We start from the raw sequence: 71,028 nt of genomic DNA, 5'->3' as shown, positions 1-71,028 counted from the left end.
TGTCTTCACGTGTGTGGGCTCAGCATGCTCAGCGTTATCCCAGTGCGCTGCCAGCTTGTGCCCAGCACACGGGATGGATCCAGCCTCACCAGGCACATAAATCTGCACAGAGGTGTGTGCACAGAATGGCAGTGTGCGGTGAAGTTTGCTTTTCCAGAAACCTGCTGGATTAGAGATTAAGCTCAGTTGTGAGCTTTTTTTTCTCTCCTCCTAAAGCTCTAAAGCTTCTTTCAACCTGTACAGACTCGCATTCCCCCAGTCCTTTGGAGATACTCTGCTTGCAAGGCTTGAGCTAAGGGTTTCTGTAAGCCTGACTTTGTGGGGAAAGCACTTGTTTTGGCCATGCAATGAGCTGCCCCATCCAGTATAAAAAAGAGATGATGTAGGGATCTCTCAAAGGGATCACTCTGCTACAGTGGCCATTGAGCTGGAAGGGATTTCCCAAATCTTTTCATTAAACAAACCAACCTACTTTCTCCCTGGTTAGGAAGCAAACCTCAGGTGGTTTTTATCAGTGTTTTGAGTCTGGGGAGTTGCTGCTTGCCTTGTTGCCTATCCAGAAAGTCTCTGTTCCCCAAATCTGAAGAGATACTCTGTTCCCACTTCTTGTGAAAGCCTCAGGCTTGCTCTTCCTTCTGCCTTTGGAGGCTCTGATTTGCCTCCCACCTCTTCAGGCAGAGGTTTGTAAATTAAATAAAGGGCTGTAGACAGAGCCTTTTACATCTTGTTGGCTGTGTGCGGGAAGGTCCCTCTGGCTTCTGCTTTATCTCTTAAGGAGTCCAAGGCTGTGCCTTTTACAGGGGAAGCAGATGAGTTACTTTTCAAAGCAACTTGCACTTCATAGACACTTGAACCCACATTGTGCAGTGATGTGGTTGAATTTGGAAGCAAGGCCTCTTCTGCTCCAAACTCATCCTGATGCTGAGGGTGTTTCATAGAGACTTCTAGCCAAACAAGCATCATTCCACAGTTGGCACAGGAGTGCCAGGCTTTGGTTTTAGTCCAGTTGTTTAGTTAGTTAGTTATTAATTTATTTACCTATTTGGGAGAGAAGGAAGTCCACATGAAAAAGTGAACTAGAAAATGTGCAAAGTGGGTTATGGATGTAAGCATCCACTAAATGCATGAGGCAGTGGGGCCCACAGCCTTGCTCTCTAGCTGTTCAGAGGGTTTGAATGATGAGAGAACAGAAACAGACAACATCAGATACAACAGGGTAGGGTCCTTTAGGGGTGAGACCCCTGGTTATCAAACTATCTGGGAATCATTACAGCCTCTCTCCATTTTCTTGTAGCTAAAACTGGCTCTGGAAGAGGCTCTCCATATGGACATGCTTGGTCTGAGATATGGTCATGCCGTTTTAGAGCAGGGTGTACCACCAGCAGCTCTGTCTACCCATTCTTTACAGGGATTTAAAATCTCCATCTGGGCTTGGAACTTGGCTTAAAGGGCCAGGAGCACAGATGGGCTTTTAAAACCTTAAAAAAAAAATATATGAGTGCTCTGGGAAAGCTTGAAGACATTGTGAAGGTCCAAACCAGCCTGGCTAAGCAGCTGCTTTCTAACCACTTTCAAGGGCTGGTGAGGAAGGGATAAAAGGAGTTTGGATTTCCCTGGCCTCCTTTCATTAGAACATCACAAAGTGCTTTCAGACAGGCGGCCCAATTCTCTGCCCATCTCTGCCAGCTTAGGAGTAGGGATGTTGCAAGAGCAGCCGGAATGCTCATTTTGTTTGGGTCATTATGCAATGCAGAAGATTTGAGAGGAAGCATGCCTGGGTCCTGCATTTGCATCCTTCTGGTTTTAAACCAGGCTCTATTTTTTTTCAGTTGAGTCTCCACAGTTTTGATAGTGGGGAGAGATCACTTCACCTGGAGCCTGGCATAGTTTAATTTTGTACAACATTCTTTGCATTGTCATTGCAATGCTCCGTCTTCCATGTGGTGAGGAACTGGTTCAGTATTTTCCCTTCAGATGCCATGCTGCCATGGCACAGATTTGGCAGGTGCTGCTAGCTCTAACACAGAGCTGTTCCTGCCAAGCTCCACTCCCTTCTCCATGCTCCATGGTTTTTGCTGTGAGGACAGTGTCAGGAAGGTTCCCTGGTCACATCTGAGCTGGTCCCAGCAGCCAGGGTGGTGGGTTGCACCATTTGGGTTTGATGAGGAATTTCCTTACTTTGAGGGGTGCTGTGGGTTGGACGAATGGCTCTCTACTTCTGAGATGCTCAGGGCTCCTTTGCATTGCTCTGGGAATCCTGTCAGATCCACAAGGTTGGTGCATGGACCTATGGAACCTGTTTCCAAGGCTGTGAGGTAGGAAATTGAAACTGCTGGATATATATTTTAATTTTTATTTATTTGTAAGTCTTGCCACATGACAGTACCAGCTAATTTTATCTCAGCGATGAAAATGGACTGGTTGTGGGTTGCACCCTGCAGGTTGCACCCAGTAGTCCTGGCACTGGACTTCCAAACAAGTTTGGCTTGTCTCTGAGCAATGGTCCTGTCTGGCAGACACCCTTCAGGGCTGTGTTTGCCAGGGTGTAGAAGGGCCCTGTGCTCTCTAGCTCCTCGGTGGTGATGGGAATTTCTGTCTTTTCCTAAGAAAGCCTCAAGTAAAATTACACCCCTGTCTTTCACAGCAGAACCTAACTCTAGGGAGGATGGACAGGAAGGAGATAAAACCACTCTACATGCCAGGCTGTGAAGAACTGGATAAGCTCCAAAAATGAGCAACAGCAAGAGGCAGGTTTCTTTTTTGCAATGGCTTGATGTGACTCCATGAATCAAAACTGGACTTTTGCACTGAAGCAAAAAAATGTTTATGTTACTTTGCTGAGAGCTACTGTCTGCTTGATTAATTCATCCTTGTAGATGTAGAGAAATGCATTACAGCTATTTTCTTAAAATTATTAAATTGCTGAACAATCCTGGAGGTTAACAGTTTCTAGAAGATTCTTCTGTATTTCCTTACAAGTGCAATGACACTGGCTCTTACAATAATTGGTGATTTTTTCTTAAAGCTTGAAAACTTGCAGTCATCCAAGGCTGCTTGAATGGTAGACTCTGCTCTGCATATTCAGTGCAGGTAACCTCTGCCTTGCCTACCCAGGGGTGTCTGTCCCTGACACCTCTGGGTGACCCCTGGCAGCATCCTCCAGGCTCTCTTGGAGCTGCCGCCATGGGCTGTTGCACTTCACAGCCAGGAAGCTGCCTCGCAGGATCTGGCTGGTTCAGCAGAACTGGAGCCAGTATTGTGCTTTCATGAAATTACGTGAGGAAAAGTAATTGAGTCTCTTGGCCAATGGAGAGCAGCCTGGGGTCTGTTGAAAGTTGGGTGAGATCAAACTAATACTGTAGAAGGCTTTTTTTGTCACGTATTTGCAAATTCTGATCAAAACCTTAAACTCATCAGATTTTCTGCAATGAGGTCTAGCCTGAAGCACTGCAGAAGGTGGCCTTCACTTGCCTCTCCTTGCAACAAGGCCTAGGTGTTGTACCTGAATCCAAGAGTAGCTTCTATTGTCTAGTAAAGGAAGTAAAGAAAATTTCCTACACATTTAAAGCAGATTTCCAAAACAGATGCTGTTCAGGCTCTTCCCAGCTTCCATCCTGCTCTCCCCCATTAAAAAGTGGAGATTTTGCCCCTACGTGCTCAGAAAGCCAAAAAGCAGCACTGGCTCAGGATGAGCAGCTGGCCATCTCACTGTCCCTAAAGACTTCTGAGGGGGGAGGTGAGCCACCACCAGTGGCTGGGACATGGGTGTTTCCTGGGCGCACATGGTGTTAGATGCAGGGTCCAAGGAATGGGGGACAGGAAGTGTAGACTCCCCCTTGAGCTGAGGGATGGAGGTATAGGCATAGCACTGCCTCCTCCTGGGTGATTCTCTCTGCAGCTGTTAATTGGAGGTGAAGAGTAGGTGTGAAAAGCAGGTTTCAGCCATGAGATGGTGCCCTAACTGTGACAGGAAGGACTGAGGCAGACCGCTGTATTTTTTCTGAGGAAGAGACCAGATAGGTTCTCAAGTGATGACTTGTAAATCATAGTTTACACTTAGAAAGGCAGGATGTGTAATCCCAGGAGGGGGATGCCTGGTCCCTAGGAGGGCCAAGTCTGCTACAGAGCCAGCAGCTGGACTAGGGCAACCTTGCAGGTCTCCTGCAAATCCTGATAGGAACATTCCCAAGCTGGCAGGCTTGAGGAACCATGGATGTGGTGGGCCCTACTAGCCTGGAGCTGTTGGAACACGGAGACTGGCACTAAGCCCAATGTGGGACACCTTGAGAAATCATGGGAGCTGTATGGCCTGCATAGAGGATCATCTGGCCTGCCAGATTGAGACATCTTTCCATGGCTTCACTCACCCTGCTTGCTAGGAGAAAGCAACAAGGCAAAGATAAAACACTTCTCTATATCTGCAGGATGGCTCCTTGTAAGGAGCCATAACACTGGTCAGTAACTCTCCCTGCATGGATATATCTATGGACACAGATGTATGCATGCAGGGATGCATGGGGTTTTTCCATGGATTTTTCACATTATAAACAAGCCTTTAGTTCTTCCCCAGAAGAAGCTTGCCTGCATGAGCTGTCTCAATCCTTAGGACAATCCCAAGTGCTGACTGTCCCTGCACCCTCAGGAGGCACAGATTATGTTCTTGCTGACCCCTCCACAAGCACAGAGGTGTTTGCTGCCTCTCAGACAGGAGCAGAGCTGAATCATCTTCATAGTTTAAGGTTTGGACAAGCTTTTTGTGGCCTTGGCCACTCAACCTTGTGTGAAGGTTGAGTATTCGCTGGGCAGGGTGAAGCTTCTGAGCCTGATTTCAGAACATCTATTGAGTGGTTTATCAGGGATGCCACTGGCCTGGGTCTGAAAGTTATCATCTTCAGGAAAATATTCCCAAAATGGGACAATACAAAGAGTTCACACTTGAAACTCATTTGTTTGGAAAAAAGAAACACTAGAGATCTCTGCTTTCTCCAAGGTATCTTTTCTGACCCACTTCAATTGAGTATTTGTCAATGACTGAAATTTCCACACCTTTCCATGGCAGGGAATCTTCTCCCCTCTCCTCCTGGCTCTATCTGCCAGATGCTATGGCTCTTTCAATGTCTCCTTGTCATTTCACTAATTATTCTTCCTCATGAAAGTATTATCATAATTTTTATTTAAGCAGGGCTTTCTGACATCCCCCACCTTTCCAAAGCTCCTTGGATTTGAGATTTACTTATTTGCCATCTTGCAGAGTGCATCAGCTGCAGCTGCTTAAATTATGGGCTTCAATCCTGATCTCAATACTTCAGATGGGAAAAAAGGAAGGGCTTTCAGTCAGTTTTCTCCTAAATCAATGACTCTTAAGAGGGAGTCTGTTGTGCAAGTGACTTGCCTGGATTTAAAGGCAGGAAAAAAGAAATATACAAGGCCATGATGAAGCAAGAAGACAGAACTTAAAAAAATGGTGTGGGCAGCAGCTCTCCTCTTGAAACATTCTTTGCCCAGTGAAAAGGAAGAAAATACGCCATTGTTTGTTTTCCACAAACAGGGCTGTTTTGAGGCTGTATCTGAGACTTAAATTATAATCTAGAGCTCTGCATAGCAATCAAGATGTGATGTCATGATGGAGGATCTGCATTGAGACTTTGTAGAGGGCAAGAGCTGTTTGTTGCCTTCCTCCTGCTGTGCCTGTCTATCTCTCTGTGCAGGTAGACAAAGGCTTTGGCTGCAGATTCTACCACTTCAGCCCAGGGAAACATAGTTTGGAGCAAAGTTCTTGTTAACGACCAGACAAAGCACTACAGTCAGGTTTCTATGGGGACCGTGGGATAATGCAGATGTGTTTGGTTCCTGACAGCCTTGGTGCTCCACAGCCCTGAGAAACATGAGATGGAAGCACTTCTGAGTGCTGACAAGGGCAGAGCATGTTTCCCAGTTCTTACCTAACTCTTCATCTGCCCCAGAGAGGGGAAGGGGATAAGATAATTCCTACCTGGTGCTCCTGAATGTGGTGTGATGAGATGCCATGTGAGAACCTCAAAGCTGAGGTCCTTCAGCAAAGGTCCTTCCTTAAATCCATGCCTCAGCCTCTGGATCCTGAATCAGGGATCAGGATGGGAGCCTCCTCCCCCATCAAAAACCTTGTCTTTTGGAAAGCAGCGATAGTTCTCCTGGATGAGTAACAAACTAGTAGCATGATAGGACCACAGCATTTTAGGCACAGTTGTCTCCATCTCCACAGAGGGGCTGGCAAACATAGGCCAAGGAGGGGTGATAGGACACAGGCCCTGTCAAGGAGGAGAGAGGCCAGAGCACTGTTCTGGATAGTTTCATCTTATTTGTCTGCATTGCAAAACAAATTACCAGACCTGTTCTTGAGAGCTGTACCTATCTTTGAACATCCTTGGCCTTTGTTTTATAATCCTAAATAGCATTAAATGTGAGTTGGGAAGGCACCTTATCAGGTGCATCTCCTTGGAAAAGCTTGAAAGGCTTTTGTCACACTTTACTTTATGCATGCTTTGAATTTATTACTGCACATTGCCCACAGAATCTCAAGCTGGGAAATATATTAGAAAAAGAGATGATGGATGCCCCATCCTGAGCAGAGCTGATAATAATGTGGATGCTACATCTGTGTCACAGAACTCTTCCACCAATGTGTCTGCACTGAAAGCAGGCACTGACTCATCTGTAGGACCAGTCTCACTGGCTTTGAAGGAGCTGCTTGCCTGACATGATAAATGCCAGGCAGAGGGGGAAGCCAAATCAGCACAAGGAGTTGGTACTGGAGATAGATTCTGATTTTCTTGGCTTCCAGGCTCAAAGCTGATCAATAACCCACATTGTCTTGAGCTGAATCTTACCACTTTGCTGTGTGTCATCTTCCCCATGCCCAAAGTGGAATGATGGCTGGACCTGGGAGGGGACAGCTGTTACAGGCACCCTGTATGTGCTCAGCATTCAACATCCTCCAAGCTCCCAGAGGTGGTTTGGTGCCTTCACGCCAGGTCAGCCAAGTGCAGCAAGATGTGAGAACAGCAGTTGTTGCACTCCATGTCTGGGACTGCACCACAGAGTTGGGGACACCCATTGCATGGTGTGGGGGCCAGCAGAAAGGTGACAGTCCTGACCACTTTTGGCCACAGTGGGTTTTTCAAGCCACCTGTTTACATCAGGTCCTGTCTTCTGCAAGCAGGGCTGTCCCCTTGGAGGAGCAGGAAGCCTTGGGCAAAGATGATTTGCTGGTATAAAGGCTCTAACAGCACTTGACTCTGAAACCCCAGCAGCCTGCCTCTTCCCGCTGTCGGAGAAGCATTGCCTCCATGATCACACACAGGGAAAACTGAATACGTTTGACATCTCACCATGCAGACTCCCCACGGACACCATGAACCAAGACAGCTTTCTCCCTGGCTCTAACGGCCCACCCCCCCCCCCCCCCCCCCCCCCAATTGTGAGCATAAAACCAAGCTGGTGAATAATTCTGCTGATGCACAGAAGAGAAAATCTTGCTTTCTCCTCCTGGGGCAGACTGGCAGGGTTAATGGGAGGAAGAGGCTGTGACAACTTGATTTTGTGGCTGAAGTCAGCAGATCTGGCTCCTGGGACACATGGGAACAGGCAGGGAGCAGGAGCCGCTTTTGCACAGTCACTTCTCGGAGACAAGCAGGGCTTCAAAAGAAAAATCTTTTGCAGGATGTTGCAACTTGGGAGGAGGAGTTAAAAAAACACACAAACAAACCCACAAGTTCTGTAGGGCTGGGAAATGCAGAGTCAAGGAATGAAGTTTCTAAATAGCTCAGTAGTTGCAGCTCTTGGTGCAGAGAAGTTAGCAGTGTGAGACAATGCTGGCAATTCCCAAGGACACTAAAGCTCAGTGTGATTAGTGGATGGATGCAAGTGTGAGTTATACCTGTCCCATGCAGGGGACCCTCCATGCCCACAACAGGTCAGGGCTCCACTATGGCAGCGTCATCTGAAGTGGCTACCAGCAGCCACAGGAAGGAGGGAGTCTCATATACACACCTGCCAACATAGTCACTAATAGTTGTAGAGGATATTGAATTATCACACAGCCTCATTGGAAAATCTGACTGGGACTATCTTAAGCTCCTTCTGTGTTCCAGAGGTTGGGGCAGGAGGATGGAACTGGGAAATGGGCAAGCATGGACACCATGCCCACAACACAACAAGGGGTGGGAGGTTGAGTTACTTAGGATGTGCAGCAGGGACCATCATACCCGCACACTGGACAAGGAAATGCTTAGAGGTATTGACGTGCTTGCTCTTCAAGGAGTTTGCTCTCTCATTTCCCTAATACTGACACCCAAGAGCAGCTCTGTGACTCTTACTGATGAGGATGGCACTATGGAAAGCAGAACACATGGTCCCCTCCACACAGGGCCAGTCTTTTCCAGATCAGCAAAGACCTCATGGCCCTATTCACAAGCGCACTATGGAAAGCAGAACACATGGTCCCCTCCACACAGGGCCAGTCTTTTCCAGATCAGCAAAGACCTCATGGCCCTATTCACAAGCTGGGCTGGTGGAGGAAGTGCCCAGCCTGTGCAATTTTGCCCTGGTAGGCTCCTGATTCTGCTTCCTTGCCTCAAATCCTGCTTGAATCTCAAGTGACAGGAAACCTGGCAGCTCCCAGAGGCCATCCCTGCCTGTTGGGGTCTGGGGCAGCTAAAAGCAGCCTCCAGGAGGGAAGTGGTTTGGGGGGCAATGTTTGCCAGTTATGAGCACACAGCCACGCTGTGGGAGCACTGTGGCAGATGGAGCTGGCAGCCAAGTGCCTGTCCTGCTTGTTTTGGCTGACTTTGGAGACCTCTGGCTTTTCCTAGTAGCACTTGGATATGCCAATACTCAGGAGACCTGACCAGGCACATTCAGACAGCACTGAAAATATCTTCCTTGCAGGCAACAGAGGCAAAGGGGAGCCAACAGCTGGACTCCCCAAGAGACAGGAACTAGGCTGCAGAGGGATGGTCGTTTTGCTTGGGCTTGTTCTCTGTCAGCCAGAAATGCATCCTGCAGAGTCACTGCTGTGGTACATTTAAAGGTGACCCAGATGGGCAGCAGGTCTCAGCTATGGAGGGGGTAAGAGGTTCAGTCTCCTTGCTTTCTGGAAGGCTGAACATGGGTCCCAGATGAATATGGGCTCCCCCAGCCCTTGCCTCCTAACCTGTTGTGCTGGTGTCCTGGCAGGTACCTGGCAAAGCTGTCTTCAGTAGGGAGCATCTCTGAGGAGGAGACCTGTGAGAAGCTGAAGGGCTTGATCCAGCGCCAGGTGCAGATGTGCAAGAGGAACCTGGAGGTGATGGACTCGGTGCGACGCGGAGCCCAGCTGGCCATTGAGGAGTGCCAGTACCAATTCCGCAACCGCCGCTGGAACTGCTCCACACTGGATACCCTGCCTGTCTTCGGCAAGGTGGTGACACAAGGTGAGCTGGAAGGACGTGTCTGGGGTGATGCTGCTGGGGGAATGGCTATAAAAGCAGCCTGGTGGGCTGCAGGTGGGATTTTTCCTGCTTGCCCCTGAACCGGTGGCTGTATAGCATCAGGAATGGCCCATCCAGTGTTGGATCTTGGGGTGGATGGGTCCCTGTGCACTTCAGTGGGGCTCTATTCAGTATGTTGGCTACAGCATATTCAGATTCCTGCTGCTCCTCAGCTCTCCTGAACCTTTTCCACACCAATTGACAAGGACATGCCAAGTTTGAACAAACATCCTAAAGTCACCCTGGTCTCATCTTCCCCACCAAACCTAGGAGCCATAAAGCCATGGGTGCATTTACTCAGTCTCTTTCTGGGCAGTGCTGAAGCACTGGCTGCTTCATGTTGCCAGGCTGGCAACATGGCCACTCTTGAGGAGAGTATCAATGGGGGCACCGTCAGGAGGATGGGTTGGTGCTGCCTGGCAAGGGAAGAACATATGGCAGCATCATCCCCCACCACCAGTCTTCAGGGCCAGATATGGCCAGGGCAGCCCCCAGCTGCACCCTGACTTCCCAGCAGCACAGGACTGTAATCCTGTGGAGTGAGGATACAGAGGGGAAAACCCCTCTGCAACCCCTTAAGATCACTGAAGCATCCCTTGCCTCCCCTCAGGTGCTATCTCTGCCTCCCCTCAAGCACTATCTCACCTCCCATCCCAGGACCCCTAAACCAAAGCATCCCCCCTGGCTCCTTTTTTGACTTTCCTTCCCTCAATGCAGGGGTGAAGATCTCTTCTTGTGAAGGTTCAGGGACTGGAAATACCAGAAATACCAGAAACTAAAAGTCGTCTCTTTTTAGGCAGCCACAGCACAAACCGACCAACATGATCCTACTATTAACCTCGATTAACTTGGAGGCAGTTCAGTCCCACACTGGCTGGGTCCTCCCCAGCCGCTGCCAACTGGGCCACCAAAGTCTGGGATGCGACCACCAAAGTAGCTGCCCTCTCTCTGACTGGCAAGCTGAGCGATGCCTGCTCACAAGCCATTGCCCCTCTCTACCAAACATGGGACCACCCCAAATACCAGCCCTCCTTGCTCAGAAATGGAGGGTTTGTGCCCTCAATCAGCCTCAGAGGATAGTGGGCATTGTGTGTTGCTAAAGCTGATCCCTGCCCCTGCTACTCTGCATGTTCATGCCCAGGAATGCGCCCAACTTCCCAAACAAGTTTTTCTCAACCATGTGGCACCACATAGGTAGACACAAAAACTGGGACTGCACTGCACCCTGGACACTAGTAGGGTTCTGTGAGGTGCTTTGGGAGCAGAACAGGGTTTTGCAGGGTAGTTTGGGAGGCATTGCAAGCTACACAACCCTGTGAAAGAGGATGGCAAGGATCTGCAGCTGCAGGGAATATTCCTGGATGTGGAAAGCAGACAGGGCAGCTCTGCCATGAAATCTTTCCTGCATCCAGAATAGATGGATGCAGGAAAGATTTCATGGCAGAGCTGCCCTGCAAGGCAAGACACTCTTCCATATAAGCTAGAGCTCTGCCCACATTAGTAGTGCAGCCTCTGTCTCTCCAATGGCCAGGTTTTATCATTAATCCATCATTCATGTTTTTAATGCTGTGGGGCAGTTTCCAGCTTCTTCATTATTGCAAGAATGGGCTCACTTCTGCAGAACATCTCCCAGCACCCAGGGGTCTCTGATGAGTCAGGTCCAGGCTTGGCACTAAGCAAACAGCATTCCCGGGGGTGGGGACAATGAGGGTCCTGCATGTGCTGCCTCTATCTTAGGAGGAAGTGACAGAGCAAAGGGTTTAGCCTGATAGCTCTGTACAGCATATTTTGCCAAGACCTGTCTTTCAGACCAGATTTTCAGGGGAGTTTATGTGCCATACCATAGTTTATAGGGGAGAGGAGAAGAGACACATGTGGCAGTCTACCAAGAGCCTTTGGCCACCGGGCTGCATTGCCTCCAGAATTCCTACTCACTGGTCCTCAGACTTTCTCCCACCTCTCCCAACATGGTTTGTGTCATTGCAGGGACACGAGAGGCAGCGTTCGTCTATGCCATCTCTTCAGCAGGGGTGGCCTTCGCCGTGACCCGAGCCTGCAGCAGTGGCGAGCTGGACAAGTGTGGATGTGACCGCACAGTGCAGGGGGGCAGCCCACAGGGTGAGTGTTTGAACAGGGAGCAGCCGCAGCTGTATGGAGACGCAAAGTAGCCAAAATACCTGCAATTCAAACCCACTCTCTGAAGCCATCCAGAAAAGAGGGAAAAGTTAAAAAAAAAACAAAATGCTGGTTAGTTCACATGACTGCCTCAGAAAGACACCTGAGTGCATCACCTATTGGACTGAAAACATCTTGTCCATGTGTTCCCCAGGGCCACACTCCCTAGCTTCCCCTGTTCCCATGTGGCGCAGACTAGTAGGCAGCAAGACTGAGAGAGGGCAGGCCAGCTGGATTTTAGGAAGAGTAGGGCTGGAGAGTTCAAGCACTACGGGGTGGCAGTACCTGTCTCATCTGTGCTCTCTGCCTCAGGCTTCCAGTGGTCGGGCTGCTCTGATAACATCGCCTACGGTGTGGCCTTCTCGCAGTCCTTCGTTGACATCCGTGAGAGGAGCAAAGGGGCCTCTTCCAACAGAGCATTAATGAACCTCCACAACAACGAGGCAGGGAGGAAGGTAATGGCAAGGAGAGAACCTAGGCAGCTGGCACCGCTCTGCAGCATCCCAGCCAGGCTCTGCAGCCATGGCTTGAGCCATTTGGGCTTCTTTTAATCCCATACCCACCCAGCAGTGTTTTCTGCACAGCCCTCCCAGGCCCTATCCATTGCGCCCTCCCTGCTATGTCCATCCCGCACTGATCATCTCATCTTGTTCCTTGGGTCTGTTCCTCCAGGCGATCCTGAACAACATGCGGGTGGAATGTAAGTGTCATGGTGTGTCAGGCTCATGTGAGTTCAAGACGTGCTGGAAAGCCATGCCCCCCTTCCGCAAAGTGGGCAACGTCCTGAAGGAGAAATTTGACGGTGCCACAGAGGTCGAACAGAGCGAGATTGGATCCACCAAAGTGCTGGTGCCCAAAAACTCCCAGTTCAAGCCACATACAGACGAGGACCTCGTCTACCTAGACTCCAGTCCTGACTTCTGTGACCACGACCTCAAGAATGGGGTCCTGGGCACCAGTGGGCGGCAGTGCAACAAGACCTCCAAGGCTATCGATGGCTGCGAGCTGATGTGTTGCGGCCGTGGCTTTCACACGGACGAAGTGGAGGTTGTGGAAAGGTGCAGCTGCAAATTCCACTGGTGCTGCTCCGTCAAGTGCAAACCCTGCCATAGGGTGGTGGAGATCCACACATGCCGGTGATGCACGGGGGAGGGCACCCACCTGTATCCTCTTTAACTGACCCTGCTCCTCCCTTGCCCCACAGCCAGGACTGAGGAAGTGACCCAGATGCTGCAGGGAGAGCACAGCTCTTTACAGAGACAGAACCACAGAGAAAAACAGATTTTAAAGAAAAAAATATTTAAAGTTTAAAAAAACTGATCATTGTTGGCTTTTTTATTTTGTTTTATCTGCTTTGCTGTATGTATTGCTGAAGCCAGAGCCCCTTGGTGTCCTGTGCCGGCAGATGTGCTTGCTGTCTGGCTATCTGGGGACCTGTGTGATGCCAGCTCCTGTCGGATGGGCTCCTGCTGCTTTTGGAGTGCTGCAGACAAGAAGTGTTTAAGGCAAGGGTAGTACAGCATTTGAAATCTTCTATTGTAGTTATTTTTGTTTGTTTAAAGGCATGTGCTGAGCATCCTGGAGTGCCACTGGCCTGGCTATGCCTCAGGAAGGGAAGGAGCACAGACAGCCTGTGCAGCCAGGTGCACAGCAAGGGTCAGGCAGGTGGTGACAGGCTGGCACTGTCCTCCAAGAGTTAAGTCCATGTGGAGCTCAGCCAGGGTGATCAGATCATGAGGGCAATGTGAGACACTCCTGCACCCCCTTGTTGTGGGATGCTCGAAGGCCTCCTGGGAATGGATGGATTTTGGTGCAGCTCCAGGGACTGCTCTGATTTACAGAAGCTCCTCAGTGGCTGCCTGGGGCTATTGGAGGACACGTTGGTCCCACCATGCTCCCTTCCCCCATCTCTTCTCCAGTACCTGGTTCCACTGGAGACAGTGAAGGGCAGTGATACCTGCAATCCACTGACATTTAATGGAGCTGAGAGCTGATGGGAGAAAAATCAAGTTGATTTCTTCTCCTCTGTCCCATAATTGCCCCCACCTCGCAGGCATCCCACAACAGGTCTCCTCTTTCTCCTCTATTTGCCTGTTCTCCTCACTGAGGAAGACACTGGGGGACAGTCCCTATCCTGATGAATGCTGGGAAAAGTAAAAGTATAAAGTGGAGCAATTGGGGGTGAAGGAATGCTGGTGCTCTGCCCCTATTGCTGTGTCACCCTTAGGAAGCCACAAGAGAAGGACTCAGCCAAAGGAATGCTGCCATGTGTGCCCTGAAATCACAGAGATTTAGTGCAACAGGACCCCAACAGTCCTGTCCTTCTCCCTAGGACACTGCCATGAAGATAAGGTGCTGTCCTGCCTGCTCTGGCTTCCGTCTGCCTAAGACTGGGTTAGTGCAGAGTCCTTGCTGGTGGGCTGTAGTATGAAATATTTGGAGAACTAATAAGCAGAGGGACACTATGAGGGAAGGTGGAAAGTGAACCAGTTCCTCTCTCCCTTACCCACTGGTATATGAGTCAAGAAGTAAAAGGGAAGCAGAGGAAAACCTCAAAATGACACCTCAAGCCAACAGGTGAGGCTCAGCATTGCCGAGCCCTCCTGTGTAGGAGGGAGCTCCCTGCATGGTCCAGGAAAGCCCAGAGCTGTGGCCTCCCAGCTGAAGGAGGGGATCTCTGCAAAACCTGCAGTCTTCCTGCTCTTCCCTGAGAGGGAAGAGGTTGGGGGAATGCACAGGCATATGTGAAATCCCATCTGTGCCATGGTAGCTATGGGCTGGGGGAGAGCCTGTGGTCACTGGAAGGTCTCCAGGCACCATCTGCTGACAACTGACTTGAAGCAGTGCAGGGTGAGGGAGGTTTGCATTAGGGCAAACCCCAGCACAGCCCAGCTGCCTCTCTCCTGCCTGCTCAGCACCAGTTCCAATAAACCTCCAGCAAAATGTGACAGATGGTGGGGAGGGATACCCTAGGTGGGTCCTGAGGTGGAGCACTGTGGGTTGATCCATTTCAGTGCAAACCAGAGATCTCCTCACCAGAGCAAGATTTGCCTCTCTCAGTTGGCTCAGTTGGCCAAGGGTATAGCATTAAATCCCTTGTGGGGGGGGGGGGAATCTAAGATTTGCCTCCCATTACTCCATCTCATCAGCCCCCCAAGGCTGCAAATCCTCAAATACCTTAGAGACAGTTCTTCCCTTTCCAGTTCATGCAGAGGAGGTCACAGATCTCAGGCCATTGGCCAAGTCTTCTGCTCCTTGTCCATCTAGGATGAGGGCCAAAGCTGAACAAGACAATTCAAAACAGCATGGAGATAATCTCTGCACATGGGATTTTTTCAGACTGCAATGAAAGCTAAGCCCTGCAAATGCCACCCAGGGTTAGTTTAGCTCTGCAGCGCTCTGGTGCTTCTCATAACTAAGTTTCAACACCACAGGGGGGTTCAGAAATGTGTTTTCGTATTTACTTTGTCTATTAAATATTAAGTTTGTGCTGAACAAGCCATGGGGTTTTCCTGTCTTGAAATCAGCTCCACTGGGCTGTGTAAAACCATAATGTGCTGCAGACACCTCATGGTCGCTGGTCTCCTCCCAAGAGTCCTTAGCTGGGAAGAGAGGTGCCCACATGGGGCCTCCTGACAATGCAAAAAGAACACTAAAGCTCTTTTTGTCCCTCCTCCAGTCTCTTCTCAGGAGGTGCTGGTGTTTGGACCACAGACAGCATCCCTGCTTTTCTATCAGTGGAAGTATAGCCTGCTTCTGCCTTAACCACTTGACACACCACTGGCTTAAGAGGCAATTTATTTTAGATCTCAGTAAGTCTGTGACTTTCTCCTGTAGAAAGGGCATCAATATCCATCTGCTTAGAACAGTGCTCCCCTGTCCTGCCCACAGCCAAGGAGCCACAGCTACCTTGTGTGCTGCTGGAAGCATCCTGCCAGTGGGCTTGAGGTGCACTTGAGCTGGGAGGGGGCAAGAACTGCCCATAGATGCCAAGTCAGGGACCTGCTGCCTTTTGCCTACATCGCTGTGATGCAGTTTGCTGGATTTGGAGTGGATGCAGTGCCTGATACCCAGGTATGCTCCAAGCAGCCCACAAAGTGCATTTTGCTTGTCCCTTGTCCTTCCTCCAAGCCAGAAGCATTGGCTGCATCCTTTTCACACTGTTCCCTACAGTCTGGAGCTTCTTGCTTCAGCAGGTGCTGCTGCTTGGTCCAGCTGTATACCCTGCCTCGTCTCCTTTCTTTAGCTGTAGCTCTCCATTTGTGTGCTCTCAAAGCTCACCTTTTGATAGGCTCGTGGTAAAACCAATGTCTTCTCTCCCTTTGACCTCTGTGGTGGCAGGGCTTGAGGGATATGTTGTTAAGTTTAACTTGTTGCAGAAAGGCCTCCCATGGTAGGATGGGAGAAAATGATGCCTGAGCCTCTGAAAAACCCTTACTTCCAACAGCTTCTCTCTTCCCCTGGTGGATCCCACTTCTCCAGCACTTCTTTTCCCCACTCCAGCTTCAGCCTCAGGTAAGGAATTGTCTCCAGTGAAAAAAAAAGATGCCTCACTCTTCTCCTGAAACAAGGTGTATGGAGACACTAACTTCTCTGTGACCATAGAGCAAGATATATGTGTTCTCCTCTTCCAAGGCCCTCCACCTACTCTGTCTGTCCCCTGAATCCCACATGTATCAGACCACATCACACTATGCCTCTCCCCACCACAGCATCCTGCTACATGCTCAGCCCCATTCCAGCCTCACAGGCCCAGCACCAGGTCCTCATCCTCAGTCCCCCAACACCTTCTCCTTAGTAAGCTCATCCCTCCTCTGAGAACTCACAGGCTGACATCTCCACCCAGCCTCTCCCCCTCATAAACCTTTCTGGATGTCCCACTGCCAACTCGAGATCATCATAGCAAAAATAGGACATCACCTCCAAGTCCTCTCCACCCTGCTCCAAAGGGTAAATTCATTATTTTTTTCCCGTTCCCCAAACTCACAACTTTACCACCATGATCTGTTTCTTCTGTTTTCATTGCCTTTTCTACTGGAAAATCCACCTAGGTGTGAGGTACCTTCAGCCTCAGCTATTTGAAACTCTGGGCTTTGCATTTCCCAACTCTCCATCCTAGATCCAGTCCAAGCCCAGCACAGCCAAGCACATGTGCAGAGCTGGTATTTTTCTCCAGCTGTTTTGACCACATCACGCTTATGCCCTTTACTAGGCAAGGACACTTCCATCACTCCCAACTATCTCATTCTCCATCCCTGGGTATGTTCAGCCTCACCCACTGCTCCTTGAAAAGCAATTAAATCATGTGAGTGACATTAATGATGCTGACAGAGCATAAGTTAGCACTCACATCCTTTCCCTCCCTCACACCCATCAGTGAACATTACAGCAAATCCCTTTGCATATTCCTTCAGCAATGAGCACAGTAATTCTCCTGCATCTCCTTCTCTCCCTTTATCCAGATGACTTTACCAGCTGGCTGTAGGGAAGCAAGGTGATGGAGACAGTAGGAAAGAAGTGTCTAGGACTACCAAAGAGATACTTCAAGGACAGAATGGTGTCTTACTGCATGGGCAGGTAAAGAAGAGGATCAGTCCTCCTTAGAGTTGCCACACCACACACATCATGCCACTCGTAATTGGGCATGATGGGCCTCACATCAGTCTGGCACAGGAGAACTCACACTGGGGTGACCATCACTTCCACCTGTACTTGCTGAAGATGTCAGTGGTGCCTTGGCCATGCAGTGTGTCCTTCAGCAGCACTAGGCTGCAGCACAAGGCCATGCTGAAGGACAGACACCCAGCAGAAGCAGAGCCTTTGACAGCAGCATGATACCGTGACAACAGGAGGGCGCCCAGCCAGCGCTCCTCAGAGAGGCCTCCCAACCCTGACTGCCAAAATCCTGGTTTAAGCACAGGAAAATAAATTGTGCAACCTACCTTGGACTGAATTGTAACATTCAATGTGGGTGGAGGGGAGAAAGGGGCAGGAGCTGGGCTGAGAATTAGGCCCTGCCTCACAGCGTTTAGGCTGGACCACACTAACACCTGGAGCTCGAGCAGCACCTGCGTTGGGCTCTGCCCTTCTCATCCCTCACAGGTATGCCCAGGGTGTTTCTGCAGCCACCAAGCCACCTTACCAGGGATCCAGAGATGCAGCCACATGCAAGTCCCATCCTTGTGCCTGTGTTAAGTCCTCAGGAGCTATGATCTTTCCTAGGCTGGCTTCCAGACCTGGCGACACATTCCTTCTCCAACTCCAGATCTGACCATCAGTATTTTCTCAAGTTGCATGTGCAAGGAGTGTTACCTGGGTGAGCTCCATACCATTGTGGATCCCCAGACTGCTCTGGCAGTGCCTCAATGCTAGATGTTTGGTCCAAAGGAGCTAAATGATCCACCAGGATCCTCTCCTTCCAGCTCTTCATCACCACAAATGAAATCACAAATTGCAAGCCTTAATTAGAGTAATTTGCTCAGCAGTGCAAAAAAATAACCCACCCCAAACCCCTCAGTGGCTGTTGAGCCTATTTGTCCCTCTTGGTTCTGGTCTAGGACAGTTGTTGCATTATCACACCTTTGCTCCCATAATTTACATGGGCAGATAGTGATGAGACCATGGGAAATTATTTTAAGCTAAAAGAGGTGAGATTAAATTGGGTGTTAGGAAGAAATTCTTTACGCAGAGGGTTGTGAGGCTATCACAGCAAGGCTTAATAAGAAGAGGTGGGAAAATGCAATAGCCTGTATCTTCAGGTGTCTTGGCTTCCTAAGCTGAGGGTAGCCAAACGCAGCCCATGACAAAGTTTCACCACCACCTCAAGCCCTTTCCAAAGGAAGACTATCAAGCAGGGTGGCAAAGCAGCCAACCAGCAGGTAGGTAATCTGTCTTCATTGGTGACTATACTATAGTATAGGAACTGAAACTATGATGGCTGGTCACCTCTCACCTATCTTATCATCCCTAGGTGCCCATAAGTGATCTCATAGAACTACATAAACCACTGCCAGAACAATGTACCTGCTGTTTGCTCACCAAGTCAGAGCACAATGGACTGTGACTTCTTCCCTACAGCATAATCTGAGAAGCCATCAACTTCTCCAGCTCCCATCCTTTGGTCTGCAAGATCATTTCAACTACCTTCATGTACATCATTGTTTTGCTGGTTAAGATACAAGAGATGCATGACCCCACAACATGCCAAGGAACTGTCAGAAAAATTGCTGTGGCCAGGAAAGGATGTAGGAACCAGAACTGCTGCTGCATCTTCCCTCTTATCTACAGCTTCCACCAAAGACACCCAGGAGAGCAGCACCTGACATCATCAAATTTATAGCCTCAAAGTCTCCACTTTTCTGAAGGACAGGAAGATGGTGTATAGAAGTTTATCAGCAAATAGCTCGTGAACCCAAGAATTAGAACTTTCAAAAGGGAGTTTTCAGGCTGCTTCTGAAAAAAGACAGTCCAGGCATCCTGTTGTACTTCAGAATCTCTTGTTAAGCTACTGTCCAGGAAGGAAGTTGTTGCAGAAAATGTAATGTAGCAGGGTTATAGGGGCCTTGGCTGTAAAACAAGATGTACAAGAATGACCACAGAAATATAGAATATGTTCAGAACAGAGCAGGGGGTCTAGGCACTGTAGTTACTATGTAGCCTAATTTGATGTGTGAAAAAACATGGAACTCTGGAGGAAAAATAAAAAGGATCAGTATTCATGTGGCATCTCAGAATTACCAGGGGTAACAGACCTTGCACAGACAACTTCTATGAGACCAATACAAAGTGATGGTCTGCCTGCAGCCACTTTCAAGGACACCATGAAGATCACAGAATCACTGTGGTTTGGGCAGGAAGAGACCTTAAAGTTCATCCAGTTCCACCACCTGCCATGGCAGGGACACCTTCCACTAGACCAAGTTGCTCCAAGCCCTATCCAACCTAGCCTTGAACATTTCCAGGGATGGGGCAGCCACAGCTTCTCTGGACAACCTTGCAGAACGATTACACTCTCAAGGGGTCTGGGACCACAAGGGAAGAGTGGGACAGACCAGACCTCCAGGATGCTGTGAAGAACGGTGAACTTTGAGATGACCATGGGAAAAGGCAGAACAACCAAAGTAAAGAAGCAGCAGTGGAAGCCCTGCAGATAGCTCATCTGAGACCTGGCCTGGGGTGAGTACTCTGCTACCTGACCAGCTGAAAAATATGCCACCATTTAATTTCCATCAAGAAACCTAGCATATCTGGGAGGGCCTCAGAACTGAGTTAGATGCAAATTAAATCAGTCCTTTGTGACATTTTTTCTCAATAAAGTCACTTCATCATCTCAATTTTCCATGTGACATAAGTAGGAAATATCAGGCTGATGAGAAATGTCACTGGGGTTATGGTGACCTTGGAACCCCTGCTCTGGGGAGCCTGCAGGTTCAGGAAGTCAAGGCATCAATTACTCATTCTCCTTAGATTTTTAGTTTTACCTTCTCTTGGTTAGAGAAGGCTGGTGTCTGTCACTGTACCTGTAAACGTCACAAAGTTGGAACACAGTCCTGGTCTCCTTAGTGAGTGCCAAAGTGCAAAATCATAAGTGCCATGATAAGAAAAGGCACTTATGGAATAGAAAAGCATCTTCCAACATCACGGCTGTGAGCTGCCATCCAAGGGCTTTGTCAGATGAAGATGCTGGAGGCAACAACATACCATTTAGGGGAGCAGAGGTGAGGATGAAGATGTAGCTGAAGAGGGAGAGATTTCAGAGCTATCCAGGCAGAAGGCTCCAGGCAGAGGCAATGGGGGAGGTGTTGCAACTTCCCCAAGCAGTCTCTGATTTTCTCAGCCACCATAAGCTGGAAATGTCCCAAAACCAAGCAAACAGCCCAGGAAAAGTTGATCTCTGGGCTAGTGCAGATGGTGCCTGAAAAGCAGGTGAAGACAAGGTTGTAGAAGGCAATTGAGAGTGAGGGCAGTGGGATACACTTATTTTAAATCCTCCTGCATGGCTCTGCCACAGTTTAAGAGCAGCCCTTTAGAAGTGCCCAATCTCTCCTAGCAGAGCACTTTCCCAGCTGCATCCCATGCATCTTCCCATGGTGCCAGCACTCTTTTGCCCACATGCTTCCCCATGAAGAAAACCTCCTTGTACTATGGAGGTAAGAGCAGAAGCACCTGGTTGGGCAGATGGAAAGCAGTTGTTTCAGCAATGCTGAAGAAGTGATCAGCCACTGGAGATTTGGGGGGAACCCAATTCTGCCACGGGGCTGATCACCCACAGCACACCGAGGAGGAAGCAAAGGATGCAGCACTCAGTCAGGAACGGCACTGAGTGTTCCACAGGTCATCTGAGAACAAGGGATGTTCAGGGATGTTCTGAGCACAGTAACAGACTCTGCACATGTTTTTCAAGCCAAACCCAGCTCAGGAGGGTCTGTTCTGCATCCTGATACAGCAGAGACCCTGAGCTTAACTCTTAAAGTATAATAAAAAGCCCTTCTACCAAACAAATTCACAATGGTCCTAATGATACCAACCCCCTTTTTTTTCCTTTGCACTAACCAATGGGAAAGCCACCTCAAGCTGGTTTTGCCACATCCTATTTCTGTATCCATCTCTCATTTCCTTCTATCCAATATTACCTTCCAAATTCCCATTCTGATCCTTGGATAATTCAAACATATTGCATTGCTGTACAAACTGTGTTATTTTATCCCTTTCACCTGCCACTTTTCTTTTAGATAAACACTCATAACTCCCAACATATCACTTTAACTCTTTGACTGTCACTAGAAATTGAACCAGCTGAGACTTTCACAGGGGAAATTCTTTCTTCTCATTTTCTTCTCCATTTTGTGTGTTAAGCCAAGCAAAATCTTAGTTGTATTAGCACTGTCTTCAGATAATTTTACTTAAACTCTGCCTAATAGTTTTACTAACTTCTCGCCCGATTGTATCTGTCTAGGCCTCACTTGTGGTAAAGCTATCTTAATCACAGCTCCTTGTTGAGAACTACTTGTTTCTTGTCTCAGCCATCACCTCTCAGGATGTGAAGGCACTGAGCTGTGCACAGGATACGAGATTCAGATACATGCACACCCCCAGTATATATCACACCAGTTTGCCATGCCAATGCAGTGAGCATGGACAGCACCATAAGGAGCTAAGCAAAACACTCCCAAATGAGGAGCATTTTTCTGATGCTCCTCCCACACCACTGCCATCACCCGAAGTCCAGGCCTGCCTCATCCTTGCTGTTGGATCTGAGCTCAAAGATGCTCCAGCATCACATCGTGCAAATCAGCAGAGTTTGGGCAAGCTACAAACAAGTCATGGTGGAGCTGGAGAATAACAAACACAGCAAGCAAAGGGAAAAAGTTGCAAGCTACAGTTTCCCTACAAACAAAAAACAGGAGCACTTCACTCCTCATCCTCACATCCATCACCCAGGGATCCCTGTTCAGTTCCTTGGGCTTAGTTGTGCTTGCACTCCTCAGGATCTAGATCCACCTCCTGTAACCATGGGATGAGCTAAATCATCTCAAATCCTTCAAAACATCTAATCCACTCAGTCTTCCCAACCTTAATCTGTTTTGTTTCACCTAACTTCCTTCAGGACACAGGATCAAAGGGGGTTTTTGTTGGACTTTGCTAAAGCAGGATTTTGCTTTTTTCTGCAAAACATCCTGCTGCATATCCTACTTTGACCAAGTGCTCCTCACTGCTGGGCCACCACAGCCAGCAGCCTGGTCCTCTGCCTCCCATGCACTACTACCATGTCCTCAGTTTGGATGCCATCGCAGTCCCAAGGGGCTATAGAAACATGTCATGTACAACGCAGGTGAGGTGGTGTGGAGAGAAGGGACTTGAGCACAACTTTTCTGCTCCCATGAGAGACATCTCCCGACATCCATCAATGGATGCTGTCACCTTCTTCCAGGGCTACCTTCACCGATCTTTGGTCACCATTTTGAGGAAAAGGATCACAGCATGAAGGTCTTGGGAGGTCCCACACTAGCCATGGACGTTCCAGCCTGAGCACTCTGCCATGAAGCCCACATATTGCATCACCTTCTCACCAGCACCACTCCAAACCAGATCTCAGGGTCTAACAGTAGGACCAGATGGACTACAGCTGTGCCATGAGGGATGGCTGTTTGGAAACAGCTCACAAATCAGGGGGGATCCCACAGCACTCTGAAAACTGCTGCTGGCTGCTTTGCCATGAGCCTTAAAAGTCTGCCGGGAGGTGCCTGGGTTAACAGGGCTGCTACACTGAGATCCTCTGGCTCAGCCAGGGTCACTGATGATCTGTGCCACAATGCCTCTCTGAGTCATTTGCTTCCTTCCAGTCACTGAAAATGGCCTCAAAGTTTGTACAGATGGTGCTTAATCCCCATTTGGACAATAGGTGTTTGGACTTTTAAAGGAAAATTACTGAAGGAAAGCAGGGGCAGGGAGAGAAGGGTGGGAGGGGGCACAGGTAGGATGACAGGATGCAGGCCAGTGGGGCAGCAAGCCAGGCAGGGCTAAACATCCAGGAGGGATGAAGCCACAGGACAGGCATCCTGGTTTAGCCCACAGAGGCTCAAAAGCAACAGTCAATGCTAAATCTCAGAGGCATGAAGACCAAGGGACCATGCCAACCCCAAAGACCTGAGTCTGCCTGGGGTTTCAGTCCTTGACCTGGCACAGAGCCCTCTCCCTGCACACTGCCCTGGGGTCAACATGCCTTGAGTCGGCAGCATGGTCATGGCTGAATGAAAGATGGTGGTAGGGTTGGTAGCCTCCTCCAAGGCCAGGATAGCACCTGGTAGCACCTCCTCCTGCCCTAGATCCCACCCAGCTCTGGGAAAGGACATCCCCTCCCACCTGGATGGACAGCTGATGATGCAGGAAACAGTGGTGAAGCTGACCTGCTCAAAGGGGAATGGTGGTGTGTCCAGCCTGCAAAGGCAAATGCTGAGCAGTCCACAACCAGCATCCAGGGTTTGGATGCTAGCATGTCTGGAGGCCCCAGAAACGCTCTGTACAACACACAGGGCGGTGCTTTCAAGGCCTCTCCACTCCTCCTTGCCCTATCAGCTGTGCTCATATCAAGGTGAGTGAACTCCACCACCACCCCAGCACTGAAGCTATGGCAGGGACCAGGTACTGTGGAAGGACAGGAATGGAGGGAATCAGCTCATGCTTGACCAAGGGAGAAGCCCTTCTGTGGCACAAAATCCTCCACTTCCACCAGTGTGAGCACTGTGGAACTTACAAACAAACATGAGAGCAAACCTGGGTGAGCCAATGCAGGAAGAATCAGCAGGGCTTAGCATGGGGATTTGGGGCTGGGAAAGCCTCTTGCCCACCAGTTCTCCTCTCCATCCTAGAAGACATGATGCGCAGTAGGGAAGGGGGTTGCTCTCTCTCCACCAGAGAGCAGCAGAAAAAGATCATCACATCTCCATACTGAGGCTCCTGAGAAACAGGGTCACAGCCCAAACACCTCCACTCCCTGCAGATTCACCGGGGCTGGTGCAGCCAGGAGAGGTGAGATACCAAAGTCCTGAGAGTGCTGAGCAAAAACAGCATGGGGCCAGCCTTCCTCCCCAGCCACGCTTGCTGTCCCTATCATGCATCTGTTTGACACAGCCCCACACTTCTGAAGCAATTAGCAGCTGAATTGAATTAATTACTAGCATGCTGGGTCCAACACAAACAGGACAGGCTGGCCCATGCCCCACACCTCCATGCATTTTGGAGGGCCTGGGTATGCCTGCCAAGAGCAACACAAATAACCCACTGCTTCTCCAGGTTAAGAAGTGGCCCTGGAGGACTGGAGCACGATGGCTGAGGCTGAACTCTGCTGCCGGCTTCTACGCCCACAGAAAAGCAGCCTCTGTTAACCGGTGGGTTAGGAGGGAGGCAAGTACAAGGGTCCATGTATGCAGTGCCTGTCCCAGGGGCCTGGGGAAGAGGCGTGAGGGCGAGGGGCAGGCAGCAAGGGAACCCCAAGCCAGGGCAAGGGGGTATTTCATAGAGAAGGTACTTGCAAACGGCACCTGCAGGGTGTTTATCAGCCCTGCCAAGGCTCCAGCAGCTGAAATAACAACTTGGGGAAAGGGGGAAAACACTGCTGGGCCCCCTTGCCTCAGCCCAGCTTGGCTACACACTGCTGGGATGCAGGCCAGTGGGTCACCACAAAGATCAACGCATCCTCTCTGGAGCCAGAGATGTCCCTGGGCTTGGTGACAGTCCCTGGCAGGATTTTGGGACTCAGCCAAGACCTCCTGCTCACGTTAGGATCACTCAATGCAGCAGCACAAGCAGGGTGGACAGGCTTTTCTGAGGCACATCACAATTTTGGATGAAACAGGTTAAAAACAGGCCCCTCCTCTCCAGGGACATCATGTGACAACAAAGGGACCCAGGCTGCGCTCCAGGAGACTGACAGATGAGGACAGGAGGCACAATGGCAGCAAACCCTGCCCCTTGGCATGCCAGCCTGCATCAGGCCAGCTCTGCTTGGAGCTGTTTGGCACCAGGCACTGTGCAGCTGCTGCCAGGCCAAGATGCCATTCATGCATCCCCAGCAGGTCAGAGCTGCCTGTCTGATCAAGTGTGCTGAGACAGCCACATGGTAGCAGCCAGCACAAACCAGAGCTGGCACACCAGGAGATGTGTTGGGAGCAGTGTGGGAGAGAAGTCGGTGGGCTTATGGTGATGCTGAGAACTGTATCTTGCCTGCGATCAGCAGGTACTGGGGATCCCAGATGGCATCAGAGAAGCTGTAATCCCAGTGTGCCATCCTCCTCACCTTTCACTATATTGGAGCTGTACTTAACCCACCCAGTATTCATGGCAGGACACAGACAGGATCATGCTGCAGTCATCTGCTGGAGGAGAGATGAGAGCTATGTCATCAGGGAGTGTCCTCCAATTCACATTTCCCATGTATGGCCTGGGACAAGCCTCTCCTTCTGTGGGGTCCCTTCAAGTACACTTGGACAGGCAGGGGCTTGCTGCCCATCCTCCCCATACTCCCCAACCAGCTCCATGACCAAACAATGGAGTAGGATGTAGGAACCATGACACCCTGAAGAGCTGGGTTCAGACAGCCCATGTGGACACTCTGCTACTGTGTCGCAGTGTCACAGTGCACACACAAGCCCTTGGCCCACAGACACTCAGTTCTCTGCCACGAGCCAGGGTCTGTCCAGCCCCTCTTGCAGCACATGGCCAGGAATTCACTCCAGTGTCCAGCCTGGCTAAGGAGAATTTTACCCACACTGTAAAATCACAGCTGCTGCCCCAAGGGGGTAATGGAGATGTCCCAAGGTCAAGCTGTTAAGTTCCCGTCTGTGTGGAGCCTTCAGCTGTCGTGTCATCCTAGTGAGGAATCCCCATGCTGGAGCACCTGGTGGCATTCAGCAAACTGTGCCTCAGTGCAAGCATCCCAAGGAATAGGGGTTCTCGCACCAGGAGGGCCCAAAGGCTGCCAGCAGTCACAAAGCAGCCCCTTTACCAACCCTGCCTAGCCCTTGGGCTCCCTCCTATTGTGCCTGTGGGTACCCAGAAGCTTCCAGCCCCATAACGCATCTGCAAAGACAGAGAAGAGGAAAATGTGAGGCAACCAGGGCATAAGCTGGGAGATGGATCAGGGTCTGAAGATTTGACAGTGGGAGAGCCAGACCACTATACCTGGCAGGACCAAGCTCTTCCTGAGCACTTACCTGAGGCAGATAGGCTGGGAAGAAGAGCCAGAAAGAGGATCTGGAAAATGACAGGCCTGCCAGCCTGACCATGGAGCAAATCATCCTGAGTGCTATCACACAGAACATACAGGACAACCAAGAGATCAGACCCAGCCAGCAGGGGTTTAGGAAGGGCAGGTCCTGCTTAACCAACCTTTCTTCTTTTTATGACCAGGTGACCCACCTAGGGAATGAGGGGAAGGCTGCAGATGTCTACCTGGACTTTAGCAAAGCCTCTGACTTTAGCAAAGCCATGATCTTCCATGGCATGCTCCTGGAAAAGCTGGCAGCCCACAGCTTGGACAGCTTGGACCTTCACTGGGGGAAGGTGAACTGGCTGACAGCCAGGCCCAGAGAGTGGTGGTGAATGGTGCTGCACCCAGTTGGTGGCCAGCCACTAATGGTGTACACCAGGGATCAGTGCTGGGCCCAGGCCTGTTTAATATATTTACTGATGATCTGGATGAGGTGATCAAGTGTACCCTCAGTAAATTCATGGACAAAACCAAGTTGGGTCAGAGTGTTTATCTACTGGAAGGTAGGAGGGCCCTGCAGAGGGACCTGGACATGCTGGATAAATGGGCTGAGATCACTGGCATGAGGCCAAGTGCTGAGTCCTGCACCTTGGCCACAATAACCACATGCAGCACTACAGGCTGGGGCAGAGTGGCTGGAAAGTGGCCCAGTGGAATAGACATGGGGGTGCTGGTCAACAGCAGATAAATGTGAGTCAGCATGTGCCCAAGAAGACCAAGGTGGCCAAGAAAGCCAATGACATCCTGGCCTGTATCAGGAATTGTGTGGCCAGGAGGACCAGGGAAGTGATTCTCCCCCTGTACTGGGCACTGGGAAGCCAAACCTCAAGTGCTGTCTTGAGTTCTGGGTACCTCAATTCAGAAAGGACATTGAGGGGCTGGAGCAGGTCCAGAGAAGGGTAGCAAAGCTGGTGAAGAGTCTGGAGCACATGTCCTGTGAGGAGCAGCTGAGGGATCTGGCGGGGCTCGACCTGGAGAAAAGGAGGCTCAGAGGGGACCTCCTTGTTCTCTACAACTCCCTGTCAGGAAGGTGTAGCCAGATGGGGGGTCAGGCTCTGCTCCTAGGCAACCAGCCCAGGAAGGTGGTGGAGTCACTGTCCCTGGAGATGTTTAAGGCACTCAGTGCCATGGTCCAGTTGACATGATGGCGTTCATAGATTGGACTCAATGATCTCAGAGGTCTTTCTAACTGATTCTGTGGTTCAGTGTCTTCTCAGTGTATTCCAGTGTGCCCAATGGCTGCTGCCATATCCCCAGGGTCTTATCCCCAGCAGGGTGGACAGGAGAATGAAGGAGGCCATAAGTACAATACATGACCAGAGATTGTGTATACAAATGCCACAGCAGTAGCAGCTTATTTTGGGAATGTTGTGTAGGCAGCTGAACTCCTAGGACATCTACCCTTCAGATTCTCACCCTTCCCATGCAAGGTCTTCAAAGACAAGGAAAAAGCCAGGGACGCAGAGGAAAAAAACCTCCAAAAGCCATGACTGAACAGAGTCTGCCCCAAACTCCAGGCCAGCTGGGACTGACCCAGCACACCATGGCAGCAGCAGTACCACAGAGCAGGCTAACCCAGCATTGCCAAAGTTGCAGACAGAATGATTTCCTTGGAATTAGGGCCCTACTGCAACCATTGCTCAGGCTTGTGAGAGCTTAGAAAAAACAGTGTTTCTGTTTTATCTTGGTTCCCCAGATGCCTGCTCCTCCCCAAAACAGAGGAGAACCTCCCAGCCAGAGATGCCAATATACAGCCAACCAGCAAGCTGGGTGCCAGCCTCTGGTGATGGTTGTGTTGGGAGTGTCTGGTCCTTCAAGCTTTGACAGCACCTGTAGTGACCAAAATGATCCTTGTTGTCACTGCAGTGACATCAGGACAGATTCCTTCTGCCCATACTCATGCCTTCCAACCAGCCTTCAGGAGGGAAGCACGCAAGGAGCCAGAACTGGCAAGCTCAACAAGCAGATTCAGGGGCTTTTTGGATGGGACAGTGTCAAAAGACTGACAGACCCAGCTGCATACTAGAGGTTTGGTTCCCTGAGCTGTTCCCAGGAATGAAAATACAACACAGACCTTCCCAAATCAGCACCCTGGTCCCAAGACATGTCCATGGGTCGCTGGAGTCAGCAGTAGCTCCTCCAGCGTCACTTGCTTTCATGTTCTCCCCTTATTCATCCTCATTTTCCAAGACTCCAGGATCCAGTGTTGGTCTTTGGATACATGCATCATTGATGCAAAGCTGTAAAATTGCTCAGGCACCCAGGAGGGAGCCTAGGTCCCCCCAGCTTTCTTGGTATGCGTTGGGGGTTGGTACTGAGAGACAAGGGGGTGTGGCAATGAACATAGAGCACATGTATGTGCCTCCCCTACAGCTCCAGCTGTGGCAGGACCTGCAGGGTGCACTATGCTTTCCAGCACTTCCTGGATTGCTTTTCCAGCAGTTCCTAACTCCACCCAAGACAGTAATAAAAGGCATCTGGCACATTGTCCTGGTTTAACCCCAGCCAGCAGCCAAACCCCTTGCAGCCACTCGCTCACTCCCCCACCAGTGGTATCGGAGAGAGAATTTGAAGGGCAAAAGCTGGAGAACTTGTGGGTTGAGATAAAGACAGCTCAACAGGGAAACCAAAACCTACACACACAAGCAGAGAAAAACAGAATTAATTCCCTGCTTCCCATGGGCAGGCAGGTATTCAACACATCCAGGAGAGCAAGGCCCCATCCCATGGAAGAGCAACTTGGGAAGACAAACGCCGTAACTCCAAATGTCCCCTCCTTCCTCCTTCTTCCCTCCAGCTTTATATACCGAGCATGATGTCATGTGGTCTGAAATACCCCTTTGGTCAGTTTGAGTCACCTGTCCTGGCTGTGCCTCCTCCCAACCTCCCCTGCATCCCCAGCTTCTTCCCCAGCATGGCCTTAGGAAAAGCAGAAAAGGCCCTGGCCTTGTGTAAACCCCACTCAGCAGTAACAAAAGCACCTCTATATTATCAACCTTGTGTTCAGCACAAATTCAAAACACAGCCCCACATCAGCCACTATGATGGCAGTTAACTCCACCCCAGCCAAAACCAGCACACAAAGAAAAGGAATAACATGGCTGTAGCTCAGAGGCTCCATTATCAGTACACAAATAGATGTCCCCCTCAGAAGCAGGGGACAGGCAAGAAATAGACTGTAAATTTGGCTTCACTCATGATACCTATGGAGAGCACACCTGGAAATAAAACCAGGGCACTGGGGCTGAGCTGTGATTCTACCAGGCAAGGCAAAGGTGGGAGTCAGACTTACCTCCACCTCCAACACAACCACCATCTTGGCATCACTGCATTAGCAGTGATGAACCTCTAAGTACACAAACAAGTCCTTCCACGGATTTAAAGCTGGGAAAGGGCATTGGACATCATGCTTGGCTGTAATGGCATTGTAGCTGGCTCAAAATATTTTCAGCAGCTGCCATCACCCTGGAACTCCCCTCAACAGAGATGGTCAGTGCTCCATCCCCTTCCGACCCTAAAACTCTGCCTTAGAGGCAGTGTCCTGAGTCTCTGTGCTTTGGGAAGGCAGGCCACACGCTCAGCTAACCCTCAGTAACACAGCAGGGTGTCTGCCATTTCCTGCTCTCTTCATCAGGATGGCCCCCCACAGGACAGGGGGAGCAGGCTGAGCAAGCAAGCACCTTCAGCTCACGGTGTGTTGTGAGAAGTTTTAAATATCACAACAGTAAATTGCACCTTCCACTGATCTGGAGCCCCCTATGCAAACTTGGTTATCTTTACAACCAAAGCTGCAATCTTCCTGAGAATGAAATCAGGTCTGTTAAACCAAGACTATTGTTTTCTAACCTAAACTGCTGCAGGTCACAGGAGGCAGAGATCCATGATCATCCATTGTCTGGGTGGGCTTGTTAGAAACAGTTTGACAGATTAACCCATGCTGGAGCCAGGCTGAAGCCAAGGCAGGATGAAACTAGAGGGGAGCAGAGTAAGGGGAAGACAGTTGAAGGAGGGGAGATTGAGCCAGGAATCAAACTGCAGAGGCAGAGCCTGCACCATGCAGTGGGCAGGGACCCCAGGAAGGACCAGGTCAAAATGGCTTTAAATGGAAAGACAGTAGGTTTAGATAAGGCATTAGCGAGAAATTCTTCCCCATGAGAGTGGTGAGGCCCTGGAACAGGTTGCCCAGAGAAGCTGTGGCTGTCCCATCCCTGAAAATGCTCAAGGCCAGGTTGGATGGGCATTGGAGCAACCTGGTCTAGTGGAAGGTGTCCCTGCACATGGCAGGGGAATGAAACAAGATGAGGTTTAAGGCCCCTTCCAGTCCAAATTAGTCTGGATTACTGTGAAAAAGCAGATGGTCATAGCACTATGTGAAGGCTTTTCGCATCCACTGTGATGTTCATCACTGAAGGATGGCACAAGTACTATATGCACTCCACAGGTCCCACTAGCACTGTGGACACACCACATTGCCCAGACCCTTCCTCTTTCCTACCAGGGTTACAAATGTATCTGAACATACACTTCAGTCAGACCAGGTCATCCCAGGCAAATTATGCCCTATTCTGTCTCCATACAGGACTGAGGAACAGGACAGGCTTGATCAGGGCATGAGGTCAAAGTTCACACTTCTAAAGGCCCGTCAAGCAACATATTCCCATCTTCAAAGTAATACTGCTCTCTAATCATGGCAGCTGAGCTCCAACCAGACACCACAGCCACGTTTTCAAAGGTATTTCAGTTCCTCATCATACAGATTAAAGTCTGGAGAGATTTTCAGAGGCACCTTAGTACATGTATCCATCAAGTTCCTGAATTATTCAGGCATCTCAAAAGTCTCCTGCTCTGCTGCAGCAACAGCCATGTCCCCACATTCCCTGGCCAGTATTTGTAACTGGCAGCAGCTCTTCCATATCCCATAAAACCTTGGCAGACTCCAGCTTCATCACTCTCAGAAGACAGAAGATGCTCCCACTCTTTTGCTGAACCACAAAGGAAAAGCCCCAGCCTGGAAACTCAAGTGGCACCTTCTGTTCACGCAAGAAAGGCAAAAGGCCCAGAAGCCAAAGCTGGGCAGAGGAACTGGTCTTCTGGCAGTGTACTCCCCCAGACAGGTTTGTCCTATCCAACTTATAGCAGTTTCTTTGACCAAGAGGCTAGAACACCCCAGCTTGACCACTGCTAAAGACAACAGGAGACAGCACTGAAGGGACATCTAAAGAGAGAGGGTGTCTGGGAAGCATTCTACCCACCCTGGACCATGGAACACCCTAAGCAGGAAGGCATCCACAAGGATCATCGAGTTTAGCCTGAGTCTGCACAGGACATCCCCAACAATCCCACCCTGTGCCTGAAAGCATTGTTCAAACACTCCTGGACCTCTGGCAGCCTTGGGGCCATGACCACTCCCTGGCAAGCCTGTTCAGTGTCTCACCACCCTCTGGGGGAATAATCTTTTCCTAACATCCAGACTTAACCTCCACTGACAGAGCTTCATGCCATTCCCTCAGGACCTGTCACTGGTCACCAGAGAGCAGAAATCAGCCCTTGCCCCTCCACTGCCCCTTGTGAGGAAGCTGTAGACTGCAGTAAGGTCTCGGATTGGGGTACCCGAGAGGGATTGCACCCGTAAAGCACTCAATGGGGACAGTGTCAGGGCAGCCGAGGATATGCTTGCTTAGCAGCCAGGGAGACTCAGGGAAACCCAAACTGCTCAGGATAGTCAGTGGAACAAACTATCCCACTAAACCGCCAAGCCTCTGTCCTCTTCCTCCTGGTCCTCTGTTAACCAGGGCTGGGTTCATCCGGAGGAAGCCTAAACCAACACCAGCAGCAATGGGAGCACAGCTGGATGTGGCTTGCTCAGCCGATGCTGCAGCTCTGACACAGCTGTAAACAGCTCAGCAGTTAGTGCACGGCCCAGTATTGATGTTACACAAAGGAGCTGGAAATGTAAATGACTGCACTGCACTCACAGCCGGTGGCTGCTGGTGCAGACGGCACCAGCAAAAAGAAATCCAACTCCTCTTGGCACTGGAGCCAAGGACAGGGCTGGCCAGGAACGAGCAAAGCCTTTACATGTTTGCCATCTAGTGGGCTGGGAACAACCTGACATGGGCTGTCCTGAGACAGCCGGAACTCACCTCTGCCTGAGGCACGGCAGTGCCCCAGTTCAGTCCCCTGATGCTCTGCGGTGCAGGCAAGACAGTGAGGTGGACCAGCACCTTGCAAAGCATCCTGCCGATGAGAGCCCAGCTCTGGGAGAACATGGCTGAGGACAACATCCATCAGGACAAAGGAGCTGTGCTTATGTGGTGTGAGCCAAAAATCCACCCCAGGCAGCCAGGGTGGTGCTGTCACAGCCAACACCACAAGCTGGGTGGGAGTGGGATCTGCTGAAGGGCAGGAAGGCTCTGCAGAGGTATCAGGACAGGCTGGATTGATGGGCCAAGGCCAGCTGCACAAGGCCAAGTGCCAGGTCCTGAACTTGGGTCACACCAAACCCAGGCAGTGCTCCAGGCATGCAGAAAAGTCTGGAAAGCTGCTGGGCAGAAAAGGACCTGGGGGTGCCGAACATGAGCCAGCATGTGCCCAGGTGGGCAAGAGGCCAAGGCAAAGCAGGACCAGGGCAGTGATTGTCCCCAGTGCTGGCCACTGGTGAGGCCCCACCTCAAATCCTGGGGTCAGTTCTGGGCTCCTCATGACAGGAAAGACCCTGAGGGGCTGGAGTGTGTCCAGAGAAGGGAATGGAGCTGAAGAAGGGTCTGGGACACCAGGAGCAATTGAGGGAGCTGAGGGCTCTCAGCCTGTAGAAAAGTAACTCAGGGGTGGCGCAGTCATCCTGCACGCGACAGGAAATGGAAAACTACCAACCCAAATGCTAGATTTGATCCTAGGTAAAGCCCCATGACCAGAGGAGGGGACCCCATGATGAGGTTGTCTGCATGGGCCCCAGAGACACACATGCTGAGCAGCAGTGAGAAATTCCACATTATTTCCTGCAGCCAACTCCATCTCCACCCGTTCGCCCACCACACAAAAGTGACAAATCCCCATGTTATCCAAACACATCCCAAATCAGTGATCAGTAAATCAAACAAGGAAAGAAGATGCTATGCAAAACATTTTCAGGTTTATTTTAAACAGGCTTTAGCTATCAGCCAGCACCTTTTGGTTTGCCCTTGTTTGCCATAGGAGACTTATTTTTCTTTAGTTTTCCCTTTTTCTTTTCATTATTTCAAAGGAAGTAAAAAAAGGCCTGCAGCCTCACAGCATCCCTGGAGCTTGGGTACCACCACCAGAATCTGTGCAAGAAGCCCAGATTTATCTGCCTGAGGCAAAACATAGAGCCAGCCAGCCTCACTAGGGCTTGGTGGGCTCATTTCTTTGTCATGGAGTCCAAAAAAGCACCCCAGCCTTGCAAATACCATGCCTGTACCAATACCTACCTGGTTTACTGCTGGAGCTCTGCTCCTGGTGCAGAAGACGAGCTGGGAAACACAGCTTCATGGAAAAGACTTTTTCCTTGTGCTTCAGAGGCAGATCCATGGAAAGCTGCAAGTTACTGGTGCACACTTCTGTGAGCTGAGCTGAACAGAGGCAACACAGGACAAGACTGTCCCACCCACAGTAAACCCTGACAGCGAGTAAAGGGTCCCATGTCATACCAGTTGTGCTCACAAATCTCTGATTCACTCTATAGGAGCCACTAAGCTCCAGTTCCTGTTACACAGCAATCCTGGAAAACCAAGCAGACCTTATCTTCCACCAGGATCCAACTCCGGACAGTCACGGCTGAATCAACATTCATTACCTCAACCTTTGCTGGCTCAAGAGACTCCAGCTCTGCAGTATGGCTAAATGCCTCCAGGGATCTGGACAAGCTGTGGTTGCCCCATTCCTGGAAGTGTTCAAGGCCAGGTTGGACAGGAGAAACCTGGTGTAGTGGAAGGTATTCCTGTCCCTGGCAGAGAATTGGAACTAAATTATCTTTAAGGTTTCTTCAAACTCAAACAATTTTAGGGTTCTGTGATCTGCCGTAACAACCCCCTCAGTTCCTGAGTATCCCCTGCCATGAACAGTGACTTCACCAGCCACCTACATATCCCAGCACTGTCACCACCAGCAATGAGCCAGGGATGCTGTGCTCCAGAGTGGGCTGCCAACATCTCTTAATGCCACAAGTTGGATAAAAGCAGAGAACAACCACACAGCCCCATCACAGCCCCCCTCAGCCCATCGCCCTGCTCTCCTGCCTCTGCCTGCTCTGCTTTCCAGAAAACGAAGTCGCTTCTCCTCTGCAGCAGAACCACTCATACATGGCCAGTTCTCAGGGCTCACCAGGATCACAGGAACCAAACCTCTTGGCTGCCAGGATGATGCTGCAGCAGTTTCTGAAAGTGATGCCCAGTTCAGACTTTCCACAAGAGAAGGGAAGAAGCTAAAGCAGGTTTCCAGGACAAGCCTTTTTCATGCTCCAAGTTCCCACATATATCCAAGCATCTTCCATGGACTCAGCACAGTCCTGCCCCTTTGCAGCACACACAGGCTGGAAGGAAGAAGTTGGTTGCATTGCCAGACCATGGCCAAGGGGGCTGAAACACTCCTTGAGGTCCAAAGCAGTCACTTACCTTGCCTGGAAGACATCAGGTCTCAACTCTTGCAAGCTTCCAATCATTTGAGTTTTGCCCCCACTAGCCTCAGCTGCATTTAAAAGGAATTGCTTCTCACCCTATGCTGATCCTGGGATATAAGGTCCATAGCCCAGAATGGCATAAGCAGGTGACAGACAGCCAACAACTCAGAAACCATCAAGGAGTCCACCCTGCTACAAGCTCTAGGAAGTGGGCAGCATTGTGCTAGCATCTCCAGTTCCCCTTGGATAGCCAACAGTGAAAGGTAGGAGGGAGGAGATTTGGGAAACATATGATCCAAGCCAGGACTAGCTACAGATCAGGAGCACAGGACTTTTTGACGGTTCCCATCTGATGGGAAGAAGAACACCACCAAACCAGCAGAGAACTATAAAGGAGGAGGCAAGATACCCATGGGCTTCACCACTGCCACAGCATCTGGCAAGGGAACCTCTACTCCAATCTTATCCTCCCAAAACATTCTGGAAGGGCCAAGAGGTGTGTTTCTCCTGGGATAAGCTCCCTCCAGCTGTAACTGTTGTTGGGAGCACAGGGAGGTTGTCACAGCTATGCATGGGACAGCAGCCTAGACCTAGGTCCTATACTAAATTCAAGGAATTTAGGACTCTGCTTCCAACACCCCCATCCTTGCAGACCTGGGTGTTGGATTAAGTAACCAACCTTTCCCCGCTGTGGAAAGAAATCCTCTCTCCTCCCCATACAATTACAGGCAGACTTTGGTGAGCACCATCACCCCAAAATAAGCGACACTAACCCTACACAGTACGTGTCCAACTCTGGATAGGATTTCCAGGGACTGTGCAGAGAGGACCAGTACAGCCCTTGTATTATGGAGTTTAGGCTTCTCCCTCACACACTGAAAACACCATTTACACAGCCACTTCAGGCCGAGAGGTGCAGCACAAAGAGGCACAGGGGTGTCGTCACATTTCTCTTCACAGAGAAAAGTGAGGCACAATTCTTCCCAAGAATATTTCTGGGTTTCACATTCTCTGAACCTCAGAGAAAGGAAAAACAATTATTATCTCATTTGCTGTGCCTGTGTTTGTGCAAAAGTAGAATGCAATATGGAGATTGTTTCCCAAAGTGATAGTGTTTTGCTTCTTGGCCTATCAGGGCCAAGCGTGTGTGCATGTCGGGATTATCGGCTGACAGTCACAAGGTGCTGTGCAGTTGGAGTGCAGTTGAATGCTTGGCAGATTCAGTTTAGATGTAATCTAATACAGTGTAATATAGTATAGAATAATAGAGTATAATAAAGTAATTAATTAGCCTTCTGATAAGATGGAGTCTTCCTCATCATTCTTCCTTCGCCGGGGGTAAAAATATCCATTATATGGGGGGGTGAGCAGATGCACATACACTTCCAGTATGTGCAGGCAGCCACCCCAGGCTGCCCTACACAACCCTCAGCAGGGTCCTGATTTCTTCAAAACCAAGCAAGAGCTGGAAATTCAAAACTAACAGAAGTATTTTCACACACACATCAAGACTAAAGGTCAGAAACTCAATATATATCTAGTTTAATTTTATGTAGTTTATTCCAGCACTAATACTGATGGCAAGATTAAAGGTGATGGCAAATCTGTTCATCAGAGCTCACGCCCATTTCTCACCAGAGCCCATGAAGACATCTCCCCCGTAGAGACTTTAGTCTTCGTTTTCCTGCTCCAGAACTCCACCCCCTCACCTTGGAACATGAAGCCAACTCCCGTGCAGGAACCAACTTGTATGACCCTTATAGTCGATTCGTTTAGCACCTCATCAGGCTTTATTAGCAGCTGTGACCCAGGCATCACTGCAGGTCACCCAGGAGGCCCGGATGGCTGCTTGAGTCGAGCCTACCATGTCCCACCCTGCGGGCTCCCACTCCAAGGGTCGCTCAGCTCCGGAAGGTCCCATTGGCTGCAGAGGCTCTCATGAGCATGCGACGCCAGGAACATGGGCCAAATTCCAATCTCAGCCCTTCTGTCGCAAACCACCAGAGGGCAGCTGGAAACGCACCACAGACAAGCACACAAAGTGAAAAGTTCCACTGCTGAGCATTCCCCTTGCCCAGCTACTGCACCACAGGAACTGAAAAGAGCCCAGCACACACTGCCCTCCAGGGGCCAGGAGCTGCCCTCCCATCCATGCCTCAGGGAAGCATTCTGCCAGGTGCCAGGAACCTGACAGAACACATTGCACAGGGCCCGTGTTCAGCTGGTCCTCAGCTCACAGGGCTCACATTAACAATTCAAGCCAAAAACCTCCCTGGCATAAGTTAGAAAATTTACTAACTTCCAGGGACCACTGCATTAGGGGGTGATAAGATAAATATACCCCCTTGCTTACTCTTCCAAAGCTGAGCAGTAAGCAGAGGGTAGCAGCATCAGGATGGCCTGAAAACAAATACACAGACAGAAGTCCAGATGCAGATCAGGATTTCCCCTGCCCCTCATCCAAGCTCCTCCATCTCTTCTACAGTCAATTTATTTTGCATTCACACTTTTTTCCTAAGCCCATGATAAGCTGTATTTTCATCTCACCTTACTGTACTGAGGAATTGGTCAGTCAGCACCAGCTTCCAAAGGAAAAAGAGGGAGGAGCCCTGGACTTGCTGGTGTGTTTGTGGCAGGGCAGCAGGATCTCTAGCTAAGATAACCTTGTTGTTGAGTTCCAGCCTGAACCAAAGCTGCCAGGTTCTTGTGCAATCCTGGACAAGTCATTTAGGGCAGAAGTTCACAGAGAGCTCCAGCCAACTCCCAGATCATGGTTGCTTTATTCCAGGCTCAATTTCAGGAATTGATTCAGCCCATGAAAGGGACAGATCACCACTGGGACCAAGGTGACAAAACTAGCAGAAATTCACGAGTGCATTTCAGTAGCTAGAACTTGTTTATTTATAGTTTAATCAGTTCAGGATTATTCTTTGCAGTTTTTGAAGCAGTAATTTCCTCTGTCATGCTTGATCTTTTTAATGAGCAACAATACTGAGGAATATTCTTCAGAGGATGCAGAGTGTGGGCAGCCAGGGGAAGTAAAGTAAGACACCTTCCAAGCGCAGCACCCCAGAAGCACCCCATGGAAAAGAGTTGGACAGGAAGAGTGAGGAGGCTGGTTAACACAAGACAAGGCAGCAGGAAGGCTGGGTCAGGTCAGTGGGACAATGCAACCACTCAGACTCTGGTTTTAAAAGGAGGCAGCTGCTGCCATCTGCAAATCAAGACCTAGATGGTGGTCAAGTACCAGAGGACACTGCTGTCTCTTGGAAACATGAGAAAATCATTGGTCTGTTTTTAGCTGCAGCAGCAGCAAGCAGCAGAGGCAACAGGAACAGATCCACCAAGCAAAACCAACCCAAAAGCAAAACTGAGATTTTGGGAGCCCCTCAAACTCCCTCCAGTCAGGCCCCAATGACCCAAATTCCATTCTCCACTGAATGGCAATACCCACTTACATTTCACCTAGTACAAATCTCAATACCACACTCCAAAACCACTCTAGGATGTGAAATAGAGCACATAAAGGACAGAAAACTCAGGAGATTTGTACATCAATCCAATGTAACACTAAAGGAGCTTCACAGCTGCATTCTAAAATCAAATCTCCTTTTTGAGAACCCCTTACGACAGGAAGGGCAGACACATAATCAAGGCAGAGACAGTGAAGCACAAAGGGAACCATCCCAGGTCAGATGAACTAACACAATCCTCAGAAAGCCTTCAAGGCCACAGTCAACAGCTAACTGGGGGTTGCATGACAGGTTTGTGCAATGCCATGAAACCAACTGCTCAGAAGCTTGGGTGACTCAGTTGTGTTGGGGAAGATGCCATTGCTCCTGAAAGCTCTTCTCTCAGATGTCCTATCAAATATGCCCATCTCTCCTTACTTGATACCCTCCCCATACTTTAATTAGGGCCACACTATGTATAATGCCCAGCACATTACTAGGAAGGAGAGAGAGGAGTGAAGAACACAGATGGCCAAAGAAGCTGCCTTCTGGGAAAGTTGCAGAGCTCAGCCTGTCTCACTGATCTCCCAAACACCTCAGGTAAAGATGACCCTCACTGCATCTGATGCTCAACAGTACCATTTCTTCCATGGCATAACAATTTCCCATTGCCCCACAGGAAAACAGGCAAGGGAGAGCAAGAAAAGGCTCATGACTCCAACATGATAGTAGAGCACAGGAAAGCTTGGAGAGAAAAAATGGTCACTAGTTTAATAAAATCTTAGCACCAGTCAGCATTACAGCAGCCATGCAGACTCTATGTCTGCCCCAAAAGGTATAGAAACAGCAAGATTAGCTGAATCATCTTATATATAGTGGAAAATTTCCACATACCATCTAAATCAGCAAGGGAGGGACTAAGCTTAGGGTATGCTTAAAATTATCTTCTGCTCAGGAAAGCAACTGCTGCCCTGGAGTACTCTTCCCAACAGTAATCAACCTTGGAGTTCAGTGTCTTGGTTTGGATTTCAGGTGCAAGTATGTCCCCTACAAGAGGAAAGGTTTTTCTCCACATTTAACTACTTCTGTATTTAGTCCTCGATTTCCATGTGTCAACTCCACTGACAACAGCACAGTGGGAAAACAAACTGATTCATGCTGTTTGTCACCACAGCACACGGGAGTTTACCTGACACAGTTGTAGTGGTCACACTGTGGGCATGCTCCCACCTACTCCCTAACCCTCTACAGCAGATTTGCTCTCCTACCTTGCACTCTTTTTGGTATCAGCTTGACCCTGAAAAACAGGGTCCGTTAGTTCATCAAGAAAATATTGTGCAAGATGTCAAATTTCCATGCAATGAATGTAACTGTCTCCTTGTACAGGAGCTGATGGAACTGATGCGAAGGACGTGTGGGAACAGACAGCCCAGACAGAGAAAAGAGATGATTCCTGCTTCAGAGACAACCACCAGCTGATCAAGTGCCACTTGTTTTGAGTAGCCAACAGAAGCAAGAACCTGATTAATATTAGGAACTAGTAGCTCACAATGAGAGCCAACCAAAACCCTCAAATCACAAACTTAATCCTTGTGCAGGAAGAAGTGGCTGTTTAGTAAAAGACTTATACAAATAACCCAAAAAATTTAATAAGAAATTGGAGTGTCCCAGCCAATAAAACACAAAGCTGCTCTTCAGCCTCCATGTAACCCTCAGCCCAAGCTTGATACAATTCTCAGGCATCTTCCATCAGAGATGTTTGGCCCTTTACACCGGACCCAATCAGCACATGTAGGGCCAAACTGTACAGGACGTGGAGCTACCAAGTCTAGTGGAAGGTGTCCCTGCCCATGGGAGGGGGTGGAACGAGATGGGCTTTCAAGTCCCTTCCAACCCAAACCAGTTTGGGATTCTGAAATTTTATGCAGCAGCTGGTTAAGCAGCCAGTCCAAACCTCATGTATTATTTGTACACATGAGCTGTTGCAGGTACCTCAGTAGCCCTCACAGGTGAGAGGACAAGAGCCATTAGCCACAAGTATATCTGCAGAAGCAAATCCTCTGTCAGTAACATGAGGAAATCCCAGATCACACTACAGACTGGTTTGCCATTCTAGGTCGAAAAAAGTGCCACATATTCCCACCTGCCTCCAAGCCCTGTGCCCTCAAACCCACTAGCTGAAAGTGGCAGTTCCAGAAGGGGAAGCAAGTGGTGGATTTGCCTGCTTTTGACAGCTTTTCATGCTTTCATACGGGAAGGAAGACAGTCACCACAGAGCTCATTCGAGAACCTGGCAAGAGAGAGCACATCTCACACACCTAGCCTCAGACAAATCTCTCCACCACACTCCAGAAAAAAAACAGGCATAGTGTGAAACAGCATGAGAGCTGTTTGAGCTTTTTAACCAGTCATAGGCCTGGGACAGTTATATTCTAGCAGATCCAGGGAGCTATCAGACTTCTGCAAAGCTAATGAACACTAGGAAGAAGGAAACAGCACCACTCCTTGAAAAGTATGTTTTTCCATCTAGCACTTCCTGAATTCCCTCCAGAGCCATGTTTAACCTTGTGGCCTTGATTCAACAGAATAGACTTTATTGCTTGGCCAAAAGGACTGGCACAGATCACTGCCATGAAGATGTATGCAGAGGGACCACTTAAGAACATATCCAAGACAGAAAAGGCTTGACAGAGTAACCCTGAAGAAGTCATAAGGGTTCTCCCTCCACTCCAAAGGCAGTTTCCTGCAGGCAATCCCTTGGTTTTGCTGCTGGCTTTAGACATAGGAATTAGGATTAGCTGTTACAAGGTGAAGAAGCTGTAAGAACGGCCACCAACACATACCAGCATAACTTTCTCCAGGAAGCCCAGAGTTCCAGCCAAATCTCCCCATGGAAGGCAGCAATTAAAACTGAATTGCAAAGTTGAACAGCAGCACTAATCACTATGAAAAATGAAAAACCACACATTTTACACTAAGATTCAGGATTAGAGTACCCAAAAATCAGCTTCTTAAAAGGAAAGTGAGGTTCTTTCTAAAGTGATTTAATAATAAATACAAGTTATTATCAACAGTGTTAAGACTTTGCTATTCTTCTCAAGCATGAACAAAAAGGTGAGATGAAGTGTGTGCAGTTTTGGGATAGGTATGACATCATTTGTCCCTTTAGGCCTTCTGCTATCTGTGCATGAGCAGGGAACAACAGGAAATTTCTTGACAGAAGAGATTCAGGAACCCAATAAGCCCCAAAGCCAGCTTTTACTATTTGGGAGCATGCACACTGAGTATTTCTTTGTTTAAGAACTACCGAACCCTCTTCTTCACAGGGTCTGACAGGAAAGATGCTGCAATAAAGATTAGAGCGATTTTGACAGGACTGAGGCCAGAAGCCGACTGACAAGGATTAAACATTAAGGAAAGGCTAGCTCACAAGGAGAAAAGGGGGGGCTCACAAGGGATAAAAGCCATATTTACAAGTCCTTCACACTCAGAAGAAAGGCAAAGGAAATAACTACCCTCAGGCAGGCTTGTGAAGATACTTTAATACATCTGAAAAGAATGCATATACAAAGAACTTAGACATGAAAAAGCATTGGTTCAACACTAATGAGTCTACAAGAAATTTAAATTGTGGAAGATGGAGAAGATTCCCTAAGTCTTAAATTTTTTTGAATTTGCAAACCAAAATATATTTTTGGTAAAATCCTTATGATACTCCAGATGGTCTATGTAGAGACACTGCACATGATCCTTAGGGGTTGGAGCCCCTCTTACAGGTCCAAGGTTACTCATGAGCAAAATGCAGAAAAAGGGGTTCCCTCAACTGGTCCCAATATGGTGTCACACCAAACACCAGAAGCCCCTCCCTGCACTTCTTTTCAACTGACACAGGTCTATCTTTCCACCTCTCCCCAAAGGATGCCAAGCCATCCAGCAAGAGATGCACCATCAGAGCCAGCTCCAAAACCCATTGTAGCACATCCCAGGTCCCTTTAGGGTGTCCAAGCAGCCGTGTATGTGCTGGTCATTGTAAGCATTTCTCTAATAATTAAGGATTGCCAGAAGGTAGATTCAATAAAAGCCAACTGACCCAGCTAGGCATACTTCCAAAGGGGCAGTTATTTTTTCAGCACAAGCCAAAAGAATGTGATGGCAAAGATTAAGGAAGAGACCGGCAAGTTAGTCTCAAGTCTGATGGTGCATCCAGAGAAAATCATTCTCCTGTTCCTAAGGCTTCGTAACTTAGACGATGGGGTATAAATTTATTACCTGCACAGTTAAAAAGCCAGGGCAAAAAGATAAAAGGCAACTTCAGAGAAGATGTATTTTCTACAATCCTTCTTAGAGGAGCACCAGCTTGGGACATTTTGCTTTCCTGACTAAAGTCTGCTCATACCCAGGCTGCTGGCTGGCTGCAGAACAGCCCTACAAGGTCTAGAAACCAGAACCAAGTCTTGCCGCACCAGCGTAAGGGGCAAGACTTCAGTTAAACAGCCTAAAATTAGTCTGTTATAGAAAAAGTCATTGAGCATGCCTTGATGTTAAACAAAAAAAATTAGAAACAATAAACAAAATAAAAAAAAAACTAGTAAAGATCAGTGTCTTCTGATAATACATAATTACTCAAAATTAACTAGTTTAAGTGAATTGAGGGGGCACTGGGGAATAAACACTAACATTTTCATCTCACACAGGGATCGTGTGGGGGAGATGGGAGTGCAGGGCATTTATCATTATTGCAAAAACAAATTTTAAAATTTTATCTTTAGTTTGATTTTAACATTGCTTTTAGTATGACATCAAACACCAGCTTTGCAGAAGGGGCTGTGGAGGGACGTTCATAGCAGCACACACCTGCGAGTCTTCTTCGGCTCCGGGGGCTCCAGGGCAGCCAATATCGCTTCGTCAAATACATTCTTTAGGCCTTTCTGAAAAGGGGCAAAGAGAGAAAGGGGCAGTTTCATTTTTGATTTTTCACACAAACAAAACCCCAGAAAGCCAAGTGGCAGCCACACCCCTTAAGGACACATGGAGATTTTCCATCCCTAAAGCTTGCCTGCCCAGCGAAGCTCCGTACAGCTTCTCAGCAGAGCATCTCATTTTCAGAACAAGAAAACTAATCCTCAGAGAACAGAGCAGTGTGCTTCACAAGTAGCAAAACACGTGCACCAAAGTAATTTCCTTAAGGCAACTTTTACCACTAACTGGCTACTCATATTTCATGTGCTAGTAACAAAGTAGAAAGTGCTGCATTCAGATGGAAGAACTTAACCTGGAGCACACCTGTGACAACACACCCCCGTGTGTCAGTGGAGGAGAGACAAGGTAAGTATGCAATTATAACCTTGTCCAGTATATGCTCTGGTCAGGCATCCAGCCCTAAACACCCCAGGGTTAGAAGTAGCCAGGCAGAGCCCAGAAAGCCGCCATGGTAACAGAGAAGTCGAGCTGGGAGGAGTACAGAGGGGTATCATACACTCTGTTAAGGATTAAACTGGAGCCAGGAAATGCAACTTGAATAAAGTTTCATCAGTCATTTATACAAACAACTGCAATTTTTAATTTCAAAATTTAAAGACAAGCTACAATCGATGTTTTTTCCTTAAAACAATAAAAATCAGAAGCACAATAGTAAGCAGCAGCTTTACATCTTACAGTAACAGGCTTTAAGGATCTATTATTGAAATGAAGAGCTCTACCATGTTAATGAAAGCAATAATTTTAACAGTTCATAAAGCAGTAGCAAGTACATCGATATTTCCTTCCCCCCAAGGACTGACAGATACTCCACTAAAGCACAGACAGCCAAAGCAACAGCAAACATCTCACTGCACACAGGAGAACCAGAAAACCCTTCACTTTACATCATCATTTGCAGATCACCAGTTCAGGTACTTTTGTCATGCAAATACAGTTAAGAGTCACAAGTAGAAATGGAAAACACACCCATTGTTTCTTCCAGTTGGATTCAGGAAGATGAAACATCATCTCTCATTTTTTTGGTCATTCTTTAAACAACAATGTAACCAAATCCTTTCCCCCAACGGCCTGAATTATAAAGCTAGCCACACCTGGCAACCCAAGCAGCAGGGAGTTAAGCGAGTCCAGTTCACGTTCCACAGTCACAATGTTTTACTAAAGATCTCAAGTACTGTTTTCAGTCCAAGAGCTAATACAGAGGTCGCTCTAAGATGGCAAGCAGGCACAACAGCTTTCAATCAAGGTGGTTTGATTCATTTTTAACCGGGTTTCTACAGTAGTGGGACAGAGGAAGCAGCAGCAAGAGGGGAAGAAGAAAGTTTAGAATATACAGCACTTCCTTTTGGGCTGAGTTTCCGGAGGCTCGAGGGCAGCTAGGATAGCCTCATCAAACACATTCTTCAGACCTCTCTACAAGACAGAGGGGAGGAGAAAAAACAGCAGCCAGGTTAGAGGATTAGAGAAAAACAAGCAGATACAAAGAGCATTCAGGAGCAGGCTGAATTCACAGAGGCAGTAAACAGATTTACTTTGCAAAAAAACAAAGTAGATCCCAGGAGAAAATCTCATTTAGATAACCCAGAAGTCAATGACAGAGACAGAACATGGGACAGGCCAAGTCGGACAAAATCAACACTCAGAAGGGCAGAGGCACAAACACAGCAAGAACATGGGGGAGGGGGCCACACAAATGGTGACGGTTTCCGCTCCACTGCTGTACTACACTGAGGGAGTTTACAGAGGAATAAATCAAGCACACAGCAGCTTGTCCCAGCAGGGGGACCCAAAAGGTCAGTCAAACCTTTTGTTGTCACCCACTGTGGATAAGTGAACACCTCGGATGCACAGAGTATTGCTCCCAACTCCCCAGGTCCAGAGCAAAGGCTCCAAACAACTCCTCTGCTTTGTGAATTCAGCCCCTGAATAACTGAAGGTCTCCAAATGGCTGGGAACACACATTCTGGGATGGAAGCAGGACCACCCTGGTAAGCCATCATCACTGGCAGTCACTAACTCTCAAGTCTTTAGAAGTGATGCAATACCTTACCAGTGCTACTCTGACACTGGGAGCCAGCATGGAAATGGTGCATTTCAGTTATTCAGTTTAGTTGCCAAAGCAAGTGTAACCACAGAAAGACAGGAACAGCTTTATGAGTGCAACAATTGGGATCCAACACCAGAAAAGCAGTCACAGAGCTGCAGGACTCTGCAGGGGTTACACTGGAGCACAAAGTATGCGCTGCATTTGCTGTAAGCACAACAGGAACAGTGCAGGGCGTTACCACTCCCTCCCAAGTCTGCCAGGTTACACACCACACCAGAAGTGAAACCTGGCTCAGTTTAGACTAACTGGACTCGCCTAAATCTACTGTCATGAGCGCACCCTTCAAAAATTCAGAACTGCTTTATGATAGCTGAAAGCAAACAGAAAAGCTTCAATTACATCCTGTAAACAACTGCAATCTGTGCAAAAATGAATTTGTTTTCAGATCATTCAAATGTAACTGTTTTTTCCCTTAATAGGTTATACTGGATATATCCCTTTTAGAAGGTCTTTAATCTTATTTTACTGAAGCACATACATGGGAGACCTCTAAGGCAGTGCCATCTGGAAGCATTTAAGGCCATCACATAACATGCAAGATTATACTTGAAAGAACAATAGTTTAAGGAAACTACAATGTACATTCTGTACATCCTCCCCAGCAATTTTTCTTTTTCTTTGAGTGAGTTGCAACTCAGGCTCACAAAAGAGCTAAAGACTTCCGATATATAATGCCTCTGAAGTCTAAATAGCAATTAAATTTAATTTCTCTGTGCGAAAAAGGCTGCAGCATAAAATCAATTATGTACTGTTAAACAGATTAAGAACCCAGGCAGGGCAAGAGTCAAGAAAACAATTTTACTTAAATTCTCCTATTCAGGGATTCCTCTTATTTTTGTATCGCCTGCAAGAAATTTGTTCAGCAGTGCAGAATTTGGGATTTGTTTTGAAGGACCTAGCAAAAAAGGGAAGAGGATAAAAAAAAGGACTGGGACAAAATTGTTGTGAAAATGGACCAGGGTTAAAAGCCTGGATGACCATGAGTAACAACATGAAGGGAAGAAATTGTCTTCAATACCACAGACACACAGGCCTGTTAAAATCATGACTTTTGTGTTACACTGGAAACAGGCTGAGATCAGGCTTCCTCCGTTTATGGACAGCTTAAAGCACTTTATATATCTGTGTCAAAACTGCAACCCACCATCAGGAGAAAAAGAAACCAAATTCAGCATTCTCTCTGGTGTGAGGTACTAGGACTGAGCTTCAGAAAGTGCAGACATCCGTACCCAAGAGTAACAGAAGTAACAATCGCTGTAGTTGCAATCTGTCAGTCACCCTTTCCTAACAGCAAAGCCTCACCTACCTGTCACAGTAGCACTGGGTGATTTTGTAAAGAAAGGCTTGAGACAGACACTGAAAATGCCTTCATCACAAAAAGGGATTCCACAATCTGAGGAAAGGGGGATAGAACTGGCTCTCCAATAGAGCAGTTATCCAAACTTGGGGAGAAGATACTCTCTTTACAGAAAAAACTCAGCCTCTCATGACTCACATAGTACAAAAATAAATAATGCCAGCTCCATGATTCTATGAGTATTAGCTACTGTGGTGTCAAAGTAATTTGTAAATTAGTTGGGAAGAAAAAAAACACCCTGCACTGCTGAAGTGAACCGCACAGACAGCATCCAAGCCAAAGAGAGATTGAACACCCAGTTGAGTCTCACTTCAGCTAAAATCAGCTACTACAGCATCACCTTGCAGGTAGGAAAATAACCCTCCAGGCCAGGGAAGCTGCCTTCTGTGTTCAGCAGGCTGCCAGTGAGATCACTGCAGAAGCTCCACACAACCCTGTGCAGATCAGTTACAATGCTGTTTCACCAGCTACTGATGACAGACCCAGGAAAAAAGTGGTGAGTCAACAACAAAGGAAGGGAGAAAAATGGAGCAGATGCAAACCAACTAGTTGTCCAGGTGAGAAGGCTTCTGAATCCTCCTCCCAGTTCACTCCTGACCACTAAAATCATCACTTGGGATACAAGCACTAACGCTCTGGAAGAAAATTCAGGCTGAGCTTCCAAGTGCATAAAGTTGCTCACTGCAACAGATACAGATTAGTCTATCGGGAAATAGAAAGAATGGATAAACACCACCATTTTTTTGTCATATCAACTCTTGCTGTAGTAATTCTAAGTGATTCCATGCAATTTGAGCAGACACAAGCTCAAGTCCAAAGCAAGTCCAAAGCTACAGAGGAAAGGGTCTCAGAGAGCAATACAGGACAAAGGCCCTGGCAGGTATTTACCCAATTAGCAGGTTCTACAACCTAGTCAGCAGCAGCATTCAGGCTGTGCCAGACACCATCTAAAACAGTATTTTGGGGCTGAACAGACCCAAGAAAAACTACAGCTCAAGCATGAACAGCCCTCAGTTTGCCTGCGGGCAGTTAGGAAGCATGGCCAAGACCACCTTTTGATCAGGGATTCCCAGGATGAACAGTAGCATGCCTCACCACATCATCTCCAGTGCCAGTGTCCTGCACAACTCCAGCAAAGCCAATTCCTTCACAGGAGACACCCAGGCAAATCTTTGTTACAAAAAAAGACTGAGGATTTTAAATGGAAGAGTAAACATGCAATCTGGAAAAAAGGGGCAAGATAAGTAGAACTTATCTTTGGATTTGTGAAGTTTGGTAATAGCTTTGTGCTCAAGGAGATCAATGAACAACATAACTGGAAAGAGTAAGGAGCTTGATACTGTGCACCCCTCGTTCCATGCACATCAGAGATGAACAAATTCTTTACAGACCAGCATTAAGGAAGCTGTTCAAAGTGTTATAGTCAATTCTGCAAGAGTAAGAACCTAAGATTAAGTTCTCAGAGCATCCAAAGCCAAGCCAACAGGTCAGCTAGCCAGAAAATGGCTCCCACTCTAGTATTCCTAACTGAAAGGGAAAAGATAATTGAGTTTCTTGCTCTCAAATCAGCTACTTTAGTTGGCATTTGACTCACATTCACAAGTTATAAACATGATGTAAGAACTGTCTTAAGAACTATTTAACTGTTACTTTCTGTTTTAACAGAACTTCTATCTGACGGAAGGACATAGGAAAGAGCTCACCACCAGCTGCACAGGAAGAGAAGGCAGCTATCAACTATGAAGGTTTCCAGCCTTCAAAGTACCAGCATTAACTTTAACGAGAGGCATTTTTTTCCTTTGCCTGCTTGTTTCAGCAGTGACGTGCACTCTGTGTCCCAACCCAATTATTGTCCATAATGTACCTTCTAAGTTATCAACGGTTATTTTTCTCCAGCACAGAAGCAAACACAGTAAGCACACCCTCCTTCATCACCCACATTAGGCCTAAACCACACAGGCTGATTTTCTTTGTACCACTGCCAACTCTCTGTGCCTCAGAACAACATGACAAAGAGAAAGCTACACTGTAAATAGCAGAAACAGAGCTTACACCCCTTCACATCCACACTGAGCTGTTTTTCCCTGGAACTGAAAAAAGTATGGAATAAAAGCAAGCAAAAATGGTCAAAGACCAACCCTTACCTGCGTAAGTGCAGAGCATTCCACGTATTTTACAGCCTTCAGGTCCCGGGCCAGCTTTTCAGCAGTCTCTGGAGTTATAGGCTTCTGCTTGTTCTTGGCAAGTTTCTCAATTGTTGAGGGATCATCTCTTAAATCAATCTGGGTCCCAACAAGCAGAAAAGGAGTCTTTGGACAGTGGTGAGTAATTTCAGGTACCCACTAAAGACAGAAGAGACACAGCATTTGTTACTAACTACCTAAGATAACTCCTGACATACTTCAGCAGCTCTGTTTTCATGCAGAGTTCAACCAACCTTTTCTTTCACATTTTCAAATGAAGAAGGAGAGACCACTGAGAAACAGACCAGAAATACATCTGTCTGTGGATAGCTGAGGGGTCGTAATCTATCGTAGTCTTCCTGACCTAGAGAGGAGGAAATTAACACTGTATTAGACCCAGACGACAAAATCCTGCCCTTTACAGGGAGTCAGAATGCACATTTCATCACAATAACATGGCTGTGATTAATCCTAACTCTTCAGCAAATAGCCAAGCACATAGTGAACTCAAACATTTGAAAAATCTATGTTTCAAATCCAGAATTCATTCAGTTGCTATGTGAGCTGCTGAAAGTCACAGGAAAGCTGGGAAGCCTCCAATACATTTTGAGATCAAACACCCTCAGACTGCATAACACTCTCTTCAGTTATGAAGGACAGTTGCAGAACGTCGCTCCAGTTATAGGTGACCATTCATTACAAGTATTATGCCATCAAATTTCATTACCCTGAAAAAAATCCCCTCCTCTTAAGAAGGGAGAAAAAAATAGTTTTGTTCTGACTTATGCTGTGACTCACTGAAGTGTCTCCAGGCACGAGGAGGAGAATGTGGCTGGTACACATGACTGCGACCAGGCCACCCAGCAGTATTCCCCTAAAACCTCACCGAAGTCCCAGCACGGGCTGTGCTTTGGAAGAAGCCAGCCTCTGCCCTTTGAGTCCCTATGTGCACACAGTCTCTGCAAGGCACCACTAGCACTGATCCACCAGCCTGACTGTCAAATTTCATTCTTAAACCTCCTCCTGCCCAATTCAGCAGCACTACTTTTAGAAACCCAATTTGGCCATGAAGCTGCTGCACTTACTGGCAACGAAATCCAAAACACTTTTTTAAGATGTCTCAGATTCCAACTAATGCTGTCTCAGTCATCATACAGGACAAAGACCTACAAGATCTTGAAGGAGCCAACACAGCAGCTGGGACACCTCAATGGAGAAGACCTACAGTTTGAAGATGGAAACCTAGACATCCCGTCCCGTCTACTGTGCTTGGCTGGACAGAGAGGAGTGAGCACTGACCAGAATCATAGTCTCAGTATGGTTTGGGGTGTAAAGAATCTTGAAGCTCATCTCATTCCAACTACCTGCCATGGGCAGGGACACGTTCCACTAGGATCAGGTTGCTCTAAGCCCCAGTCAATCTGGCCTTGGACGCTTCCAGGGATCCAGGGGCAGCCACAGCTTCTCTGGGCAACCTGTGCCATGGCCTCATCATCCTCACAGGGAAGAATTTCCTCCTAGCATCTAATCTAAATCTAAAATAACATGTTGCAATTAACAGACTACTCCAAAAGTCTATCTTCCAAGTACAAGCTCAAAACAAAGACTTGGGTTTTAATCTGAGAACCAGCAATAGGGGCTTCATACATTGCTAAATTTTGTCACCTGTGCTGGCTGGTATTTAGAAAAAGCAGGCAACCATTAAGAACGAATACTTTCCCCTCAGCAGTCCTGCTCTGGAAAGAAAGCCTTTACATTCACAAGTGCACAGAGTCACTTACATGCATTAAAGTAATTTGGTAACTTCTCAAAATTACTAGCTGGATCACTGCTCATGTTGATAACAGAAAATGTGCGTAACTACACACACAACACTTCTCAGAGGTCTGAACCCTCAGCCGGAAAACAGGCAGAGAAGGACCAACACAATCACCCACCCACACAGGGACCATGCAATGCTAGAACTGCTGTAGAACCACCAAGATCCCTACAGCAGACCACACAACATACATCAGGAAAGAGACTCTCTTTTCCACCTAACTCCTCATCCATGAACTAGGGAGCTTACAGTAATGGGAACACAAATCACATTTTGGAGGAGAACATGAAGAGCTAAGTGAAGCCATGCTGAAGAATACGGTCAGTACAGGCAGCTCAAGGTACAGATGTAGTGCCAGCAGCAGGTGAGCTCTGGGTGTCCAGGAGCTCCAGAGGAGCTGGCACTGACCCTCTGCACAATGAAGGGCACAGGGACCTGTGGCACCGCCAGCTGATGCACATTCAGAGATACAGCAGGAGCCAAGGACTCAGCTGGAAGCTCCCAGACTTTCAAACACATGCTGTGAGGGATATAAAAGCCCACAGTTTGCTTTGTTCAGTGTCTCTTCCCACAGGCACTAGCTCAAGCTGTTATTTTGGTTTTGCACCACAATTAAATTTTAAGGCTTTGGATGCCTGAGACATCTATGGGAAACCTGGGGCTGAGGCAGTAAGGAGACCTTGTCTGACTGTGGAGTGTGGTGCACACTGAGAATCAAGCAAGGCCCCACTGTGTCACTGGAGTTGCCACTATGAACAGGCTTCAGTCCCAGCTCAGGTGGTGAAGTGTGACCAGATGGCCAAAAAGGAAAGTTTCTTCAACAGCTATAGGGTTCAACTGGAAACCTAAGATTGTTTCATTAATCATATTAGACACTAATGCTGCATGTAAGAACACAGCTGGAAACAGATTAAATTATATCAGACAATTTTAGATGAATGCTTAAGGACTAAGCTCTCCAGAAGGGCTCTTTTGAAGAAGAGTTTACAAAACCAGTTGCTGCCACATCACTTCAGTATTATTAGGAGGTAGGGACGAGCATCCAGCAGCTGAACCAGTTTCTACCATTTCTTTTCACACATGCAAAGCCATGTTTAGCTGTTTCATCACTGCACATTTCTCCAACCTAAAACTGAGATGCAGCTTGAACAAGAGGCCAGCAAATTTTTAATTTTTAAAAGCAAGCAGTGAGAGGGCTTATGAAATCCACACCCTGACTTCATCCACATTAAGGATGCAGAGACATACAACATATTTAAGAGGTTCTAATATTAGTCATTCTGTCTTGACAGAATCAAGAGAGATTTTCCCCTTCTATTAAAAGAAAATCTCAACAAAAAAACCCCAACTGTATGTCTTCATGTTCAACATCACCTCAGGTAAATCTTGCTCAAGTACAATGACACAAGCGCTTGGTTTCTTACCTGCAGTATCGAAGAGGCCAAGGGTGTAAGGCTCTCCTCCAATCATCACTGTTACAGCATAGTTATCGAAAACCTGGCAAGAAAAGAGACACATGTTTCAAGGAGACATGATTCTCAAACCATCATCCTACCCACCTTGTCAGAGCACATCTGATTTCAATAAGAGACACTTCTAGGGAAAAACAGAACCATCAGGCTTACAGTGCTATTACAACTAATACTATTAACAGAACAATTCCACATGTAATAGTGATACTCCAACTGTTTCCACAACATAGTCAAGCAAAGGCATATAAGGTACACCACTGAATAACACACAGTAAAAATCACTGAGCAAAACACCTACAACAGTGTTTGCCTGTTACTGCAAGGAGATTTCCCACGCTGCCACAGAAATTCCAAACTTCAACCTTAGTCTTAGACACAGTAAACACACCCTCACAAGGACAGAACAGGTAAAGTCAGCCCTGCCATTCAAGGGCATGCAGTGATGGGACTGTATCTCACAGTACCTAAATCCTCTGAAGTCCATATTTCTGAGTATCTAGGGAACTCTATAATAGAGTCCATCCTTTCAAGAGAGATTTATCCTCCATCTTTGAAGGAAGCAGTAACTGGTAAAAAATCAATCTGTGTCAAATCCAATCTAAAAGGAGAGTCAGGCTCCAGATACCAAGCTCTACTGCCTCTGCAACAGCACCTGGTACAATAGTACTGCCCTCCAGGACGTTGCACAGATTAAAACCAGCCCTACCCACTAGTGTTTCACCCACTAAGTGGCTCACAGTACAACTGAGCATAAGGGCCTACACAAAAGCTCAACTCCTACACCCACCCACTCAGGAGAGCACTGTCTGAGGTCAGCATCCTTCATTTCAATAATGATGTTATCTTCAGAACCACAACAGACAATACTGCAGAAACAACCTATGGCAAAAAGATCCTCCTCACTGCAAAAAAACCCCAAAAACCCACCACCTGCGCCTGCAAGTTGCTGCATGGTCACTTGAGGCCAGTCAGGATCTCCAAAGAATGATGAGGAAATTCTGCTTCCTCACAGAACTGCAGCCTAAGCAGCTCTCACAGGTGAAGTAAATCCCAACAGGAAAGATATCAGTAGCCACCTCAAAGGCTTTTCATGGAAGTGAGCAGGGAGGGATGTGGAAAACAAGTAGTCACATGCATCTGTTGTTAATAACAGTAAGAGCTTGGAAAAAGAAAAAAAACAACAAAAATTGAAGAGCAGTGAGACCGCACTTCAAAGCTGTACTCCCCAGAGTTCAAATGTCTCCTTCCCACCTGACCGCCCTGGATAAAGACAGACCTAACACTATCCTATTTTTTTCAGCTTTTCAAAACTTACAATGACTGAGAAAGTAACTATGGCCACTGCACACTGCATATCCCCAGAACATCACCCAGAAGCAGAAATCCACTTCTCACACTATTTTGAATTAGCACATTCAAGATTTTAAAGCACTGCAAGAGACATCACTATTCGTCCCCACTACCTGCAACTCAATCCATCAAACACTGCACTGGGTTTGCTTTACTGAACACACAAGGGTCTAGCTCCAAATCACACCTTGAGGTTGAGGGATGGTTGAAAGCATTTTCACAGGGCACATTCAACATCCCATGACTGTACTGCTTTAAGACCCCAAAAGACCTATCAGGATGAGGACTCCTCTGTTCCTAGGAACAGAATAAGGAGCCAGAGTGATGAAGGTCAGAGCATTTCCTCTTCCACATGTCAGAAGATGGTCGGCAGCTCAATCCCCCAGCAATATCCCCCCATTTTTGTTCAGCTACCACCTGTAGCTGCCCTTTCAGGGCAATTAGCATGTCTCCTTTCTCATCTTGTTTTTTGTTTTTAAAGCTCCCTATCTGCAAAATGGGATTTTTTAATTTCAATTTTTGTGTTAAGGTACAGTTTCTATTGAAATGTTTGGCGTAGAGCCCTAAGAAGGCCAGGGTTATGAGGCTGGCCTTCACAGAAACCAGGCAACTATAGCCTCATAGTACAATTCACGGACAATTTCATCCTCAGTTGTGCCAAAATGGCTAAAAAACAGAGCCCAAAGCAGTTCCTGCCAATGCCAGGCAGCCCACTGCAGCAACTGGCATGAGCTCTCACTTGAGCTGTCACAACCCAAACATTGCCAGTGCCTTTCCAGTGACGTGCCCTTCACTGCCTTGATTTTTGAGAACGGCAACAAAATCAAAAACATACAGGTAACAAACTACGTGCAGTACCACCATGAAACCCATCTTCCACTGGGAAACATCTTTCATGAAGCGAAAGGATTGCAAAACACAGCACCAACTGAACAGAACTATCTATTGAACTGAAATGGTGTGCTCTCCATCCATACTGTGGCCAGGCTACTGCACAAGAACAGAAGTATCTGTTCTACTTCTCAGTCCATTTATTACTAGAAGCATTAGCTGAAATATCAGAGGTGACACACCAGTTTCCAGAGTCTGAAGTATGCCTCTAGGCTGTTCACAGAATTAGGAATGGGCCTCTGATATCTCCAGAACAGCGAATTCCTCAAGCCATGAAGTTCAGAGGTAAATAGCATTTTGGAAACATGAGGCAGATTTAAAAGGCACTATAGAGAAGCCTTAGCACACCTTGAACACGCTTCACTGGCAACTAACTTTTTGGCATGTTTTCCACATTCCTTTCTAGCAGAGATTTACAGCTAGTACTACTGTGTGCAGGACAGCATACCAACCAAGGCTTTCAAAACATACATTTTAAGATTATAACATTTTTCAGCTTAATCACTTCCCTTAAGGGGTAAGTATAGAAACACTCACTGCTGAATTCACTGATCAATTTCATTTTGCCTTGACTATAAAGAACAGCTTAAATAGGACAAGCAGCCTTTCACAGGTACAGCACAGAATGTAGGTGCCCTACAAGCATCACATCAGGATATCTGACACCACTGAAAAACTTAAGAATGGCAAAACAGTTTCAAATGCCACTTCTCTACCAATCCATAAAGAGCCCATGAGAGAGGCTGATCCCGGGTCTCTGTGCCTACAGCACAATCCACAAGTTCCCACTAGTGACCACTGCCTCTACCCTGAAGACTAGGAGGTTTGGGAGTTCTTTTATGTTCAGCTCCTGATCTACAACTAAAGACAAACATTTTTATTTTGTGGAAATCTGTCCTACCCAGGACAAACCTCGTATCTGCTAAGTTGAAAAATTCTGGATAGCGTATAAAGCCAGTATCTCAAAGAGACGTGATGATGTTTACTGCAACTTCTTTCCCACAAAGAGAAGACATTTTCGTAAAGTCCTATTCCAAAAGAGCTATCCGACAGAGCTAACTGCCATCTCAGAGGAGCTACCTGGTCTTCTGAGTTACTTTGTAACACAGAGAATATTACCAACGCTATCACTGGCAGATGTTCTCTGTGATGCATTTCCACGTCCAAATTTGTTTGGGATACACAGATAAACTCTTCAACTTGTATATTAATAGAAGATGGCCTTTTCGGTCCATAACAGAGAAAATTAGTAAAAAGAGCATCCAGCTGCCAGTCTCTTGCAGCAACCTCACTAAAAACTGACCCACCTCAGTGGCAGTACACCAATCTTGCATATGCAATATTAAGTAGAAAAGCACTTTTCTAGCAGGAGGACCATGCACATGCCTCACAGGCAGTCAAACTGCTCTCAACTTGAACTTTGGATAAGTCAAGGGATTCAGTATTTCAGAAAACTGAGCCTGTGAAACTCAAAACAGTTACTTCAACGTAGTTAAGGACTATGCATACATTTGGAAGTACAAAAGAATGTGACTGCATCCAAACACACTCCTCATACTTAGCTGAAGTTGACAAATCACCCTCCATAGTGAGGGTGAGAAAAATGAGTGAGAAAAATGAGCCTCAGAAAATGTTAACTGTAGTCACTGACTATTCTAGCAACATGAAACACTCCCTTCCCTAAAAACAAAGATGTAGCAGGAAGTGAGAGCACAACCAGGAGAGCGGGTGTTCCTACTGCTTACTCTCCACTGATCTGCAGTTGTTGGCACTGATTATCTCACTCACAGAATCCATCCACAAAGAAAATGCAGATTCTGCACAGCAGTCAAGTAGCAAGAACTGACCATATACAGGTGAACTGACTAGCACTACCAGGGGATATGGAAGGTAACAGCATGGTATCAGATTCTCACTTCTCCATGCTGTATTAGTCAGTCTCCAAGAGGCTATAAGAACACGTATTAGGAAATGCATGCCATCAAGGTTAGTTCAAAAAGGAACTCATGCTACCCCGCCCCAGCAAGCCCAAAGAACAATTTGAGCCATTCTCACACTTACCGTTGGTACATATTCCGATGGGAATTTATTTGTTGTATAAGAGATTAAGAGACAAGTTTTACCAACAGCACCATCACCCACTACTACACACTTGATCGTCTGCATTGTTGAAATCTACTAGATTATCAACTCCAAAAAGAACCTAGAAGAAAAAAAAAGATACATATATTTAGTTGTTTCCCACATGCACTAGACAGCCATGCACATCACCTTTGACATGAGCCCAAACCACTAATAGCACATGTGAGATATGCACACATGACATTCCTAAATGAGTTGGTAGATCCTTTCCCTCCACCACACACACAAAGCAGCTCACATTCATAAACAGAAGAATTTTTGCCTAGTTACCTAGAGACGGGCAAAAACATCTTTTGGCTTTTCCAGACTCGATTTTTATGCATGGATGTCTAGCCTCACATGCACTGGAAGCTGGAAGCGTAAGCTCTGGTCTTGAGAGCTGCTCAGGAACACACCTGCCTTCCAGAGAGTTCCCGCTGGAGAGCAGCTCAGCATAAGACACACCAGAAGTGTTTATGGAATAGAAATTAACATGTACAGACAGAAATAAACATGATTATTTTCTTCTCTCCCTGTCTTTTTTAGGACCTAAGCATCATTTTACAATTTTCTGGTTAAAGTTGCTAGTTAACACATACCTTTATGCCCACTGTGAAGTGTTTACAGCAGGGCATTCAGATCCCAAGGAGACGGGATTACTCTTCTGACATCACAAAATCTAAATGCACCCAGTTACTCCAACACAGTCTCAGCAAAAACTTTAGTGCATGAACTAAACCAGTATGCATCACCAATATCTCCTCCAAACACTTGCTGGCTATCTCCAGTGTTGCACAGCTGTCTTTCATTTGTGTATTACTTTAATTAGAGGTGTACCAGGCCTCTGGTCATGCCTTCGCATAGATGTGTGAAATCCTGACCCCAGGAAATTAGTGGCAAAGCTCTCACAGACTGTCAGCATAATATCATCCAAAACATTTTTATTTACAGCAACAAAGACTTGCTGCACAGTCTCTGTAAAGTCCTGAGGGGGAGCAGCAGGTGTTGCAAGCAGCAAATTTGCCATCACAAATTTGCCAGCAAAGCTTTATCAAGCAAGGATGTTGCCATGGTTCTCAGGTCTGGGTAACTGCAAGTCAGGGTAACTGTATTAAAAAATCCAAATCAATCCCTCCTGAACTATTCATTTGGTCACTTCCTGAAGATTTCATTTCTTACAGTAATGTAAATAAAGTGCAGTGCAAATCCAAATTTTTGAGGCTTTAGTCACAGCCAGCAACATGATTTGATACTGTGTATCACACCGTCATTCCTGCAAGGAAAGGAAATTGCTAGGGACTCAAAAGAAACATACCACCCCCAGCTCTTCTTTAGATACCAAAGGGTTGCTCTAAGATTTCAAGAAAGACAGCTACCTTCATAATAAACATCCTCAAAAGTTCCTAAGAACAGTACTTTGTAGGGGAATACTAGCTACAACCATTCCCACAAGACCTGGACAAAACCACAAGCAGTTTTAGGAAATGACAGCAAAGATTCTCAGGGCAGGCCATCAGCGAGCACCTGGTACACCAGGCATTCCCATTGCCATCCTCACCTATAATTCTTCTTTCAGCAAGCACAGAGATAATAAATAATGTGTGTAAGCATCAGGTGTTGCCACCAGTGCCCCATTTCAATATCAATAGAATCTATTGATTTATGCAGATCTCAGTTTCCCAGCAGACATCCAGAAGGATGCACTGTGCAGACGTATCAACAGGCCCTTCATTAATACAACAAAAAGCTCTGCAATTTGGCCGTGAAGCAAACACATATTTACTCAGAAGGAAAAAGCAACTATTTACATTTCAGAAGACATGTTCTGTGTTCAGGCCAGTTCAACTGTTTACACCCAAGTACTATTATTCAATATTGCCTCAGTTGCGAAGGGCTCCCACAGTTCTGCCTTGCCATGCTGTCAGCACTGATTGATCCCAGAGAAAGTCCCATTTCAGAAGAAAAAAAAAACAAAAACAACCAGACAGAAAGCAGGCAGTGGAGCAGCACAGCTCAGGCCCATATTAAGAAAGTTTTCGTGCTCAGAGAAAAGGTGCAAAGGCATGAGCCACTCATTAAGGTGATTTCAAAAGGAAAACATGCCAAAACTCAGGCAGAGCAAATGAACCCAAGTGCATTCCAGCTAATCCCAGACGCAGTCAGCAGTATGCCCCACTGATATAGGCAATACAATTCTACCATCTACCTTTCGGTCTGGGCAAAGCCCAAAGCATTCAGCTCTGCCGCTGCTCAATGCGAGTAAGCTGCTGCCTCCAAGAATTCCTCTCAGAGTTAGTAAATGAAGTACAAAACAAATCTCCAGACTGGGTTTCCCAGCCACTTCTCATATGTTTTTCCAACTTCCACTCAAATTTGTTACACTGCCCAGCCAGTCCCTGGAACCCCTGCTCCAGCTGTCCTTGCTCACCCCAGGGCTGGCACAAGTGGAGGAACATCCCTCTCACGTAACAGCACTTACAGTCAAACCTTTAGAGAAGCACTCTTTCCAAGCAGCTCTCTCCCTGGCAGACCAGAACTCCTCCATGCTGTAATCCTCCCTTCCTGTTCTACCTGTAAGTTACAGATTTCACATCTGCTTCAGACCACCTGTCCAGAGCCCAGAAGACACACTAGAGATAAAATCCTGACTCTGAAGCATTCCCTGTGCTCACTGCAACAGACCAATCCATGACTCTCCATAAACTCAGGTTTTGTGTATTACCAAAAAACCTCACATACACTTTTGTAAAAAGAAAAAATATTTAAAGCTCATTACTCCAGAGAGCATCAAGCAAGCCACAGTACTAGAAAGTGTCTCAGGTCACAGAGTGTGCTGCAAGCCTTTGCTTCTTCCCTGTCCTTGGATACACGCAAGTCCCCCCACACTGACACTGGGAGAGAAGATGTTGTTCTCTGGCAAGGGCTCAGGTCAGAGTCTGGGGCTGACACAGCACCAGCTGCACACATCTCATATTATGCCTACCACAGCTCTGACTACGGCAGTGAGCTACCAGCCCTATCCCACACAGTTTCTCTCAAAGAAACACCAGCACTGCAAATCAAGAGCATCTACAGGAGCACTGCTCATTCATTCTCTCTGCACCTCCAATTCCCTCCTGAAGCAAAGCATTGGTGTGGAGCAGATCAACGACTCAAACACACAAGCCACTGCACAGGGTGAGGCAGCACGCACTACTGTTTTCTACCAGGTGACCTGATCCTTTCAGTTTTCTGGCAGTGGGAATAAAACAGAGAGCAAATAACCCAAAGCCTTGCTCTGGAGCCTAAAGTAGAATTTAAATGGCACAACAGGGGTCTGGAAAAGCCCAGGCAGGGCTGTTTTCTTTCTTTTTTGTTTTTTTTTCTCCTTTCTAAAACACAAAACTAACAGCATTTACCATGAAACAATTGAACTGGATCACTGGAAATTCTCTATGAAACAAGCAAGTACCACTGCTCTCACACAAGTTGTTCAATTCTGGTTGCCCCCACCACAATTAGACACTTCAAAATTACACATTAAAAGAAACAAAAATTTGGGCACATCCCTTAGGTAAAGAGACCCCCCTACGTTTTTTAAATGGATGCATCACTTTATGCTAAAATACTGAAATAAAATGGTGTAAGTTTTAAATAGATTTAGAGTGTTCAGCACAGGCCTCCAAAGTCTTAGCAGTGGCAAAGTAGCTGGATGAGCTAATGTTTTGCACTTGTAAGAAGTCCACAGATCACAGCTGAAAACAAGCTCATTTCTAAGGAGCTTAGATTCACAATCCTGGGACCTCCTCTTCCATAGGAATAGCTTTAAGGATCATTGACTTGTGGTTTAAAAGTATTTAATCCAATTTGAGATTAACCACAGAATAACTCATCCCCAGAGTGCAACAACAAGGGAAATAGAAACAAAGAAGTTACAGAGGCTTTGGGCTTGTTGCCCCCCAGAAGTCACCACCTACTAAAAGGGAGTCTGTATGTACAACACCCAGCAGAGAGAGCACTCCAAGCAGTTTTAAATATCTGAAAGAATTGAAAGAGACTGGAAAGCACTGAAGTCATCCCAGTCTGAGGGCAGTGAGTGGATTTTGAGCCATGTAATTGTGTGCCATCTGGCCAAGCCCAGACAGAAGAGCTGATAAAGACTAGGAATGCAATGCAGGTCAATATGACTTAGTTCTGTTCAAGGAGCTCTGAAGATTTCTTAAAAACATACATAAAACATATTAAAAAAAAGAAACAGAGCATTGCACTGATTTGATCCCTCAAGCCTCTCTGTAGTGTAATCAAAACCTTCAGCAATTCAGTAAAGTACATGTTAACTAATGATACTTGCAGTATTTGCTGGATTTTAACCTGCTCAGCATGTGACCACAACAGCAGGATTTCAGAGAACTCAACACTGTCCTAGAGAACTGGGATCTGGCATCTGGAAACTGCGGATTACACAGCCATGTAAACTCTGTCAAATTCATAGGCACATTTTACAAAATTTTGCTTTAAAGCTCCATTACACTTTTGTGGAAGACAGCTGATCTGCATTTAGGATTAATTCCAGAAGTGTTAACAGAGACGTGAGCAATACAACAAACAAGGAACAGAAGTCTCCAGGGGGACATTCTGGAGCTTGGTAATCCTTCCTGGAGCAAAAGAAATTCAGGAGGGACGCACTTTGGTCACACAGGCCTGTTCAAGCACCAAGACACTAACCAATCACAAGAGGCTGAAGAAATCCACGGTACCCATGGCAGGTTCCCACTGACTAAGCACTAGCCATACCATCCCAAACACACTTGCATCTTCTGTGCAAGTCTGACTTTCCCATCCTAAAGGCAAGCATATGAAACATGGTGGTACTATGGGAGCACTTGGCTTTCACAAACTTTCTGTAATTTAAGAGTAGCTCCAATCTGTTCCAGTACCTATGTGCACTATTAACTGGAGAATTAAGTGAAATTGTTTGCGGTTTTGTACACAATCAGTGTTCCCTACTAAACTCAGAGTTACAATCCCCACGACTTCACCTTCACTCTTGCTTCACATGTAATCTGAAGAAGAAATCACAAGCCTTCAAGCTTGTTAAAATTTCTCTAACTTTTAAGCTACTGAAGTTTGTTTTCAGGTTAAAATGTGCACATTCTCCCAGCTAAAGGAAACTGTGCTGTCAGATCTGTGTGTCCTGAACTCGCTTCCTGCCTCGGCAGCACCACCACTTCCTCTATCAGGCAGGACTCAAACTGCTGCCATTTCATCACTAGGACTGGCTACCTTGGCTCACTGCAAGGTACTGCCAACTAAGAACCAATTTGTGGTGCTCTCTGGGATACACCATTAGCATAAGAGTTGAACCTTAACCAGTCAATCACAGCTTCCAGATCCTGTTTGGGCACCTGCTCCTCATTCAAAGAAAACAAGCAGCCATTTCTGAAAACTAAGATTTTTTTTTTCCCCATCCAATGTCATTTTACAGTTAACAGTTTATTCATCCAACTCAAAGCACTCAGGAGTCCACAATGACAGGAACAATATTCACAGGATTTTATTCATGATCTCAGGTAACTACTTTTGCCCTTCCATGGTAGTTTCATTTCATATCCTGCAAAACCACACAGTTCTAAATAAAGTCCTCCTTTGTACTTGATAATTTCTTCCCAAATTAATCTATTCTATTTCAAGGTCCTTACCCTCAGCCACCTCTTCTAGCCTTACTACAAACACTTTTGCTTTTCAAAGTGACAAATCTCTCCAGTCACAGGGGCACCAAGGAGACATACTTGGCTGCTACAATCCCAGCAACCTGATTTGCCTCACCAGAGATACCTACCAGCATTACATGGAAGAGGCACTCTACGCCTATATTACAAATACTACATGACAAAGGTCACCACATACAACACACAGTTTCTCTGCAGAGATCCCAAGCCATTAACAAAGGGACCACATGAGCTCAGCTGCCAACCGCACAGGGAGAAGACCTTGGACCTCTTGGTACAGTCACAAAACCTGTGATGTAAAACACAAACAGAAGCCACTCTCTGAGTAAGAGTTAACTACAGAAGGACGAACTGGCACAGAAAGCAAAACTGGTTTTAAGAGTAGTATCACCATGGCCAGAATTCTCCTCTGCACATGTGCAGCAACCATCTACAGACACAATGAAAATCCTCCAACCCAAAGCCCACCTTCCAGCTTGCTAGGAATCATCTTCTTCATGAAGATCTTACCCCAGAACTAACCACATCTGCCACTTCTATGCTAGTAAAGTGGCAAATGACACATAAAAGAATATATTAGGTTCTAAACTACCTGGTGCCCAAGCTCAACCGCCCATCCTGCCCAGAGCTTAGGCTGCTGCAGACACTTAATCTCTATACACAAACACAACTTGTTCCCAGAGGTTCCAAGTCAAGTTTATCACCTGGGTCTTTAGTTTCTTAGGTGAGGCTTAAAGCGGCTGTTGAACTACAAACCAGGACAGTACTGAAGTTCCACTCCTCTAGAACAAGGGAATCATGAAATCCAAGCTAAAGCCTGCAAAAGCACAAGGGACAGACTTGAGACACAATCTTGTACTCCATCAGTTCATCATCTTGGAAAGGCTATCCTGCTTTAAGCACTGTTTTGGGGTTAACTATCACTAACAGATCAGACACAATCCTTTAAATACTACCAGTTCTCCCTGCAGAGTACAAATTCTGTCTCCAAAAACCAGTGTTGCTGTTTACTTTATAAGTGTGTCTAATTACAAGACAGAGGCACAAAAGTTCAGTTGCACTAGAAGCTTTGTCAAGATAAACACAAGAACTCAGGTAAAGACCTGGATCTGCAGTGGGTGGGTTTTTATCTGAAGTTGAAGAGAACGACAGCAGCAGAGCATACTGCTGGGCTCCATCCTACATGCCTGCTCACATCAACAGTCTCAACCTGGTGTTGGATGTCAGCATGAGAAATCTGTGGGCAGGCACACAAAAACAAGCAGTGGGAAGAGCCACAGGATCACCGTCACCAACAGAGCTGGATCAATACCATGACAGCCCTGGTTCATCTCATAGGTTTCTGTTGTTCTTGCAACCCACAAAGTTTGCTATCATCACAGGAATCCCTGTTGGAAGATAAAGCATGTATCTGAAGTCCTCGAGCATCCCTTAATCTGCAGATTAATGGACTCAACAGAGCCCGTATACCCCAGCACCTCTGCAGGTTTGAAGTCCCCTTTCTGGACAAATTACTATGAATTGCCAAAGAAGCAATAAGAGATCTCTTCTCAAAATGCAACTATCATAGAGCTATCATAGAATAGAACAGAATATGCTGAGTTGGAAGGGACCCCACTGTTTGAGGTCAACTGATATTTTCTACACTTTATGTCATTTTCTCTCTCTAATTCTGTAATATTTGAGAGCTACTTTGCACATCTTCCTAAAGACTCGTCACAACCGCCTGGTACACATACACAAAACAGGAAGTGAAGACAGTTGGGCAGGAGAATTTGAATAGCCTGAGCCCAAACTACCAGCAGCACCGTAACACACATACCAAGTTTTGCAACTTCAATAAAAAGAAGAGGAAAAACATGTCATCCCATTTTAGCCCTAAATTCAAAACCAGAAAGCTGACCAGCTAGGTAGTATGACTCAGCAGGCTCTGCTGCCATATCAGTTACACTGCAGCGCAGCTGTGCCTGCACCTCCTTAGCCACAGGTACTGCCCACTATCCCACTTCAAGGCTCCAACCAACCACCTTCAAATGAACACAAACTCCACAGAAAAAAAGTGACAACTTTCCCATTATCACTCTGGTTAAAGTTACGCTGTCAAAAGTAGCATCACCACTGGAAAAACCTGCCCCAGATTAAGCACTGGGAAGTGTGTGGGGTTACATTAAGTCCTTTTCTGCCAAAGGCATTTTAATCTTATCTTATTACTCTTCACTTTCACACTCTACAGGAGGCTGTATTCCTCAACCATGCAACAAAATCCTGTTCAATATTTTATTACCACTTAAAAACCCCTATTTTCACTAACTTTGTTGCATACTGGTAATATTTAAAAATACAAGCTGCACCTACGCTCTTATTTGAACACAGCATCCAAGCAAGGCCCACGTGGCCCTGATGGTTCTCCCCACTTTCCCATGGCCAGCTACATTCAACAGAGGTAGAAAAGATATTGGGAGAAGTTCCTCTATTTTGAGGCATGTTTTCCTTCATGAGAAGCACACTGTCTTGCACACTGCAGCAGATCCTGCTTACCCCTGTTATGCGTGGGGAACAGGACAGCTGCAGGTCCTCCATCCACACAAACAGAAAGTTCCCAGGAAGACGCGCTGTGTTCAGGGAGAATAGCTCAGGCTGTGTACCAACATGCTGTTTGAAGACTCCAAAGATAAAGCCTGGTTAAAAAACACTGCAAAAGCAACTTTTTCCAGATACTGAGCTATCCTGGATCGCTGTTAAAATAAAGTAGCTGGAAGACTCACCAACACCATGACAGCAGCAGGGGAGCTGCCCTTCATTCACCTAACCAACAGAAGGAACCAGAGCAGCTGGAACCACCCCACTTCGCCAAGCCCAAGATGAGCCCCAGCAGCCCTCTCCTCAGGACCTGCTGGGCAACTGGCAGTTATTCAGCTATCGCCAGATGCACAAGAGGCTCACGAAAAAGTAACAGCATTCCAGGACATGGGAGACTCAGCAACACTTCACATGCACTAAACCCCAAAGTACCACTGAACTCAAGGTAACTGATCAAACACACTGATGCAGTCAGATCCAGGCCCCACACAAGCCCCTCAGCATTCAGCTGTTCCCCAGCTGCTCTTTGGTGCTCACAGTCATCCAGCTCATGGAGTGGCAGAGGCCTTCCTGACTTGCATGCAAAGCTGCAGGAGCATTTTTGTCATTATTTCCCCAAACAGAACACTCATCACTGGCCAGAAACACAGGTCAGCATCCTTCAACTTGAGACGAGCTGAGCAATTCTAACCAGCTTGCTCCAAAGCAAGATAGTTCTGGCAGTCTCAGCTACTGCTGTGAGTCTAGCAACACATGCCACATCAACCCTCTGCAGCTCCCCCAGGGTCTCTACTGGTCCCAATCCACAGCAGCCTAAGGCTTGCTCTAACACCACCTCAGCTTGGTGAAAACCTTCACCTGCCAGAGTTTGGTCTACGCTGGAAAACACATGCAGATCCCATGCAATCTCATCACAGGCATGGACAACTTGGCAAAAATGTAGCTGGAAGTACCTACAGGAGACAGGTAGAACCTCTCCAGACAAAGGCCCCAAGGAAGCCCCCATGTTACTTTACTAAAAAAGCTTCTGTATTTTTTCATGAGACAAGAAAAAGAAAATGGTGCATGGACCAACTCTCCTGGTAGGAATTATGCCATAACACTCTAAAGTAATGGGGTGAACTGGCAGCACAAGAGCTTAAACCATAATAACAGCTTTTAAAATCTTTTCAAAACAAATTCTTTGTTTTCTCTTTATAAAATATCACTTGTTTGGAAGAAAAATCAACATTTTAAAGGAAAGAACAGCTGCTCTACTGAAAATTAGTATTTTGAAGTTCTACAACTCTTTAGGTCAGAGTCATTCTCTGAAACTCCAAGGGGAGATTACAAAGATTAATTACACAAACTCTGCTTCTTGTTCTCACTGTTTGCAGTTTTCTGCACTCCCAGGGCCAGGTAATCAAACCCAGTTCATCCACTCAAAAGCAACCTAAAGGATCCCCCACAAGAAGCTGGAAACTACCTCCCTTAATGCCATTGCTGTCACTCACCTCAAGTACTGACATACACACCATGGGCTGCAAGAGGCAGCTGACCACTATGTTGGGGTCGCCAGACATCCTCAGGAAGGGAGAACTTTTGAGCCAGGCTTCAACCCTTGCAGAAACTCTGGGGAACGGGATTTCTTTACCTACCACTCCTAATGGCAGTCCTTCCTGATGGATATACACTCAGTTCGTATAGTGTACAACCATAATAAAGTGTAAAGTGTAGGGTCTGGCGAAAGCCAGATAATTAAATGATGACCAGCTGCGAAAATGTAAAGATACTTAAAATTTCTTTTAAAATTTTGCATAAAAGCTTATCTGGTCAATAAGTTGCTTTATTTGTCATATATTAACAAGGGTGCTTTCACCTACATTTAATGTAAGGGAGTGAGAGGAGCCAAGGAAGAAGATTAAGTGGTTAAAGAGGGCTTCTTGCTACCTGAAGCACCAGAAACCCGGGAAATTTTACTTCCATTTGATTTGACAGAACTTTCATCTTCTGAAATTAAAAAGATATCATTCTTTTTTTAGCAAAGAATATTTTCCTAAAGGACAAGGATAACTACACTCCCTACAATTCCTCCTGTCTCTTGTTCTAGAAACTCCTATCATAAATTCATGATGGTGTCAAAGGACAGCAGGAGAGCTCAGCTGACCACAAAGAGCAGGCAGAGGAATAAGCACACACAAGCCTAGACAACTTTCAAAGCTGAGAGCACTCACATGGGCAACAAGCAGATTACACACACCTCACCTGCAACATCTTACATAAACCTCAGCTGTAGTGCTGCACGTTTGTTTATTGTCCTAGTCTTCTGGAGCTAACAGCAGAGCTGGAACCCAGCTACACCAACCCCCCCCATGGTAACAAGAGAGTGGCTGAAAAGGTTTTACTTGTAAGGTCCAGCTATCTATGCTCATAAGACAGAAAATTATTTTAGTACTACAGCACTATTTTAACCAAAAAGAAACTTTACATCAAGATTAGTGGCCAGCTTCATGCTGCACTTTCCATCAGCCCCACATACGGTTTAGAGCAAGGAAAGCCCACAGCACACTTATAAGAGAAATCCCTGGGAGTTTCACAGGGGCTCCATTTCTGTTTACTGTTGGTTTTTAGCAGGACAGTTTTCGAGTTTCCGTTTTAGGTACTTCACACTCTAGAGCTTCCAGAGCTTTTCTATTTAAACAGTAAAAACATCACAAACTCCCCAGCCCTACCATCAGTTTTAGGCAAACAAACAATTCTAAAGCAGAGCACTTAATGAATTCAGAGCATCAGCTGCAGGTCCTGAATAACCAAGTTCAAAGTATGTAAATCTAGTGATTAAAATTTCTGCCTAGGATATGTTACCAAAGTGAAAACATGTTTTATCTTGCACCACAGTAATTTTTTATTCCTTGCCAAGACTTAAAAATCCTTTTTTTTTTGTTTGTTACTGAAGCATAAATGAGAACTGTTTAAACATTAAATCATTTTTACAGTCAGCAATATACTCATTCAAACCTTACTTGTATGTCTAAGACCTGACTCAAATACACACTTGCCTGCACTATCTTCCTCAGAACCTTACATTAACAACAAGAGTTTACAAAGCAGAAGTTTACAACAGAAGGGAAGTTTATAACAGCTTCCTCACGTACAACCAGCTGAATATAATTTGCTTACTGAAAAAGAGAAGCTGTAATGCTTTACTGAATTATCCCAATCAGCAATACAAAGAGCTTGATCCAGGTTTTAAATGCCCCCTTCAAAAAAAAAAAAAAAAGTGTTTGGGGCACTGCAACTCAATACTTTGAACAACCCACACCTCCGTCCTGGGAGAGAAGCACAGATGAATACGAGACAAAGACAATCACAGATGGCCAGACCAAGCAAGCCACTTCTGATCACCCAGTTGCCATCTAACATGGCCTCTTCACCAGAGCTTTTCTTCCTCATGCTGCTGTCAAGATGGGATCTCTGGCGGCCCCAGCCACAGCATCCACACAGAAAGGACACTAGGAATCCTGAGCACGAGAATGCTCTTTGTTAAGCACAGGTTTCTAATGCTGGCTGTTATGTTCACAGCTACCTGGCCCTGTGACTGTCTCCTACTGCTGTCACCAGCTGCAAGTTCTATCTACTTACAAATACACAACTGAAGTCTAGATCACTAAAACAGACCTTTAAAACACAGGGAAGCGTTATGTTGCAGCAGTATATACATTTTACGAGATTCCCAAGGAGAATGAAAAACACATGTCAACACGAACCCTCGAAGCAGTGTTAGCTGCTACCCCAGCTACAACCAGGGGCATCACGCTGTAACGAGAGCTGTGGGACAGCTCTGGGTAACCCACAGCACTGGGGCTCGTGAGGCAGATGCCCAGAAGAGTCTGCGACTTCTCGACTGAGCGCTGTCTGTGCAGGGCACATAGCTGGAGCTCAATCCCTCACCATGCCCGAACCCCCCTGCGGTTCAGGGCTCCTGTGGCACGGCACACCTCGCCCAACCCATAGCCCTCTGGGGCTTCTCCCACAGTCCCGGGCGTAGCCGGGCTGCACCAAGCGCGGAGGGCCGCCGCTGGAGCCGGGACGGACAGGGCGGGGCTGGGACGGGCAGGGCCAAGGGAGTACGGGCGGGCCCCACCATGGCCGCGGAAACGCTTCCTGCGCTACTCCGAGGGTCCAGTCCGTCCGCCGCCCGGAAGGGAGGGGGAGGGTGGGCAGGAGAAGCGGCGGCCATGCCCACCGTCTCAACAGACCAGGCCCACAAAGGCAAGCGCCCGCCAGCAGCCACCGAGACCCGCCGGGACGAGGCCGCCCTTCCCCCCGGCAGGCGGCTGCCGGGGAGGTTCCGCACACACAGCGGGCCCGGCAGGGCGGCTCCCGCACAGCGGGCGCTCCGACCGAGGTGGAGGCCAGGGCTCCACTGGTGGGTGCTGCGCGGAGATCAGGACCAGCCGGTGGTCCGGGGGTCCCAGTGGCTCGGCCGGGGGTCCCGGTCCCGTCTCCGCCCCCCTCCCCCCCCCCCCCCACTCTCACCTCGGACGCTCCGCCGGGCGTTGGCAGCTCACTGCGGGGTCTCCTCGGCGAAGGCACAGGGGCAGCCGATTGACGTCATCGCGCAGCGTGCTGGCGAGGGGCGTGCCAGCTACAGCGCCCCCTGCCGGCCACGCGCCGCTGCTCACAGGGCTGCTCGCGCCGCTGCTCGGACCGGCAGGGGGCGCGCGCGGGCACGGCCTGCCCCATGTGGGCTCGCCTGGGCAGCGCCCAAACTCCCTGTAAGATTTTTTGGGTTTTTTTGTTGTTGTTTTTATGTTTGGTGGTTTTTTTTGTGTGTTTTTTTTAGTTTTGTTGTTGTTGTTTTTATTGGTTTGGTTTGTCGTTTTGTTTTGTTTGGGTTTGTTTTTTATTTTTGTCTTTTCTCCCTGGACCTGAGGCTGACATAAGAAGGGCTAAAGACACACAATTCCTCCTGCTGGAACACTCTTTGTGGCTGAGAGATGACACCCCAGAGCAGTGGGCACTTATGGCAGGTTAAATCCCCCTAACCACCCACATCATTCAGGAATAAGAGGCTATAAAGAAAGTCTCCAGACATGGCTACTGTCAGAAGCACAGCAAAAATCTGGCCTGAAACAGAATACTCCAGGCTAATTCAAATTTTAAAAGCTGGGAAGAGCTGCAAGTACCAGTGCCAGCAGCCTCAAGTCACCAAACACTGGCTCTGAGAAGCACCTGGAATGGGTCAAACCCTCAGAGCATCTTTGTTGGACCTCTCAAATGAGCCCTGGTTTATCTGCATGGCCAAAAACAGACCAAAACCCACTCTGCTCAATGTAATGGTGTCAGAAGCACATCTGTGTCTTCTGCAAATATTGGCCATCACTGGGGATTTTGGAAAGAGCCACTGCCTTCTGAATATGCTCATTGCTGCCCTGAGCACTCACAAAAGAGCAAAGGAAGAGGAATATTTTCAAAAGAATTTTCAAGATGAAATCATGAATAGGTATCAGTGTCTAACTGTCTCTTCCAGATTAATTTCGATGAAATCCCTGCCCTGTCAAGCACAAAGGCACCAGCTAGGTAGAGGCTGAGCCAAGTGGATGAGATCAAGAAGCCGGAGAGACCCTAGATTCTCCCACAGGGTACCATCTCATCATTCCTCCAGAAATTCATCCTTGCCACAAGCATCACAGGAGGCTCCCCCTCAATCAGCTTCATCCTTGTCTGTGTTCCAGATTATGTGTTGCTTTGGCTTTAGAGCACCTTCCAGTATTTCTGACGATGCCTCAGTTCTTTGGCTTTAATTAGATCCCAACAATGCATAAGCAATATTGGGGGAATGGTTCCCCCTTTCTATCAACCCCTCCCTGCACCAGCCTCATTCCCCACTTCCCACAGTGCCAAAAACACTGAGCGTGACTATGGGCTCATCACCTCCACGTCCTG

At 47.3% G+C, this 71,028-nt stretch overlaps 2 protein-coding genes and 1 long non-coding RNA gene across 7 annotated transcripts in view; 1 reads left to right on the top strand and 2 right to left on the bottom strand.

The window, feature by feature from the left end:
* WNT4 (Wnt family member 4) overlaps positions 1-15,179 on the top strand; it is a 17,517-nt gene extending 2,338 nt beyond the window's left edge. Inside the window, exons 1-5 of one of the 2 annotated variants that reach the window (XM_077190193.1) lie at positions 2,626-2,747; positions 9,214-9,449; positions 11,493-11,624; positions 11,994-12,136; positions 12,354-15,179. In XM_077190193.1, coding sequence (XP_077046308.1) covers positions 2,731-2,747; positions 9,214-9,449; positions 11,493-11,624; positions 11,994-12,136; positions 12,354-12,821 — 996 coding nt within the window. In that variant the 5' untranslated portion in view covers positions 2,626-2,730 and the 3' untranslated portion in view covers positions 12,822-15,179. Of the gene's footprint in view, positions 1-2,625; positions 2,748-9,213; positions 9,450-11,492; positions 11,625-11,993; positions 12,137-12,353 lie in introns of those variants that run through there. The other variant, XM_054647721.2, reaches the window with a different exon arrangement.
* On the bottom strand, positions 12,988-20,606 carry LOC129129713 (uncharacterized). Its single transcript, XR_008535470.2, has 2 exons — positions 14,859-20,606; positions 12,988-13,164 (listed from the first exon to the last, which is right to left on the bottom strand). It is a non-coding gene; the product is annotated as an uncharacterized LOC129129713 (long non-coding RNA).
* Positions 20,607-42,057: 21,451 nt separating this feature from the next.
* Positions 42,058-69,751, bottom strand: CDC42 (cell division cycle 42). Of its 4 annotated transcripts, XR_013185101.1 has the most exons (8): positions 69,619-69,751; positions 56,753-56,894; positions 52,403-52,475; positions 49,414-49,523; positions 49,121-49,318; positions 48,072-48,405; positions 47,287-47,446; positions 44,055-44,925 (listed from the first exon to the last, which is right to left on the bottom strand). XR_013185101.1 is itself a non-coding variant. In XM_054647843.2 (6 exons), the coding sequence occupies exons 2-6, from the start codon at positions 56,855-56,857 to the stop codon at positions 43,374-43,376; spliced, it is 576 nt and encodes a 191-aa protein (XP_054503818.1). In that variant the 5' UTR covers positions 56,858-56,894; positions 69,619-69,751; the 3' UTR covers positions 42,058-43,373. The 4 variants fall into 4 exon arrangements, 2 of the variants coding, with proteins under 2 accessions (XP_054503818.1, XP_077046314.1); XR_013185100.1 differs by having other exon boundaries at positions 47,287-48,405; XM_054647843.2 differs by lacking the exons at positions 44,055-44,925; positions 47,287-47,446; positions 48,072-48,405 and adding an exon at positions 42,058-43,463.
* Between the last annotated feature and the right edge of the window lie 1,277 nt (positions 69,752-71,028).

The sequence above is a fragment of the Agelaius phoeniceus genome, chromosome 24 (genome assembly GCF_051311805.1).
Source record: "Agelaius phoeniceus isolate bAgePho1 chromosome 24, bAgePho1.hap1, whole genome shotgun sequence".
NCBI lineage: Eukaryota > Metazoa > Chordata > Aves > Passeriformes > Icteridae > Agelaius > Agelaius phoeniceus.
This window is presented reverse-complemented; position numbering and strand designations above follow the sequence as displayed.

Excerpts from the sequence above, each read along its gene's own strand:
- CDC42 (XM_054647843.2), bottom strand. The coding sequence starts at position 56,857 with ATGCAGACGATCAAGTGTGTAGTAGTGGGTGATGGTGCTGTTGGTAAA. Across the intron at positions 49,524-52,402 it reads TGGCCTCTTCGATACTGCAG|GTCAGGAAGACTACGATAGA; the intron begins GTAAGAAACCAA and ends CCTCCTCTCTAG. Across the intron at positions 49,319-49,413 it reads TTGAAAATGTGAAAGAAAAG|TGGGTACCTGAAATTACTCA; the intron begins GTTGGTTGAACT and ends TTCTGTCTTTAG.